Raw genomic sequence first — 72,089 nt, 5'->3', positions numbered from 1 at the left:
TAATTATGGCTCCCCAAATGAAAATCCTGTGCCCTCAAATTGTCTAAGGACACAAGAACATTTAAAGACCAGGGCTGGCATCTAAAAGTGTTTCCAAGGACGTGATAGTCCAATGAGGGGTTCCCCTCCCTTTGAACCACACACAACATTGCACACTGATCTGAAACTTCCCTTGCTTTCAAAAGCAGTTTGCTTTGTGGGATGGAAGCTGTGATGGTTCTTTCAGAAAAATAAGTCTAGATTCATGCAAGGGCTTTGCAGTGTGAAGGCAGTTCTCTGCCCCCTTGTAAGAGGGAAATGTGAAGCCCCTGTGTGCATGAAGTTATTGACTGGGCCCCTTATTCGTTACAGCTGTGTACACTGCATTAAACATCAGAATCTCTTGGATCCACAGAGTGCAGGCTTTCAGAATACAGTTTGCCACAGATGGTTTTTCAGTAACTAGTTTTAAAATCAATATATCAAGCCTTCATGTACAGGTATGATAATATTTGTATATATTGTATATGTATATATAGAGAGAGATACACACTGTAATGTTAGATCAACAATTAAGGGACAATTGTTGAAAAAGAGTGCTACACAGTTTCAATGAAACATTGTATGTTTTAACTAAACTAAAATAAAGATATAATCTTAAATTGTGCAAGTGTGAACTTATTTTTCAAGTATAGATAATACAGTGCCAAAGGGACTCTTAAATACCAGGTATAGATACTAGAGGCAATGTGCCCATGACAATTTGCTCCCATCAGACTTCCAACTTGTCCCAAAGGACAGCTCCATGCAAACAATCTACTTTCATGAGATTGCACAGGCAGCACTCAGTTTTCCTTCCCTAGAGGCTCCCAAGTATTGTGGGATATCTTCCAAAAAGAAATTCTGTCCTTTGTTTGGGCTGCAAACACTGATTCTTTCAACCATCCCCTTGATAAACATGAATCTTACTGCTGGATCTTAAAGGTAAAGGTAAAGGGACCCCTGACCATTAGGTCCAGTCATGACCGACACTTGGGTTGGGGCGCTCATCTCGCTCTATAGGCCGAGGGAGCCGGCGTTTGTCTGCAGACAGCTTCCGGGTCATGTGGCCAGCATGACTAAGCCACTTCTGGCGAACCAGAGCAGTGCACGGAAACACCTTTTACCTTCCTGCCGTAGCGGTACCTATTGATCTACTTGCACTTTGATGTGCTTTCGAACTGCTAGGTTGGCAGGAGCTGGGACCGTGCAACGGGAGCTCACCCCATTGCGGGGATTCGAACCGCTGACCTTCTGATCAGCAAGTCCTAGGCTCTGTGGTTTAACCCACAGCGCCACCTAGAATGTGTTAAAACTACCAAACTGATTTCTTTATCCACCTTAATACCACCCCCTTGATTGTTTCCCAAAAGTCTTAAGCATTTCTCCCCAGTGATGGGTTTATTGAAGTACTTCATAACAGCACATTCTATCCATAGTCACGAATGAATGACATGTTGCATCATATTGCTTCTTGTTATCCTCTTGTTAGTACCTCCTTTCTTTAATGGGAAAAAAAATACTATAGGCTTGGATTTGTGCGTTAAGGAAATGCGACTTTTCAGGGCAGAGCCCTCCCATGACAGCTTACAAAACAATTGGAGGAAGGAAACCTTTGGATCCAAGCTATAGTATGGAAGATTACGTATTCTGTAGAACCTTTTAATGTCATTATGTTGACAGTTTCATGTAGAAAGCACAAATGTTGCTGGACAACAATGGCCACCATCCCTGACCATCGATCATGTTGGCTGGTGCTGATGGGGCCTGCACTCCCAACAGCAGATGGATAGTCACAAGTTAGCCACCCCTGCTTTATAACTTCCGGTTTCTGGACTTTGTAAATCAAATCACTTTTGACACCACATAGTGATGCAGGGTTTGGCGTTTTGGATGCTTCTCGGAATTGGAATGAGGCCACCAACATGATAGAGCAGAACGACCTTTGTGTCGCATGCCCCTCATCAACTCAGCTCACATTTATGTCAGGAGGCTCCCAACTTTTCCATGCTGATTTGTACATAGGTGCATGGAGTAGACAGATCTACTGGTATTAGTGAATTTGTTTAATTAACTGGGGATTGGTCATATAATCCAACATAGCTCGACAGCAGGTCTGTGTCTGACACACCGTACAAAAGCCTTCCTTCCATTGGAGGATTAAAGACAGGAATTCCATACCTTCTGATGGGAATCATGGCTGCATTTCACAAAGCTTTCAATTGCAAGTATTTCTCAACCTGTGACCTTCCTGAGTCACTTCATTAGAAAGCAGCTTTTCTTCAGAAAAGGACAACACTCTCAACCTCCTTCAGTCTGTAGTGGGCCAGAAAAGTTGGATAGGTAATGGTCCATTATATTTCACATTTTCATACAATATTATCACCATCATTTTCATACAGTATTTGGAAGCATTTAGTGTTCTTTAATAATGTGAAGCAGTTAATATTCCTTACATCAATTTTAGAGTAGGTTTTGAGGTAGCATGTCCAGATAAATTAATCATCTTTCTCTCTGGACTAGTATCACGGGTTCAATAGTTTATGTGTGCGCTGTGGATTTGTTCCAAATAAGGTCACATTATCTCAGTTTCTGAGGAAAGTCAGAAGCACTCGTTAGACTTCAAAGTTCAGCTCAGCTTAAGAGAGTTGTTTTCAGTTTTTGTTTTTAAGGAGTTGACTGTTCCAAGTAAGACCAAGTTTGCAGTAATGATGCAACACACAAACACACATATTACTGGAATGCATGTACTTTTAATCAGATCATGTCTAAGATATTTTGGTGGGGTTTAATTTTTACCCACTTAAGAGTTATTCATGTCTATAAGTTGATAATTGCAATGGCATTTCGTAATTCATGCTTGGTACGTATACTAAATGCATACCTAAATCACATCAACAGCCGAAATGTTATTAAAAAAAAACCCCATAGGAAACAGGAAAATGTAATATTTTATATGTCCAGCAGATGCACAGCAGGATCTGAGCAGAGTTAAGTGAGTCAGCATGTCCTGGTCTGGGAGGATTACAACATCAAGCATCCATGGACAAATCAAGAGCCTCAGGCTATTATTTTGTATAGGTCATTAAGTGTTCTGGCTTCTGAAGAGTTACACTCATCTAATTATATTAAGCTGTCAGTTTTACAATAAATCTTAGAAACAAATTGTGTACCTTACAGAGCAATGGCCAGTGAGGTCTGTGCAGGCTGACTGGGAAGATGGTGAATATTCCTCTACCCAGTTGTATGATATTCAGGGACCCTGGAAAACCAGAATCAATGCATTATAAATCAACCAAAGGGTTGTCATGCTCCTAAACTGTGTTTGCCAGAATGGCCAAAACTGTTGAATTAGAAATATGTTGCACCATTTATTTATTTTTGTGAGTTGACTTTGCAGGGGTGGGGTGGATTTTGGTAGGGCAGCCTGGTTCTCTGGTTGCTGTGACACATATCCAGGTTGCAAATCAACACATCAGGAGTTGAGTTTTCACCTGGTGCCAAAAAGATGTCAGTGAAGGTATGAAACAGATCTCCCTGGGAGCCACAACTGAAAAGCCCATCTCCTCCAAGCCTCCATCAGAGGAGAACCTGGAGAAGGCCTCAGTTGATGATCTAAGGGTCCAGGCAAGTCTATATCAAAAGATGCGTTCCTGAAGATATTCACCCTATTCATACCCCATTCACTCCAATGGATTAGCCTGCACTGCATTTCATTAAACCCCAAAATCAGCTGCCTTAGGCAGCAGCCTCACTTCTACTTAAGAGTATGGATAGCTCTGCAATACATCCTAGAAAGCCTTCAAAGAGTGGATAACTCATTATCTCAAAACAAAAAAAAATTTTCCTTCCAGTAGCACCTTAAAGACCAACGGTGCTACTGGAAGGAAAAAATTTTTTTGTTTTGACTATGGCAGACCAACACGGCTACCTTTCATTATCTCAACACCTCTTGGGTGTTCAGCACAGCAACAAACCCTTAAAAAACTGAAGTTCAGCACACATGCAAACTGCATAACTGCCAATTCCTCTTGTTTTATTGCAATTTTCACAGTCTTTATAAGGCCAAGCAATTCAGGCATGTACAGATGAGCTCAGAGATTAAAATACACCTTCTAAGAACAGTGTGACTCAGTGTTTAATAGGTATGGACTCAGTTTAATTACACACAGCCTTCGTAAGCAAGGTTATGTTTTTTTAGATGGGGAAATGACTTGCCAGGTTGCTCAGCTGACAGGTGTGAATGCAGAAATCCAGAAACATAAGTCAAGTTACTCCTAGCAGCTCATTTCCATAGCTGTACTTAGAAAAAAAATCACTGGTGATTCTCAAGCCCCGAGGGGTCAAAACCAATGTCTTGCAGGAGATATGAGATCAGAGTTCCCAACATGTGTTCATTTTTATTACGGAATGGGAGGGCGCTCTGATTTTTGAGCTTTCAGGGGGATTTAGATTGGGAAACGGCATGGGGAAGGGTGAGGCATCCAAATCAGTCTCCACAGTATCTTTAAAATTGTTGTGAAGCGGAAATGGAAGTGGAAGAACTGATCATGGATCTTTTATGTAACGAATATTTTAACCCTTAATTTCAAGAATCTGTACGGTGCTGTTGGCTGTGGAGCGCAGGTTTAAGACTGAGCTTTTGTGGAATCATACTTAAACATTCACCATTGTTTTATGTGCAGTTAATCATACACAAAGGAGCCTAGGGCTTGCCAATCAGAAGGTTGGCAGTTCAAATCCCTGCAATGGGGTGAGCTCCCATTGCTCAGTCCCTGCTCCTGCCAACCTAGAAGTTCGAAAGCATGTCAAAGTGCAAGTAGATAAATAGGTATCGCTCCAGCGGGAAGGTAAACAGTGTTTCCGTACACTGCTCTGGTTCACTAGAAGCGGCTTAGTCATACTGGCCACATGACCCGGAAGCTGTCTGCGGAAAAACGCTGACTCCCTCAGCCAGTAAAGCGACATGAACGCCACAACCCCAGAGTCATCCGCGACTGGACTTAATGGTCAGGGGTCCCTTTACCTTTACCTAACCATACACATAAGCCTAGATTTTACGTGCTGCTGGTATTCAGCAAACATCTAATAACTTTACTATGCATCCATTTTCAAGATGTATTTAACTAGTATCTTAATTGGTCCAGGGTCTGTGGGCGTCAATGTTACTCTATCCGCAGTAGAAAAGGTAACACTAACCATAGTTTTTCCTGTGGGCTCCTGATTCCCACATTACAACCGTGAAGGGGTATCTTTAAGAAAAGAAAAGGAAAGGATATCCAAAGATATTTCAGGGCAAGACAAATCAAGTTTGTGTTTTATGACATCTCTACTTAAAAGTGGCTGCAGGATGCCTAGCTTACATAGGGAAAGCCTGTTGCATCAGAAAGATACTGTATGGAAAAAACTTGCTCAGTTGCTGCAATGAAACTTGTGCAACCTACCATTTTTGGCCAAACTGCCTCTTTTTCATTCAATTACTGTTATGAATGCTACCAGACATTACATCAGATCTTTCCGCAGAGAAAAAAATAAACAAATAAAAGGACAACCATTGCTAACAATTTTAACCATTTACTTGTGAACTTTAACAGATTGAGGTTGAATCCTGACAAGACAGAAGTACTGTTTTGGGGGGACAGGGGGTGGGCAGGTATGGGGGACTCCCTGGTCCTGAATGGGGTAACTATGCCCCTGAAGGACCAGGTTTTGAGCCTGGGAGTCATTTTGGACTCACAGCTGTCCATGGAGGCGCAGATTAATTCTGTGTCCAGGGCAGCTGTCTACCAGCTCCATCTGGTACGCAGGCTGAGACCCTACCTGCCCGCAGACTGTCTCGCCAGAGTGGTGCATGCTCTAGTTATCTCCCGCTTAGACTACTGCAATGTGCTCTATGAAGGTGACCTGGAAACTGCAATTAATCCAGAATGCGGCAGCTAGACTGGTGACTGGGAGTGGCCGCTGGGACCATATAACACTGGTCCTGAGAGATCTGCATTGGCTCCCAGTACATTTCCAAGCACAATTCAAAGTGTTGGTGCTGACCTTTAAAGCCCTAAACAGCCTCAGTCCTGTACACCTGAAGGAGCATCTCCAACTTCATCATTCAGCCTGGACACTGAGGTCCAGTGCTGAGGGCCTTCTGGCGGTTTCCTTACTGTAAGAAGTAAAGTTACAGGGAACCAGACAAGAGGGCCTTCTTGGTAGTGGCGCCCACCCTGTGGAACGCCCTCCCATCAGATGTCAAGGAAATAAGCAGCTATCCTATTTTTAAAAGACATCTGAAGGCAGCCCTGTTTAGGAAAGTTTTTAATATTTAATGCTATATTGTTTTTAACACTAGATTGGGAGCTGCCCAGAGTGGCTGGGGAAACTCAGCCAGATAGGCGGGGTATAAATTATCATCATCATCATCATCATCATCATCATCATCATCATCATCATCATTATGCAGCAACCCTCTTATATTTAACAGATTTCTGTATGGGTGCTTTGTTCTGAAGCACCCATACATTGGCTTTAGGCCAATTTGAAATGTCAGGGGATCCTCACCCACTGTCTTTGCTTGAAGCAGCAGGAGGAGATCTAAACTAACATGTGTGCGCAATGGTATAATGTGCTCTTGCTGTCTGCACCAGGAAATGAACAGTCTAAATATGGGGTCCTGTCTTAAGATCCCGTTTCTGCTTTACAAGGTATACACTGCAAGGTATACACTGTTTTGCAGTCAGTGGAGTGCAGTGAATTTTTTCATTGGGTAACAGTTAGGGCCAGAGGTGCCAGCTTGCAAGGGCGATTGTGGAGGCCCAATGTTGTGTACGTATCTTGCTTCCCTCCCTAATCAGGCCAGAAGCTTCCTGGGCTTTGGGTAGGAGGTGCCAAGGGAACATTTAGGGGACTAGCCTAGTCCCCCTGGTCCAACTGACCACACACCACTGCTTGCAGTCCCTACTCCCATGACCTTTCACATCAAAGCAGCAGCCTCAGGAGATGGAGAGGTGTCCCTAGTAGCTGTCAGGACACAGTTTAGATGCTGGGCACCATCATAAGCTTTCACACAGAGAGACTGGGTGGCAAGAGGTGGGAGGGGAAGGGTGACTCATGCACTCCATGGTTTCCTTCTTTGCAATTCCTCCTTGTGTCAAGAAGGAAACAGGTGTTGTCAAATTGCTATGAGCATCAGCACTCATGAGGCCTGTTGGTTTAGAGCCACCCTGGTAATCAAAGCAAGCTTATCTGCCTCTTGCTCTCCTTTTGCTTTCTTGCCCCCACTGAGGCTTGTGGCACAGCAGATTTCCATTAATTGCACTTTTAGTATGGGCAGATAAATGGAGGAAAGGCAGAACACCCAAAAAGTCACTCGTCAGTCTGGCAAAGTCTTTGCACAGAATCTGTTATCCACATGAAAGTCCCCTGTCTGCAAGAGTTTCCTCATTAAGTTCAGTGGTGTGGACAATTTTGTGATGGATCCAGAGAACTTCTCCTTTCGCCAAAACGAATGTGGAAGTGCTACATGAGCACACATAAAGCTTTACAACTGCATCGCATGATGTCCATTATCAATAAAAATGTAAGAGCAGGCTGGGCCACCCCAGTTCTCCATCTAGTCCTGCAAACCAGTTCTCCAAATGCCTCTGGGATTCAAGCGCAAGAGCACTCTTCTGTCCTGTGTCAACTGGTATTCAGAGGCATTGCTGCCTCCAGATGCAGACGGCAGAGCACAGCTATCTTTTGTTTGTTTGTTTGCTTGTTTGCTTGTTTGTTTATGCATTTTTACAATTTATATGTACATATATTAGTCTTAATTATCTCTTAACCTCAGACTTCCCAGTCCATCTCTCCACGGCATGTTAGGTAGTCTTTTGTCAGCTGCAAAATTCAAATATCTTTAATACGGTCAATGACCAGCAAGCAATTTATTAAAAATAAATAAATGACATTATAAGTAATATTGTGCTACAGGTAACAGTGGAAATATGGCCAAATCACAGAATTGGTGCTTATGTTTATGACCAGGTTTCGACTTTTAAGGTTTTAAGGATTCAATTCAATTGTCACTACTGTTTATTATCGTTCCTTCGATGTTTGCAATTTGAACTCCGTTGCTGACATCATTGCTCGTCTTATTCTTGTTGCAATGTAACAGTACTTTGCCACAGGCCTGTTGATTTCGGGCTCTTTGTTGGCTAGGTGGTGTCTGATATAGGTGCCGTCTGTACTACGAGGTATTTTCCTCAGAATCGGCTCGATCAGCTCTTTTCTTGAGTCTCGATATAATGGGCAATATAAGATGACATGCCCGATGGTTTCAATTTCGTTGCTGTTACAGGGACATAATCTTTGTTCGATCGGTATTTTGTTGTATCTTCCCTCTAGAAGAGCTGAAGGGAGAGTGTTAAAGCGGGCCCTGGAAAATGCCCATCGGTGTTTAGCGTTGTGTAGAACTTTGAGATAGTTTGCTAGATGGGGCCTTTGGGAATTGAATAGGAGTTTATGAGTTATCGGGAGTTGATTAAAGTCATTTTGGGCTTCAATCTCCCTGAGTCTTTCTTTGATTATATTCTTGGCCCTTCCCCTTTCTAAACTTAATAAATACTCTGGGGAGAGACCATATGTGGCCAATTTTCTGAGAGTGCCCTTCAACCAACTAGATTGGAATTTGTCAAGAAGCATCAGGGAAAGTAGTCCAACCGGTGAGTTGTTAAGTCTTAGCCAAGTGCATAAGGTTCTTATCCATACTTTGGTTTTGATGCTGTATAAGCCCGCTTCCAGTCGTAGGGCAGCATTTGGGACGCATTTAGGTGTTTGCAGGAGTGATCTAAGGAAACCTGATTGTATCTTTTCGTATGGGTCTAGATTGGAGAGGGAGACGAGTGGTGCGCCGTATAGTATTTGTGCTGTTGGTTTTGCAGCGAATAGTTTAATTGTAGCAGGAATAAAATTTCCTCCTGTTGTACGATGGAATCTTAGGATTGCTGTTGTACTTTTTTGTGCTGTAGAGGAGCTGTAATTTATGTGGGCAGTCTTCTTCCTTGATGCTTGGAATATAACTCCTAGATATTTAAAGCATGTCACTTGTTCAATTTCCTGATTGTCTAATTTCCATCTATATATTTTTATTTTGTTAGAGAAAATCATGATTTTTGTTTTTTGGTAGTTCACTACTAGTTTCTCTTCTCTACAATATTGGGATAAGCTGTTAAGAGCTCTTTTGAGGCCCTTCTGAGTCTGGGACAGTATAACCGCATCATCTGCATAGAGTAGGATAGGCAGTTTTTTGTCTGCTAATTTTGGGGCGTGTGTATCCGCTCCTTGTAGGTGGTCTATTAGGGAGTTTATATAGATGTTGAACAAAAAGGGGGCCAAGATGCATCCTTGTTTAACTCCCTTTGTTGTTCTAATGAAATTAGAGAGTTGACCTTCTTGGCTACATCTTATACGAAGTCGTGTGTTGTTGTACAGTTTGGATATTAGTAGCAGGAGACGTCGGTCTATGGATGATTTGTTGAGTTTGTCCCAGAGTCGGGGTCTTGAGATGGAGTCAAAGGCTGCTTTAAAATCTACAAATGCTGCCAATAGGTGGTGATTATGATGCAGCGTGTATTTCTCAGCTAGGTGCTGTAAGATCAGGCAGTGATCCATTGTGGATCTCCCCTTTCTAAATCCTGCCTGTGCATCATCAAGAATCTTCGCTCTTTCTATCCATTCGCACAGTTTCTCGCTGAGGTGTTTAGCATATAATTTGCTTATTATATTCATGAGGCTTATAGGTCTGTAGTTGGAGGGATCATCCCTCAAGCCTTTTTTGTAAATGGGAATAATGATGGAAGTCCCCCAGTCGTATGGAATCTGTGCAGTTCTATCTATATATGTGAACAGGGAGGCTAACAAGGGGGCCCACCAGATCGCGTTGGTTTTAAAAAGTTCCGCTGGTATACAGTCAATTCCGGGGGCTTTCCCGTTCTTTAGTTGGTCAATCAGCAGATGAGTCTCTGTTGTTGAAACTGCTGGCCATGGCTGTATCTGGTCTTCCGGTATGTCTAATGCATAGGACTCATCGCTAGATTCCTCGTAAAGATTATGGAAGTGTGTTTCCCAGGCTTTCATTGATATGCAGCAGGATAGTTGTGATAGGCCCCTATCCGGTTGTACAGCAACGATTCTCCAGAATAATGATGGGTTACTGGAATTGGGGGCCTCTATCAGTTGCTGCCATAATAACTTCATTGCGTACCTTTTCTTTTGTGTCAGGAGTTTTTTTGTAACTTCTTTTGGCTTCAAGCATCTTTTGTCTATTATCCTCTGTTGGATTATCCTTATGACAGATGAAGGAGTGGATCAATGATTTCCTGGAGGCTATGCACTCATGATCGAACCACTCCCTGGAAGTTTTCTTATGGTAGGGAGACTTGGAATTCGGTTTTACAACAAACTCTTAAATTTTTTGTATAAGCATTTCATATGTTGTCATCATGTTTGGGGCGCTCTCCTCTGTTTCTAAGCACCCTTCCATGATTGCTTTTGAGAGACGGTAGCTCTCCTCAGATTTGTACCAGTTAGATATCCGCTCGCTCACTTGTCCATTCCATCTGATTTTCTTGAGGCCTGTTCCGGGTGTTAAATCTGGTTGATATCTGTGTTGTGGTTTGGGCAGATCAAAGGGAAGATCACACACGAGGGATAAAGGTAGGTGGTCACTTTCAGCTCTTGCTGTAATGGTGAATTTTGATATCCTAGGGATCAAATCCTGGGAAACAATGCAATAGTCTATCGCTGACAATTTGTGTCCTGACCAATATGTATATTGACCGGGATAATCTCCTTGTATAGCCCCATTCAGTAGGAGTAGGTTCTGTCTGTAGGCCATCTGTGCTAGATGTAGTCTTCCCATGTTGCATGTCTTATCATAGGATGATCTTATCATTAGTGGCGGGATAATTTCCGTTTCTGGAGGCCATTGGTGAAAATGTGTGTATAGGGCGTTGTCGTTGGGGCCCACTCTTGCGTTTAAGTCACCAGCTAGTAATATCATGGCTGACGGATGTTGTCTCCTCCATTGCACCACGTAGGCTTCCACTTCTTTCCATAGTTGTTCTACTTGTGCCTGCCGTCGGCAAGTGGGTAAGTATAAGTTTATGCATAACAGTTTGATTTGTCCAAAATCTAAAACTGCTGCTACAGACCATTCATCATTGGAGGGTAATTGGGTAATATTAGCTTGTATCTGCATTGAAAACAGTAAGGCTAAGCCTCCTTTGGGTCTGCCCCCTCTTTGGCTAGGTGTTGCTCTTTTTGTACACGAGTGGTAATTATCCAGGTAGAGCTCGTCTATCGACCAGGTTTCCTGGATGAACAGGATGTCAAATTTAGTGAGGAAGTCCATTAGATTGGGATCTTTACTTTTAGCTCCCCACCCTGCGATGTTCCACGTACAGATGGCCAGCTTATGTTTTTTGATTGGCAGACATCTCAAGGGACAATCAAACCTAGGTTTATGGCCAGTTTGAGATTTGTCATTCATTATGACCCTTTTGGGGTGTATAATAGGACATTTTGGCACGGTGTGTACTTGGACATATTTTAGTGTCCCAGAGGGGCGTCCTTCCCCCGTGTCCTTATTTCAGTCATCCGTGTGAATGGTGTCTAGGGTTCCTAGGTTGTCCACAAAGATTGAACCGTTCTTGCCTAGTGGAACCGCTATTTCAGCTTGATGTGTTATTGTTTTCTTTGTTATGGGTGGTTCCGTAGGTCCGAGTTCCTCTGGCAATAGGAATAGCCTTAATATCCACTCACTGTTGGATAAAGGTTTTGTGGTATAAGTTGCATAGTTAAATTCCCTGGTGACAGGTGTGGCTAGGAGGGTAATAGATTTCCTCATGGATGCTAATCTTTCAATTAGTGCGTCCTGAGCTTTATGTATTTGTTCAATAGTTGCTATGAAGCGGTTTTCCTTCTCTATACCGGAGCTTTCGTCTGATACGTGATTTGGGGATAGGGGTTTTGGTCTTTTAGCCAGCTGGTTTGGGGCTTTATCTGCCTCTAGTTGAAGCATCTTACAGTTCTCGTCCATCGTAGACTTTGTCGGCTTTATTTTTAGCTTATCAGTCTTGATTGTTTCGATGAGAGGAGTGGGAGTTCCGGACTCTTCGAATAGGCAAGTCACCTGCAATCCAACCCTTTGCAGCTTGTCCTTATTGTCTGAAACTAGTTTGGTTGTGTGCCAGTCTCTGAATGTTACCACAACTCTGTTTAGGTCCTTGTCTGATGGCAGAAATTTAACATTAATGATGTTTTCTGCTGGGACGAACCCTCTAACGGCTAATTCAGTTTTCTTGAGAATATAGATTCTCTGTTGTGCTGGGGAAAGGAGATCTTTGTGCATGTATACGGGTAAGATGATAAGTTTTTGTTTATTTAGAATTAGGTTTCTGCGAGAGTATTTTGTTTTAGAAGGAGTTTCTTGCTTAGGGATCGGGTTTTCCCTTGAATTTCCCGCGGTTCCATTCGGGAGCGCTACTTGCTCTGTTGGATTGTGAAGCCCAGCCTTATGGGGTTCCTCTGTTGAATTGGAGAGTCCAGCCTTATGGAGGTTTTTATTTGAGCTTGGGCTTCGGCTTTTATCAAAGGGTGGCAGAACTGGGTTAGCTGGGCTCATTGAATTTGAATTCTCTAATAGCTTAAATAGTCTTGTGAGGTTTCCGCATCATGTTGGGTTTTATTTTCCTTAATGCTGTTATCGTTTGGTGTACTAGAGAGAACTTTGTGTGTATGCAAGTTGTCTATTCTTCTAGTTATTTCAGTTAGGGCAGTAAGTAGGCCCAAGCATTCTGAGAGGAAGTCTTTGATGTGCCCCAGTTCTCTGCCTATCTGCAACTTCTGTTCATTTAACAGATCATTATATAGCCCTATAGGGGAGGCATTCCAAGTCCAGATATTGGGCTCTTGTGTCCTCCAAGTCCTCATTCGTCACAGTGTGAAACCCCATCTTCTCCCCGGGTCTGGGTCTTTGGGAGGGCTCGTTTGTCTTAATTACTGAGTTTTCCTCTTGTGACTCTTGTTCCTGCTCCTGCTCCAGCCCCGGTTGATTCACTAAGGTTTCATTTTCTATGGTGACTTGTTTTATTTCTGTTGCCAGATTGACTCCCACCCCTTCTTCATCTATTTCCATGAGCTCCCCGTACCTAGTGCGGTCTATGGACCATTCGTGGGGGTGACGTTTCTCAGCATTACTTATTTTATCTGTTTTTGGTTTAAAATAGTGTGAGATTTTCACCTGTCTTCCTCTTGTAGAGGGTTCAGCCGCTTTGGTGAGGGGGATTCCCAGCTCTTTATAGCTCTGTCTTGTGAACACCATTCCCTAAGTTGAAAGCTTCCTTTATTGGGAAGTTTATTGTAGAATAAGGGTAGAGGTAAAGTTTGAAAGTCCCGCATCCAGGCTGTTGGATCAGGGAGCCTCCCTACCTTTCCCTCTTTAAGCCTTAGCTTGGGGTGGGAGGGTATTCATGGGGGAATACTTGGACTTATCTTATTGAAGTTAGGCTCAAAGGAGTTCAGCGGTTTCCTCAGCTTCTTTGGCTGTATTTCAAGCCAATCCGTCGTCCAGGAGCCCCAAGGTTGTGAGTCAATGTAGCCGTATCAGTAAACAGTGCGACGGTAGAACAATAAAGCAATAAAAGAATAAACTAGTTAAAACGAGGCGACAAGACAGACAGCCAATAGTCTTTAAGGTCCTTAAGGTGTAGTTTTGAGGTCTTGAAGAGGTCTTGAAGAGGCTAAAACTAATAAAACTAATAAAAACGCTTAATTGAAGTCGGAGGCTCTAATTAGGCTGCTACCTCCGTCGCCATCTTTTTTTCTTTTTTGTCAGCTGCATAATCTACTATTCCATCCATTTTCGTCTCAAATCTTCCTTTATTTAATGTTATCTGCTGCTCGTATGTTCATTCCTACTATGTTCATTCCTACTATTAAGCTATTACACCCTCTGAGATACTCTTAAAAACACATCCACTCATCTCTACCCATGACTCATCTTTATTTCTTAGTTTTGCGGTCATAGTTACTAATTCTCTGTGTTATATCAATTTATTCTGCCATATTTCTTTCATGAGTATCTCTTTTTCTTTCCATGTCCCCCTCTCCGCATATACCACTCTAGCCAGTGTAGTGGTTAAGAGTGGTAGTCTCGTAATCTGGGGAACCGGGTTCACGTCCCCGCTCCTCCACATGGGGCTGCTGGGTGACCTTGGGCCAGTCACACTTCTTTGAAGTCTCTCAGCCCCACTCACCTCACAGAGTGTTTGCTGTGGGGGAGGAAGGGAAAGGAGAATGTTAGCCGCTTTGAGACTCCTTAAAGGGAGTGAAAGGTGGGATATCAAATCCAAACTCCTCCTCCTCTTCTTCTTCTAGCTGCGGTGGTCGCATATAAAAAGAGATGAGTGCCTTTTTCGGGACATCATCACTTGTTATCCCTAAGAGAAATGCCTCAGATCTTTTGGGAAATGTGATCTTGAGGATCTTTTTAAATTCTGTTTGAATCATCTCCTGGTATTCTCTATCATATTTACATAGCCACCACATGTGGATCAAGGTTCCCTCTACCTCTGCCCTCTACCTAAAGCACAGCTATATTGGCTAGCAGTCATTGACAACTCTCTTCTCCATGAACTTGTCTAATCCTCCTTTAAAGTCATCCAGGTTGGTGGCCATCAAAGTTTAACTGTGTTTAACTATGTATTGCATGAAGAAGCGCTTCCTTTTGTACTCCTCTTCTAGGCTGATTTTATTTTGGCTTATTGCCCTGAAATAAGTCCTGTTATCCCACAAAACTGCTATTCAAATCCTATACATTGCTAATTTTAGATACATTTGTCATTCCTTCTTGACAAATACATTATATAACTCGTGAGTACTTTTTAAAAACTATCGTTTCTATCTCTTCTCTTTCTGTACTACTATATATAGGAAACAAGTATCCTGGCTGGCTTAAAATTAATCTTTAAAGAGGATCAAACAAAAGGGGAAAAAATAAAGGATTAAACAAAAATACATTTTTCATTATTATTATTAGGCACCACTTTAGGGCTATTTTCTTGTTCATCTCCTGTCAGATTTCTCAAATGAATTTGACATGTATATAGACCAAAAGCACACACATTCATCATATTTTATATTTAGGTTTATGACTCAGATTAGTGTTGGGATTTATGGTTGGACAGGCTTACCAGAACTTCAGATGCTTGTTCTCTTCGATTGATATTTTGAAGAAAGATGTGGGACACAAACACTTGTTTTATACTAGAACCGTTCTATCCCAAACTGCATGTTTAGGTGGGTCAAGGCTTGTTTCACAAAAAGGATGGGTGGTGGGGGTTTTTTATCTTCCTCCTTCCCACGCTCAGAAAAACCTTGGGAAAAAATAATAAACATAATAAAGGTTTTCGTAAATTGAATGTTTCATTGTTAGGGTTAGACAAACTGGAAAAGTGGTAGTCAAATTTGTCCCATTGCTCACCTGTGAAAGCACTTGTGGCAGCGAAAGCAAACTGAGATTCAGCTATCCTGCAAGTGGAAGAAGAAATGTATAGACAAATCGGTATCATCTAGCTACACGCAGCCTGGCAGTAGCAGCTTTTGCCACCCTGGTACACCCCCCCCCCCAATGTTAAGGACTATTTACATGTTGGAGATGACGGGAGTCGTAGTAAAAAATAGACTCTGCTTTACCCTAAATTGGCCAGTGGGTCAATAATGTCCCTCCACCAGTCTGTGATTCTGGAAAGAAAAAAAAAGCATTCCTGGTAAGGCCTTATACAGTGGTACCTCGGGTTAAGTACTTAATTCATTCTGGAGGTCCATACTTAACCTGAAACTGTTCTTAACCTGAAGCACCACTTTAGCTAATGGGGCCTCCTGCTGCTGCTGCACCGCCGGAGAACAATTTCTGTTCTTATCCTGAAGCAAAGTTATTAACCTGAAGCACTATTTCTGGGTTAGCCGAGTCTGTAACCTGAAGCGTATGTAACCTGAAGCATATGTAACCTGAGGTACCACTGTAGTAATTTGACACATCTGCAACCAATCTATTTACTCCTTGGCTATTTGCTGCTTGCTCATTTGATTACATTCATTTGACAATTTCACTTATCAATAAAGGAGGTTGGTAAGGCGGGAATGGGGGTGGAGTGGGGGAGAAAACCTATCGTTATTTCCCAAAGGCCTCGACTCTGGCTTCCCATTCATTTCCTGAAAAGTGAAGAACGCCTTTGCTTGCTGTTAATGGATTACTGGTGGGATTCTGCTGAAAAGGCATTTTCTGGCTAGGCTGTGTTGCCACATAGATCATTAGGACTCCTGAGCATCATTATTTCAATTATTCATTGCTCAAGCCTGTATTACTAAGGACCTGATTCAGCAAGGTCCTCAAGTACATCTATAAGGACTACATGAATAGTTATGGGCTGAGACACCCCGCTTTATACCATACGTATGGGGAGTGCATCTTCCATTTAATACTGCCAATTCACCAATGCGTGAGGCGATGTTCCTGCATTACTTGCCACCATTGCACATAAATTCAAAGCCTTCTAACCACTGCCATCATTTGTTTATATTATCCTGTTTTACTAAAGCACTTATCTATAAACAGTAGCTGTAGTATACTAGTATTGTACAAAACCAGTCAGACACCCTTTTTATAATTGTACACACACTGTAAATATATCAGATGAATACTATGCTTCAGTTGGTTACCAATTCTTCTGCTAAATGATACACAAAAGTATCTCAAAGGAAAATGAGGGTATTTTCCCCCTTAACATTATTTGATTACTGAGTTCACTTGATCATATTAGATCATTTATTTTAGCATTCCACAAAGATCTCTTTTAAACACACTTTATTGATAAAAATTATTTCCACTTTTATTTATCTTACTGGATCACATTGTTCACTGAAATGTTTACACATGCTGAATATCTTGAGACTGGACAATATTGCATTATTATTTATCCATCAGAGTTATGTGAGTAGTAGCATTATTTTACCCTGCCTGCTTTACATAGCTAATTTCAATTTGCTGTTTTAGAACATTCATAATTCAGGATTTATTTTTAATGTAACACTCAGGGAAAATAAATTGAATCTCAGATATTTATAACCCCCTACCCACCCACAATAAAATTAAGTATCCAAAGCGTCAGGTCTGTACTTGCTAAACCTTTCAGTCACCCTTAATGCCAGGTTACTAATTTGCTTGACTTAGGTCCAAACTAGATGTGAGGATACATTTCTGTTCTCAAACTTTTGCATGTAGCACCTATGGTGGGGTGATCGGAATTGGGAACATGGTGTATGTAAAATGAGGAGCGGGGTGACTGTGAGCCCCTGCCCCATCATCAGTGAACCTATGTGTGTTCAAAAAAACAACATTTCACTAGACCTGACTGAAACTACAGGTCCAACATCTTACAGAGGAAAATAGGTATGCATATCTTTGGGGGCTGCATCCTCAGGGGAGTGCTATTTTTCTAGAAAAAGAGGTGCCAGAACTCACCATGAGCGCTTCTCTTGTTCTCTTCTAAGGGCAATGGCGCCTGCCTGAGAGGTGCCAGATCTGAGTTCTGGCTGAAAAAAAAGCCCTGGAGGTGACTTGCATGAGAGCATGGCCCTCCAAAATGGGTGTCTTTTGGAAGGACACACTCTCAGGAGCTGAAACAAGACATCCCAAGATCCAGTCAGAAGCCAGGGTGGCTTCTGCAACTCTGAGATGTTCCACTTAAAGTGGGACAGTTGACGGTTATGCAAGTGTTTACGACACACAGTTAGCTTTGCCTGTCGCTCTGGCTGGATTCTCTTACCATCTCCTAGGTCCCGTCCCCATCTGTAATTTCAAAAGATGTGCCTAGGTGCCTTACCACAGACTATTAGGGGAACCTCCAACAGTACTCCTGGCTCAGTTAACCATCTCCTGTTCAAACTCCCAATCTTATAACAATACTCATACAGTCATACCTTGGATCTCAAATGCCTTGGCTCCCGAACAAATTAGATCCCAAACGATCAAAACCCAGAAGTGATTGTTCTGGCTTTCGAACAATTTTTGGAAGCCGAACGTCCAGCGCGGCTTCCAATTGGCTGCAAGAGCTTCCTGCAGCCAATCAGAAGCCGAGCTTTGGTTTCCGAACATTTTGGAACTTCCGAAACGGATTCTGTTCAACTTCCAAGGTACGACAACTGTATTAGTTTGGAATATGAGAGCCTTATGGAAACTAATCAGAAAAAGTCATTTGATCATATAGATTTTAGTCCTCCCTATGACTGAAATCTGAGGGCCGGTAGTCTTGGGAATTGCACAAATCACAACCGGAGGGGGCTCAAAGAGCATTCCATTCTTGGCGGCCATTTCCTAGTTTTAGAATTCAACCCATATACATAAACCACTGGAGGCCATAGAGATTCTAATGGGACAGAGGGCCGATAATAGCCTTTAAAGAAATGCCCACATCATTTACAGCACAATCCTACAGATTATATCTGCTCTGACATAATTCCCATTGAGTTCAGCTGCACTTGTATCCAAGTAGGCTATTCTATAGAATCACATTCTTGAATCTGTAACAAATTTAGTTGTAGTATTTAGCAGTCAGAATAGACATTGCCTTTTAAAAAGGATTATCCCAGGTCTGACAATTGCAACACATATTTACATATCCTCTTATGCACATAGGTTTATTTGTATCCCCCCCCACCATGAAAATAAGCCACCATATATACTGCACAAATTATTTCTCAAATTATTTCATGGTTCTATACTTTATAAAGTGTACAGTGGTACCTTGGGTTAAGAACTTAATTCGTTCTGGAGGTCCATTCTTAACCCGAAACTGTTCTTAACCTGAAGCACCACTTTAGCTAATGGGGCCTCCCGCTGCTGCTCCATGATTTCTGTTCTCATCCTGAAGCAAAGTTCTTAACCTGAGGTACTATTTCTGGGTTAGAGGAGTCTGTAACCTGAAGCATATGTAACCCGAGGTAACACTGTATTTTAAAAAATACAAATGAAAAAGCCGAGGGCAGCACAGATGGATTAAAAACAAATTAGTTCCTTTACTTTGAGGTTTTCTTCCTTCCTGAGGAACAAGATAAGGGAAAAAGTTTACATGAAAGATGTGGGGAGAGTGTATAACACATAACTGCATTGTATGAATATGTGTGGGTTGGTGAGAAGCAAAAATGCTAAGGGTAGTTGTGTGATTATATGGAAATCTGAGCTGAAAGAGGAAATGACAATATAAATAAAATAGTGTGCATTTTTCTTTTAGAAGGAGCAGTAAATATTGAACTCTAAGGATGCAATCCTAACCCCATTTACCTGGGAGTAAGCCTTACTGAATTAAGTAGGACTTACTTCTGAGTAGACATGGGTAGGCTTCTTTGCTAAGTTTCTACATCTGGCCATTTTCTAATGTTACAGTTTTGAGCAACTCTACTACACTTACCCCAGATGACCCATGCCACCATGTGAGGTAGGTAAACACACACATTTTTGCTGAAAATGCTGGAATCAAATAACAAAACCGAATTCACTGATAAATCACTAGTAATTTACCACTGTAGTTTTATGTATGTATTGAATTTGTATCCCACCCGTGTTCCTGAAGGAACCCAGAGCAACAAACACATCCACATTTTTTTTAAAAAAAATGTTTCACTATTTATAATGACTAACTGTTGCATTTGCCTCTTTTTATAAGCAGATCAAGGATTTATGATATATTTATATAGACTTTTCAAGCTGATCTTCGCTGCAGTTGTCCTAAATCTCATCTCATCAAAACATGACGTACAATTTTCTCTCTAGGCATCTGAACACAGGCAGAGATGAAGGCTGCCTGACTGAACTCTTAGAAAACATCAGCTACAATGTTAATATTGCTGAAAGTCAGTCAGAACACCTAGGCTGACTTGAAATGGAAAAAATGAAGTATACCCCAAGGTAGAGAGAGAAAGAGAGAAAGAGAGAAAGAGAGAAAGAGAGAGAGAGAGAGAGAGAGAGAGAGAGAGAGAGAGAGAGATGTAGAGGTAGAAGACCCCTCTCCTTCCATCTCTTTGGGAGAAATGTGTGGCATAAGGAAATTCAAACCCATGCCTGTGGGGACAAGGTGCAGCAGCATGGTCACTGCTTCTCTCACCAGTCCATGGAGTATGGGTGTCACTGTTTGTGCCATGGTGCAGAGAGCTTCCCTGGGGTCAAGCGTTCCTACCAACCTGAATCTGCTGCCTTTCTCTGTGGATGGCTGTCATGTATGCATCAGGACCACAATTGGTGGTCAATGGTGGTTTACACAGATGCTGGATGTTTGGTTGCTATATACTACTACTACTACTACTATTACTACTACTAATTTATTATTTATACCCCGCCCATCTGGCTTGGTTTCCCCAGTCGCTCTGGGCGGCTTTCAACAGAATATTAAAATACAATAGTCTATTAAACATTAAAAGCTTCCCTAAAGAAGGCTGCCTTCAGATGTCTTCTAAAAGTCTGGTAGTTGTTTTTCTCTTTGACATCTGGTGGGAGGGTGTTACACAGGGCGGATGCCACTACTGAGAAGGCCCTCTGCCTGGTTCCCTGTAACTTGGCTTCTCGCAGCGAGGGAACAGCCAGAAGGCCCTCGGTGCTGGACCTCAGTGTCCAGGCAGAACGATGGGGATGGAGACGCTCCTTCAGGTATGCTGGGCTGCTCAGGCATAGGATAAAGAGATTGCTACACCAGCCTAGTCACAATGTGTCTGCACCCCCACCATGAAATGGTGTGTAAGAATGGAGGAGCCCCACTGTGGCAGGCTAACAACCACAGTTTCTCCAAATCATGCATATCTTTATCATATCTCTATCATGTCACCATACAGCCATTTTTAAAAATAAACAAAATATTGCACCCTTTCCTCATGTAGGAGTTGTTCCAGTCCCACCATCATTTTGGTGGCTTATATTTTTAAATGCCACCGAGCATGATTTTCCATTCCTTTAGGTCAATGGAGATTTGCAAACGTTAACCATGTATGTTATGATAATGACACAGAAGCAGAAACTGTGCTGCTGTTATGACTTTTGACACTCTTATTTGCATCGTGTTGAAGAAATGTCAACCTATTCCTTTTTAAAAGAAGTCATCAGAACAGTCCTGTGCTACACTTGCTGACATGCCCTTAGGCTGTGAACAGCTGCTAGTCTTTTCAAACATACTCACAATCGGTATATACATTATAGGATTTTCTTTAACGTAGTGTCCTTTTCTCTCTCTCTTTTTTGGAATGCCTTGTTGTTGTTGTTTAGTCATTTAGTCGTGTCCGACTCTTCGTGACCCCATGAACCAGAGCACGCCAGGCACTCCTGTCTTCCACCGCCTCCCACAGTTTGGTCAGGCTCAAGTTTGTAGCTTCGAGAACACCGTCCAACCATCTTGTCCTCTGTCGTCTCCTTCTCCTTGTGCCCTCCATCTTTCCCAACATCAGGGTCTTTTCCAGGGAGTCTTCTCTTCTCATGAGGTGACCAAAGTATTGGAGCCTCAGCTTCACGATCTGCCCTTCCAGTGAGCACTCAGGGCTGATTTCCTTAAGAATGGATACGTTTGATCCTCTTGCAGTCCATGGGACTCTCAAGAGTCTCCTCCAGCACCATAATTCAAAAGCATCAATTCTTCGGCGATCAGCCTTCTTGATGGTCCAGCTCTCACTTCCATACATCACTACTGGGAAAACCATGGCTTTGACTATACGGACCTTTGTTGGCAAGGTGATGTCTCTGCTTTTTAGGATGCTGTCTAGGTTTGCCATCGCCTTTCTCCCAAGGAGCAGGCGTCTTTTAATTTCGTGACTGCTGTCACCATCTGCAGTGATCATGGAGCCCAAAAAAGTAAAATCTCTCACTGCCTCCATTTCTTCCCCTTCTATTTGCCAGGAGGTGATGGGACCAGTGACCATGATCTTCGTTTTTTTGATGTTGAGTTTCAGACCATATTTTGTGCTCTCCTCTTTCACCCTCATTAAAAGGTTCTTTAATTCCTCCTCACTTTCTGCCATCAAGCTTGTGTCATCTGCATATCTGAGGTTGTTGATATTTCTTCCGGCGATCTTAATTCCAGCTTGGGATTCATCCAGAAATGCCTAACATATGACAAAAATAACTACCTTCCTCAGCATAGAATGTAATCTGGGCTGGTTAGATGTTCACCACAAGGGACTTAAAAGTATATTTACTGTAACCGTCTAGCTACACAATAGTGGGTTTTCTTTTCAAATGCACACAAACATTGCCCATTTTCCTCCTTTCAAAAATAACCTGAATGAATTTATTTGCTGAACATGCGCTGAATCCTGCTAAAACGTACAACGGAGCCAAAAGGTTAACGGCAAGCTGGCAAATCTTTGGCATCAGTGTGATCATGTTTATTTATTTATTTCATTAAAAGTTATACACTGCTTGATTGTAAAATAAATCAATCTCAAAGTGGTTTACAAAAGATAAAACTGTAAAATCAAGGAACAAAAATACAAACCTACTTTAAAGCATTTGAATGTTAAAACAAATTAAAATTAACCCCAGCTTTCAGTATATCTGAAGGAGCATCTCCATCCCCATCGTTCTACCCGGACACTGAGGTCCAGCGCAGAGGGTCTTCTGGTGGTCCCTTCACTGCAAGAAGTCAAGTTAAAGGGAACCAGGCAGAGGGCCTTCTTGGTAGTGGCGCCCGCCCTGTGGAACGGCCTCCCACCAGATGTCAAAGAGAACAACTACCAGACTTTTAGAAGACATCTGAAGGCAGCCCTGTTTAGGGAAGCTTTTAATATATGATGCATTACGGTATTTTAATATTTTGTTGGAAGCCACCCAGAGTGGCTGGGGAGGCCCAGCCAGATGGGTGGGGTATACCGTATTTTTCACTCTATAGGACGCACCGGACCATAGGAGGGGGAGTACGGGGGGGGAATTCTCCCCCTCTCTGCTCAGCGCCCTTTCCGAGCACAGCGGGAACTCCTGCTGCACTCCGAAGGCTTGCGGATAGCTGCCTGATTATTATTATTATTAGGAATGATTTTAGAAGGAGCTGAAAACAGGAGCACAATGAAAGTGGCTACTTGATTTCAATAGGCACTGCCATACGAAACAATTGAGTTCTTACAGGTATTATGTGCTACAAGTATTCTGTGGCACCTGTACTATTGCCAATTCCATCAACCCAAGTGGTTGAATGGGCACCTGTGGGGTAGGGTATGCTCCTATTAAGACAGCTTAATAGGTTATCTGATTTCGCAAGTTAATGAATACTTAAGAATGGGTGCTCAACCGATGCATCTCTGCAGCAGGATTTCTCTTTTGACATTTAGAACAGTTTATTCAGAAAGGAAGGAAATGATCAATACATATATTAAAACTAACAATGACTGCTCAAAATGGACTTCGACCGAACTTTGAGTATCAAATTCCAGGAAATCTGATTTCAGCTGTCAGCTTCTCACAGGTTCCCATCCCTTTCTGTGTACAGATAATATCAGGACTAGCATAGGCTCCCTAGCCAATACAACCTGAAGTAATTATCAGTGATTAAAAGAAACCATTCAGCTATTTCAAAATCCTATTTAAACATCCTACTTGCAAACTTTGCATGAAATGTACATGGCCAAATTGAAAATGTTATATCAGACAAAACGAGTCTACATTTGGTATTAAAAACATATCTGAACGTATATTTGGAATATGTTTGTGTTTCCCCCCTCTAGAATGTGATTTCTGTAAAAATCAATAGAAATATTATTTTAAAAGACTCCAACATTGGAAAGCCCCATAGGTACCTGCTGTTCTTCCAAAGTAGGAACTCTCACGTCAATCTTAGTGTTGAAGAAGGTTGCTATGGGAGGATGAAGTTCTTATTAAGGTATCCTGGCTCCAGACAATTTGAGGCTTTAAAGGTCAGTGCCAGCACTTTTAAAATTGAACAGGGTTCAGTAGCCTTTCTTTGCATGCGGAGTCTCTGTTGACCAAAAGTGAGCTTGCTAGACAAGCAAGGGGCTATTTGCGCCTCACCTGTAGTGAAATACTTTCCATCTCCTTTTATTTCCTTCTTATGGTGTTGCAGTAGTAGTGAGAATAAGGGCAAACGGTTGGCCGGAATAAACAAAGCCATCCTGTGCCCACTGCCTTGAGTTGCCACACTTTTATCATCTGCATTATTCTCTTCCATCACTTGGTCACGTTTGTGTGTGACCAATTGTTGTTAGGTCTCTCTTTTTTAAATGATTGTCATCATTCACGTAGTGGTTTTCAAATGAAAAAGCTGTTTTGCATTGTTCTTTTTATCTTTACAACTTCCCCGTACATTAAATAGTTTTATTCTCATTTTTAGGAATTAGGCTCTGAAGCTGAATATAAGCCATCATGTGAACCCATGGCTGCAGGGATTAAAATGTGAGCAGCAATTGGCGAGGTCTCATTTTTATTGCTGTTGCGTTTCTTGTTTTACCAGCATCGTATTTGTTTAAGTAGGAGATGAAAATGCAAGGCCTGTGGGAAATGTAAGTTATTTAAAATGAAATTGGATCCAGGTAAATCTTTCACCCCGTGGTGGCACTGTAACATTCTCATTAGCTGTCCTTTAACAGCCCTGTACCAAAGTTACGGTACCTACCAATGACTCCTTTATGACTTCAAGCCTCCGCAGTCACCTGCCTTTCTCTCTCAGTCACATGACCTTTTTGATGTCAGATCGTGTGATCTCTCTCACTCCACATAAAGAATTCTAATTTTTCTCAAGGAAGCCAATATTCCATATGCATGCAGACCAGCCTTTCAGCAGCTGGATTCTGAGGTCAGAATGCTGGTACATACACACGCAAACACACACACGCACATGTAACACACCACACTATGTGAACATGGAAGCAGCCACAAAGCAATTTGCAACCCACAGCTGAGCCCAATACTCAAATATACAGAGGAACACTTCAGTATCTAATATAGTAAACAAACAAGACTGTGATGCAAGGATGCTCAGTTTTGTTTATCTAACTGTCACAATACCATCTAGATGAAGAAGCACATTTCACAAATTCCAGAAGCAGAGCTGGAAGGAATTCCCTTCTGCTAATTTTTGTTACCATCTTTGCACGTTGCCATGAAAATGTAGCTGTGGTTTGCATTGCAGACTGACATGTTTTCTGACGGTGAAATGAAATGCATGTCCAATTATACATTACAAGCAGAGGCAGCTGCGGCTGCAACCCTTGACAAGCTTAGTAAAATCCAATGGGTCTTCATTGCAATTAAGTATGCTTAAGAAGATTTATTTATTTATTTATTTGGTATACCACTCTATATGTGTAGATCTCAGGGTGGTTCAAAACAATTGAATGTTGGAGAAACAAAACCAAAAAATGAGCTTTTATCTAAAATTCTTCTTGCTGGCAAATACTACACAGGTAGCATTAAACAGCCCCTCCAAGTGTCCCTATGTTCAAGGGACAGTCCCAGATTTATAGAGGCCGTCCTGATTTCTGATCTGATCCCGGAATGTCCTGCTTTTCCTTAGGATGTCCCTATTTTCATCAAAGAAATGGTGGAGGATACAGAGTTATGCAACCCCTGAGCTAAGAAGATAGGTAACTAAGTATGCAGTCTTTAGAAGACATCTGAAGGCCACTGGTGGATGAAGGGGGGGCAGGGGGAGCGGGACGCCCCGGGTGCCATCCCTGGTGAGGTGCCATTGCATCCGACCCCAGGACGCACACCACACCCCCTGGGACATGCGCCAGCCATGCCCCCACCTGTTCTCCGTTCCCAGAGCATGTAGCTCCTCCACTGCTGAAGGCGGCCCTGCAGAGGGAAGGGTTTTTTTAAAATGTTTAATGTTTTATTATGTTTTTATATATGTGGGAAGCCGCCCAGAGTGGCTGGGGCAACCCAGTCAGATGGGCAGGGTATAAATAACAAATTTATTGTTGCTTTTGTTGTTGAATAGGACATCCCTATTTTCATCAGAGAAATGTTGGAGGGTATACATTAAAAGAACTATCAGGCTTAACTAGATGACCTAAAAATTATTGTCTGGGCATTTGGATTTCACAAATACACATACAGTGGTACCTCAGGTTACATACGCTTCAGGTTACAAACTCCGCTAACCCAGAAATATTACCTTGGGTTAAGTACTTTGCTTCAGGATGAGAACAGAAATCGTGCTCCGGCTACACGGCAGCAGCAGGAGGCCCCATTAGCTAAAGTGGTGCTTCAGGTTAAGAACAGTTTCAGGTTAAGTACGGACCTCCAGAACAAATTAAGTACTTAACCTGAGGTACCACTGTATACCATTCAGTTTAACCCAGTGCTCAGATTACAGGTGGGGGGAAAGAGTGGCTAGCCCCAGCCCCCTATTTTTTGTGATGCCCTCCCTCAGGGACTGAAGAGGGGCTTGATTTGACTAAAACATAGAGGCAAGTAAAGCAGCCTTCTGTTAAAACACATCCCCTTTTGCAGAGGCCTCAGGTCCATCCACAGCATCAATACCACCTGTGAGGAAAGGAAATAAAGTGTGGTGGGAGGGGGAAGCAAATGCCCCCAGCCTTAGATTTAAAATCATTAAAATCACATGGAAATTCCTACGTTTCCCTCTATAATTCAAGCACAAATCACATTACTGCTTTGCAATGTTGAAAACAAAATGAAACAGTGACAACGGCTTCACCTAGACTGAGGATCCCAAGCATGCTCTACCCCAGGCATAGGCAAACTCAGCCCTCCATATGTTTTGGGACTACAATTCCCATCATCCCTGACCACTGGTCCTGTTAGCTAGGGTTGATGGGCGTTGTAGTCCCAAAACATCTGGAGGGCCGAGTTTGCCTTTGCCTGCTCTACCCGGACCAGTCCAAGGAGCTCTGCAGGATCAAGGAAGGTTACAGGTAACACCCAGAAGGTGTGGCCAGAATTTTCTTTCAGGAGAAATGCAAAGTGCACCTGCCAGTTTACCGGACTGGTGAATGCAATCAAGCAGAGACACGTGGAGAGATAAGACACTGAATGAAACAGCAAAGAAAGCTCTTTTTTAAAAAACAAATCACCTCTTCTTTCCTGTGTATATAGGTTGCCACTTTCCAGAAGGCCATTCGAATGGTGTGCATGCACAGCATCATGTGATCGATTATGCAGGGTGGGGCTTACCTGGACCTCCCCCCCCACGCAATATTTTATTCGAGTTGGCACCCCTGATATCCTGTATATCATGGGATAGCTCTGTCCTTACAGCATAGAATCCTAGAAATGTAAAGTTGGAAGGGACCCTGAGAATCACCCCTGCAATGCTGTCCCATCCGAGGATCGAACCTTGGCGTTATCAGCGCCACGCTCTCACCAACTGAACTATGACTCTTAATCTCACGAGTTGCGGATTCGAGTCCCACGCTGGGCAAAAAGATCCCTTGCATTGCAGGAGGTTGTAATAGAGGACCCTCGTGGTCCCTTCCTATGATTTGGGTGTGTGTGTTGTCCCTTAAACTCTCCTCACCTAGATCAGAAGCAACGGTTCAGCTCAGGCCTAGGGAAAGCTTGCCCACGCTTGACTCGCTCTTCGTATCGCTTTCTTATTATAGGGCAAAGCCGATCGCGTTCAAAACACAAAAGCACAGATGGTCCGACGGCAAACAGCATCCTTGCCACCTGCGAGGGAGGGAAGGAAGGAAACGAAAAGGGCTGGGGCGGGGGGAGCAGGGAGGAGAGCCCACGCGCCCCAGCCAGAGATTTAAAAGCATTTAATCCCTCAAGAACGGATTAAGAATAAAATATTATAATAATAATGCGGTCCTGAGGCACAGAGCATCCATTCACCCACCAACGACGACGACGACGACGAGGAGGAGGAGACGCGAGAGGAAGGAGGCGGGAGCTGCGCGCTTGGCGCCCCCTTGAAGGTCGTTTGGCATCTTCCATTCATTCCGTCTAGCGCTTCGCCACGCCGCCTCAGAAACAACCGCTGGGCTTTAAAAATTAAATTTTAAATTAAAAAGGAGGAACATTCTCTTCCTCTGAGCTCCCAAAAACGTCACCCCTTCTTCGCAACGGGGCGACAAGAGCCCGAGAGCGAGCGAGGGAGAGCCAGCTCTTCTAACAAAGGAGAGACCCCCCGAAGGCGGGGCGCGGGAGAAGAAACACCTCAGCTTGGGCTTCTTTTTTCGTGAAGACGGAGGGGAGAAAAGGAGGGACCGGCCGCATTAACAGGTACGGAGTTTGGGGAGGGGGTCGCAGAGAGATAGCCTCGTGCCCCCCCCATCTCAGCCATTCACCCTGGGAAGGGCACATGGCCGGCGACAGGAGAGAGCGGTTTTCTAGCTGGCGCATGTTGGGCGTAGGTGCTTTTGGCCAAAGAGGTCGGGGGCTCCTGGGCGCCTGAGGGAAAGGCTCGCGGAAATGGCGAGAAGAAGCGCCTCGCCGCGGCCCGGGAGCCGCGTGTAGCCGCATGGCGAGGGGGCCCCCGCTGCTTCTTGTCGGGTCTGCTCGTGAGGAGACCCCCAGCCAGCCCCCTTTCTTCCCGCCTTCGCTTCTCGGGCTGGCAGGCGTTCTTCTCCCGGGCTGCGAAAAAGACCCGCACGTTTTGGTCTCTCTTTTCTTTCTCCATTATGGGTGGAGGGAAAAAGGCGCGTAGGAAGCGAATGCGTGTGACTCATGCGCCGCACTTATTTCCACCTCTCTGAGGGGGGGGGGCACCCACCGTAAACACACAAACACACACAAACAAACACACATACATATGCTAAATGAGACCCTAATGAAACAGTATTAGCAGACCTAGGTCACTGTTCAGGCTGAGGCACAAACCACGTTACTAGAATGTAGTCCTAATAAAAAGAAGCGGGCTTGCTCCAATATATAAACGGATTTGACGGCTGGCAACCTTGACATGGGGGAAGAAGGGGAGCGAGCAGGGAGAGTGAAATTCGTCTTTGTCCTCCTCACTTTACAAAAAGGTTCCACCTGAAATGGCCCCTTCCTTTCTTCCAGAAGCCCCTCCCCTCGGTTTGTTTATTTATTTATTTAAAAAAATAGAATTGGGTTTCTGAATTGCTGTCACGCTAAAGCTGATACTCTTGAATGCCAAAAATAGGGATGTTGGTGTACCGAAACCAAAAGAGGGACACTTTTTTTTAAAATGACATGCCGGATTTTTTTGAATGGAACATATTGTCACTGATCTTCCTCCTTCTCTTTTTTAAGGCAGTTGATTTGTCAGCTGCTTAGGTACATTTGCCATGGGTGTATTTATTACTGCTTCGCTGCATTGGCCCTTTTCACCACAAAAAGACTTTGTCCCAACCTTGCTTGTGGCCCACTCAGGTCTAAATCATGCATGCCCTGAATAAAGATGTTGTTGCTTTCACAGGAAATTCAAATTTGCCCCCCCTTTTTTTTAAGATCCAGTAGTTTCACCCCACTCTAGTCCACCCCTTTAAAGCTGCACTGGAACATTTTTGTGCCTTTTTCTTTTTAAGATAACAATCATCTGTGCAAAATTAAAATGCTGCTACTCTGCTCTGACTGATTCTGTAGGGCTCTGATGGGTATTCAAGAGGGATGCTACAGATTACTTTGGAATTAATTATCAATTTCTTACGTCACTTGGCTGTATTGTAGTCCTTGTGCACCGCTTGGAGACTGGAAGTTAACCGGTTTATAATTTGTTCAAATAAGTAACCGCTACACTGGGGAGTACAAGGTTATGCTAGGAATGCAGGCCTGATTCCAGCCTACATCTGTATAGAGGTGGCATCTTTTCCAAGTCTTGCTTTCTCTCCTAGAGAGGTTTTTTCTCTGTTCTATTCTTCTCTCTCTCTCTCTTGTGGTTAGCGCCTTTGCTTTTTTTTAATCACACACCACCAGTGTCCTTTCTGCCATAAGCCATTTGTTCACAAAGCAGAGTTGTCATACAACCTGTTGCTATCACTGATTGCCTTCACAGGCAGGGTGGGGAGGAAAGGTTGTAAATGCAGAAATACTGGGTGATGTCCTATGAATTCCTAGAGTAGGTCCATTGGTTACAGTGGGTCTGCTTGGAGTGTGACTAAACATTATGTAGCGCCCCTTGTAATCACCATACTCATTAGTATTATTAGCTTAAATTCAAGAAAGTGTTAAACTTGCTGAAATGCGCTGAAATCAGTGGAGTTAAGTAAGTCCCGATTCTGTGCTGGATTTAGGCTATTACTATTATGATTATTGGCATCGTTGTCTTCAGCCTGCTTAAACATGCCAGATCATCATTTGATTATCCTGCCTCCCACTGGTCTCCTTCTGCTCCTTTTATTGCCATTTTTGTCAGGCCTCTTTTATCCTTGAAAATAGTTGCATCTTTTATGGTGGATTTCACCTTTCCCTGCCTGATTCATTTCAAAAAGAATGCTGAATTTATTATTTATATTTATTCGTGTGGTGCAGTGGTTAGAGAGTGTTGGACTATGACCTACGAGACCAGGATTCAAATCCTGGAACAGCCCCTGCAGATGTAGTCAACCGGGCTTACCAAATTCTGAAATACCTACTGAAGATCACCTGCAACACAATGAAACCCAGAGTCTAAAGCTACTTAATTTCTCCATTGCTCATATCAATCCTGCCTGAAGATCTTTGGTGAAAGAAAGGCAAGGTATAAATATAATAAAATGCTCTTAAAGATGTCCTGTTGGACTCTTTGGGAGAGGGGCTTAGCCACTAAACTTTACATCAGCTTGCTAACACTGAAAACTGAATTTTGATAATGAAGGAGTGGATGGGAAATGGCTGTTCAGTTGAAATCCACCACCAGAAATCCACCAACATGCTTTTCTTAGAACGGAAGGGTAATTTTCATAACGCTACTTGATGCCACATAGTTTATCTCATCTATTTAAAAACAAAGACATTTGTGTACGTACAGAGAAGAACATGCCAATCCACAATGTGGCTCTCAAGTCTCCTCCATTCCACAAGATGATTTCTCCCTTCTCCCACTACATTTTTTGTGATCAGAGATAAGAATGGTGAGGGCATATTAATATCCTCTTTTTGCTATCGTTTTCTCTCACTCTTAATAGTTCAGGCCTAAATAAATGTGGGCTTTAAACCACAAATTGGGCAAGAAAAAAGATATTTAATGCAATCTTCAGTTGACTCTATGCTGTATAAATAGCCCTTCAGTCCATATATTTAATGTTCTGAATCAAAGAATGAATAGAATTTAGGAAGCCAATGAGCTAGAGGTGCATGCGGTCTAAAGTCCTAGCATTATGGAAGAATTTTAATATCCTACATGGTGATCTTAATAATGCATTTTAAGAGACTTGAATGAAACACAGTTTGTTTGGGTATCTGACCTTCTTTACAGTAGCTCTTCTCAAGCCTGAATTGGCTTTACATTTTGAGGTGATGTGGTGAGGGTTTTATATTTGTTTACTGTATGTGTTTTAAATGTTTTGATATTTTTAAAAAAAGATATTTATATTTTTGTCAGCTACCACATGCAAATCATTGCTGGCTAGTTGGTAGAATGCTCCTTTCAAAATAAAATAATAAAAAAATATGTCCATTTTGCAAAAAAAACGAGAACAGGATCAGAGAAATCACATGTGAGCTGATAAAGAGGATGTTAATGAAGATGAATATACATAATATTCAGTACACTTCCAACAACCAGTGCAGAATTAATTGCTTTTTAATAAGTCTGTTCTGCCTTTGTGATCTCCCCACCCCATGCCTGCACCTGGTTCCCCCCCTCCCCCGGTTCTATTTTAAACGTTAGGCTGTAATTCTGTAGCCAGTTTCCTGGGTGTAAAGCCTGCTAAACTCAGTCTGACTACTTCTCAGTAGTCATGCATAAGACTGCACTGTTAGTGGTGTGTTGATTTGATACAGCACAGCAATTTGTTTTAGTTTGTAGCTGCACGCTGACATGTGTAATCACTGTGGTTTCTCATGGTTATGCTGAGTTATCAGCACAGGGATGAATTTAGGAGCAAGAGACCTACCTGGGGCAGCAGACTTAGGTCCCACAGGTCTCAGAGGGCACCTCTCATGGATTGGCTACTCATCTCTCCAGTCAACAAGCAAAGCAAATAGTTCACCTTTACTGTTGACAAGCGGCCAGTGTTGCATTTATGCTTGTTTGTGTTGGTTTAATTTGTGGAGAACTTTACGCCACCACTGCTCATTTGGTGACGTACATATGACTGTGAGTGATTGTGATCCAGACTCATGCATGCAGATTTATAGTCTTCTCTGGCAAGCATGCTCTATGCATCAAAGTTATTAAATCTCTGCACATACAATAAAAAATAAGGTATTCAGAAATGGAACAAATATATGCAGGGAGCACTACTGATGATTCTTGTTCCTGATCCTTGGTTGAGGTCTCCATGCCTGGTTGGGTACACTGAAGACCCTGTCCCAACAGCAGGCAAACCCTTCTCATCCTCGCTTTTTCCTTGAGCTGCAAATTGGCGCTGGGGACAAGATGGATAAACGGTCACAGAAGACTGTTACTCGCAGGAGTACAACTTCATGGTTCAGTATGGAGTTGGGCTTGGAGTTAGCACAGAGTGCTTAATAAGCACACCAAAGGCTTCTTCTGTGTTTGGCTGACAGAGAAGGGTTTTTCCCCAGAGGTTAGAAAAATTAGCAACATCATATATTTTTGAGTTCAAACTGTCCCTTTCCCAAGAGAAGTTGCAAAGGAGAACTATGAGCCTGAATCGATTTGCATTTTCTCCCCTTGATGGTGCATGGGATTTGCCCAAAGCTAAATGCGGCGAGAGCAGTCAGATTAGAGTTTAATGATTCCTGATCTTTTTATCAACCTGGTAGCAGGAAACCAGTTTCTGAACATGTGCAGTGTGGTTTGTTGGACCTCTCTCTCTTTTTTAACAGTTGAATAGAACATCCTGTTTATGTCTCCAAACAGAGCATGCGTGTGTGGCCCGGGGGTGGGTGGGAGAAGTAGGGTTGCAGTAGCAGGCCAGCCCTTTGACTTTTACACATTCAATATACCCTATGGGTGCAAAATGAAAGCCCACACCTATCAGAAAATTCTCTTTGCTGTTTCTCAGTCCTTTTCAAACTTAGAAAACATACCCTTTCTGCATATATGCAGTATGGCTAATAGGTGATTCATCAGTGGCAGTGTTCAAAATTAGCCAGGCACATTTTTCACCCTGCTGTCGGTCACTTGCAACCAAGGGAAGCTGCCTGGGCACCAGGATAGCGCCTGACATCTCCACCATCTGGAAGTGCATGCCTGGGGATCTTTGGAACGTGACTGTTTTCACACACTAATACCACATCCTGCAGAATTTCTATTCGTTGTATGTTATCTACATAATCAGAATGAATTTCAGGAACCTAAATGCTTTTTCTGTGCAGCCTGAGCAGGAGCAAGCAGTAAGCAATGTTATAGTTAATTGCCATAGCTTGTCTTCATTTACCCCACCCCACTGTTCTGCTCATAGTTGCGAAGAATATTCCTACATTATGAATGGTCTGTGTCACCATTAAGAAAAAGAGGTCGGAACAGGCCAATAGATATGTGGACAGTCCCTGGATAAAGTGGCTTTTCTTATTTAAGTTCTCAAAAGTTCTTAACCCAGCTCAAAGTTGTCATCTGAACTAGCCAGATGTTTTACTGATAATCAATCACAGGCAGTCCATCATTTGAAAAATAAGACTTTAGAGCCATCTTGCCGTAAAATGGCAACATTCTGTTTTGGCAACTGTAACCTTGGTTTATGGAGCCATTTGGCACCTAGCAGTGCTGTGGTCTAAACCACTGAGCCTAGGGCTTGCCGATTGGAAGGTAGGCGGTTTGAATCCCCATGACAGGGTGAGCTTCCGTTGCTCGGTCCCAGCTCCTGCCAACCTAGCAGTTCGAAAGCACGTCAAAGTGCAAGTAGATAAATAGGTACCGCTCCGGCAGGAAGGTAAACAGCGTTTCCGTGCACTGCTCTGGTTCGCCAGAAGCTGCTTAGTCATGCTGGCCACATGGCCCAGAAAAACTGTCTGCGGACAAATGTCCGCTCCTTCAGCCAGTAAAGCGAGATGAGCGCCGCAACCCCAGAGTTGTTTGCGACTGGACTTAACGGTCAGGGATCCTTTACCTTTTTTACCTTATATCTCTTGAGTCTCTAACAATGATCAGTAGCGTAATAATGGAATCATTAATATGCCTAATTTAGGGTTGCCATATTTCAATATTTCAAATTCGGACACAAAACTTGTTGAGCTTTTTTTGGGGGGGGGGTTGCAAAGTTGTTCAGACTCTTCCCCCTCATCTATACTTCTCCAATGGCAATTAGAGTATTAGAGTTAGAGCATGTTCAAGGCAGTGTTAAAAACTCAGATATATAAGCTAATCATTTCTATATCCGAGGAAGAAGCCTACAAAGAAATAGAAGTGCCGAAAGGGTCAGTGCTGGATATATTTCTAAATATGTTTGCTATTTCCTCAGTGAAGCTTTATTTCCCTTAAAGAAAAGGATAATATAATCCACTCAGAGCAGAAGTACCTAGATGGTTAAACAGTTGTAATAAGCTTTCACTTATTTACATCCATGTTATGAGATCACAACCCATTTGAAGGCTTCCCTCCTTTTCTTTCTTTTTAAAAAGTGGGTTATATATAACATTCCTTATCAAGCCCGCCTGTTACATTCAGTGTGTTACAAGCAACTGTGGTTTTTTTAAAAATCTTTTTCCTGTTGCTGAACTTTATCTTCTAGAAATTATCACCTGTGATAACTTACTTCCTTTCTAGTTCTTGACATGTGTTTTGTATGAAAGGGCCAGTTTGCAGAGTTGCTGTGGAACTTAATATCTTATGCTCATAATCCCATAGTCGGCCTCCCTGGTCCTTGTCCTCTTCTTTTCAAAGGTGAGGCTAGGGAGAGGAGGGAACACAAAAGATATCACATGGCAGTCTTTACATAAAGGAAGCAGTTTATGTGAAACTGGAGCTCTAGGTCTAAAGGCATCTCTTAGGCACATAAATGAGCCTCTAGCAAGATCAGCCTGCCTATGAACAGAAACAGGAATCCAATTTCAGCCTGTAAGCAAATTGTTGACTTCTATGGCTGAAGCTAGTACCCTCTAAAAAGCCCAGCTTTAAAATCTACCTGAACTCAGGTGGAAACAGTCCAAAGGAATGGAGGCTGAAAGTCATTTTTTAAATTTTTTTAAAGAAAGTGATTTTAAGAGACCCCATAAGGGTCAGTGTAGGGTTCTGGTTAGAGTGCTGGACTAGGACCTGTGAGACGAGGGTTCGAATCCCCACACTGCCATGAAGCTCACAGGGTGACCTTGGGCCAATCACTGTCTCTCAGCCTAACTTACTTCATAGAGTTGTGGGGATAAAATGAGGAGGGGAGAACCACATACACCACTTCGAGCCTCTTGGAGAAAAGGTGGAATATAAATGCAATAAATAAATAACACCTCCCAAATTCCTGTCCTTACACTTTTAATAGCCTTATAAATCAGTTTTTTTCTCATCACATTTGCCACAGCCAGACAAAGATAAGATGAACATTTAATAAGTAATGCTCGCTAATAGTATTATCACTAATTAGTTCAATGGCACATTTTAACTGTACAATAGTTGCTGCCATCATTACTACTACAGTGGTACCTCAGGTTACATACGCTTCAGGTTACAGACTCCGCTAACCCAGAAATAGTGCTTCAGGTTAAGAACTTTGCTTCAGGATAAGAACAGAAATCATGCTCCAGTGGCGTGGCGGCAGCAGGAGGCCCCATTAGCTAAAGTGGTGCTTCAGGTTAAGAACAGTTTCGGTTAAGAACGGACCTCCGGAACGAATTAAGTACTTAACCCGAGGTACCACTGTACTTCTTTCTTTCTTCTTTGCCAATCAGTCGTAGCCAAGTTCTGGATCCACACGTCCTGACACAGTGGGGACATAGGTTTCCAGGTGGGAGTTGATCACGGTGAGGATTTGCCAAATGTTTGTTTCTCCCTTTCGTCCTGAGTTTGTGCTTCTCCAAAGTCCTGTGCTTCTCCAAGGTCCTTTCGTCCTGAGTTTGTGCTTCTCCAAAGTCCATGACGCCTTTGGTCAAGGCTGTTCTCCAACTGGAGCGCTCACTGGCCAGTGATTCCCAGTTGTCAGTGTTTTATACTACATACTGAATTTATTAGCTACTTTCTCCAGGTTTGATGTACTTTTAAAACATGGGTTTTAAAAATGAGCAGCTGGAACTGCTTTAGAAATGGTAACAAAAATTATAATTTTAAAGAATACTTGTAGAAACAAGATTTTCTCTTCCCTATGAAATAACATTCCATTGGGAGGCCAAAATGTCCAGGGCAGGTGACAGGCTTCAGTCATGTCCCAGCCCGTTTCTGTGGACAGAAATGGCAAAGCCACTATGAGTGGAATTATCCACCCAAGCTTTCATTATCTGGAAATTATAAAACAGGCCTTTGCAGCATTGACCAGCTAAGTCAAATGTAATCCTCAGACAGATATTGTAACCTGCCAGCTACTAGGCAGTCCCACTGTTCTTACATTACCTGTCAGGCAGTGATACCCCAGCGGACTGTCACACATAGCTGCTACTCAGCTTGGTGAGTTGCAATCCACTTAATGAGAGTCATCAAAACGATCCACTGATATAGCTCCTCTTCTTTGCAGATCTGCATGGATCAGCTAAGAGGTGACTGTGTGTTGGTGGGGGGGGCAGGAGTGGCCACACCCACTTCTGACATGTGACCACCGGATGTTTGGTCAAGGATTAATGTGGCCCTTAGGCCAAATAAGGTTCACCACCCCTGCTTTACACAGTTGATGGGATTTTTATCTCCTTACCTTCCCCCTGCACAATTGTCTCTTTTTAAAGGATTATTTACATAGGATTTTTGTTTATGCTAATATGCAGCCTGGCACCACTCCAGGTCTGTAGAGTAAATGGTGGCCCTGCCCTATCGATATTAAACAGCAGGTGCAGCCTAGGAAAAAACATGATGGCGTTACATGTGCAACTGCATCCAGAGGAACTGCGTTTGTTGTATTGGGACTGGAGAGACATGGGTTAAAATTCCCACACGGTCATAAATCTTACCAGGTGGCCTTGAAACAGTCTCTTATCTCTCAACCGAAGAGAGTTATTTTGAGGAGGAGGACATGTGGGAGAGAAGCATGGCAGCTGCCGCAAAAAGGTCATGGTGTAAATGTAATCATTAGTTGTTAAGAGTGCAAGCGTTAATAAAGTTTTTTCACCTCATACAACCTGCAATAATATTTAATTTCATAATTTCACATTTTTCTCAAAGTATGTACACATGGGAGTAGATCGCTTTGCATGCCGAATGACAACCTTGATTATACATTGTGCAAAATTAAATACATCTAAATGGGGAGGAAGAATCTCTCTTAATCTTTCCCAAAGTTCTCAGGCTATTTGTCAACAATCATCATCATCATCAAACCTTTATTGGCACCACATACAAACATTCAGAATAAATAGGCCAGTGCAATCTCATCGCCATTTCAACAGTACAGTCGTTTGCCAAAGGGAAGAAGAGGCGATCAATCTATTTCATCTCTGTGGGTCTCCAGAAAGGGCAGGATCCTGTAGCATACTTCGGCGACAAAAAAATCAAATAGAGGAACTTAGCTACTGTCTTGGTGAGCTCCTGGTCTCTCCCCTGTAATAAGAAGTGTATAGCCTCTTCTCTGGTTTCCATGTTGGAATGCATAGATGGTCTAGAAATTGTCAACAATTATATACAGATGGCAGAATTATACAAATGCCATTTAGAGCACTCAGATCACCAATCCTAGAGAAAGTTCTAGCCCCAAGTTATGTGTGTGTGTGAGAGAGAGACACTTGAGAGGTTATTGTTCATTTTCTTATTCTGACTTTGAACTTTTTCTTTTCTTTTCTTTTTGTAGGTTTTCAGGCTCACAATACAGGTGCTACTGATCTCTAAAGACCAAGCAGGCTTCAGAATAAGTTCACTAAATCAAGATGCCTTTCAAAGCAGGCCTAGAATTAACTGAGATGCAGAATATGACAGTTCCTGAGGATGATAACATCAGCAATGACTCCAATGATTTCACAGAAGTAGAAAATGGCCAGATGAATAGGTGAGTAGTTTTCCACTGCCCCAGATTTACCATGTGAAAACACTCTGTTTAAAAACAGTGTTTCTGACTTGAAACACAGCTCATGAATGATTCATTACTGAGTCATGTTCCATTTGAGAATGTGATTTGAATTTCATACCCAGCCTCTGTTGGGCATTGGCAGTAAAAACATAGTGTACCAATTTATTCAACCTTTAAATGTTGGCATATTTAATACAAATGTATAGATTGCTTTGTAAACAACCAACCCCACAACTCAGCCTGGTCATCCAAAGCACAGCACAAAGGAAACGAAAAACAACATTCAACATTTGGGATTAGCATTACACATGATCTTAGATGTCTCTGGGTCTTTGACTACTTACTTTTCGGTAGCCAAAATAGTGGATAATTGGTTCCAAACTAAAACATTGTTCAGATGATCCATTTTTCTTAGGTTTGAGGTACATGTAAAAGAGTAAACTTCCGTGTTGTGCAGGATTCTTCATTAATTTGGTTTACATTGAGATTTGGGCATCTTCAAGCAAGATTATTTATTACTGCATATCATTGCATATTGCACCAAGCACCAGTTTTTCTGCTGCTGAACTTGGTGCAGCATGCATTCTTAAATGAACGTGCTTGAAAGTCCAAAAATCTCATGTAGGCCAACTTGATGGAAGAATGCTACATCAAGGATAACCCACCTGCTTTCGACAGCACATTGTACCATCTCTTGTTCTAAAGCAAAATTACTTGGACCCCATATACATGTTCACGAAGACCATGCAAAAAACTCCTGGGACTGTGCCTCTTCAGAACATGGGTGAGAGGGTTGCTTAATTCATAGCACTGGTTTTGTCTTTTAAAGCCCTTCACAGCTTTGGACCAAGTTATAAAGAACCTCCTGTCTTGGTATGTGCCTACCTGTACATTAAGAACTGCAGTGGAGCATTCCCCCCCACCCCCATCATTTTAGGTGTGGTGAGTAGTTACCGTGGAGAGGACCCTCTTACTTGTGGAGTGCTCTCCCCAGAGATGTTTACCCGACTCCTATTTTATTGCCCTTTTAGTGCCAGCCAGGCAAATATGCTTCTAATTTCCCCAAGCTTTTTAGATACAGTTTCAGCCCTACTGCCTGTTTGATGCTGTTTTTGCAACGTTGTGGCCTTTAGCTTAATTGCGTATGCATATTTTGTATGTACATTTTAATTGTTCCAGGATTTTTGTAAACCACGCTGCAAATAAGACTGAACCCTAACCCTACCACTGCAGCAGCTCAGCTCATAGAAAACCAGCATATGAGAAAGAAAGCTTGTAGACCAGGCTTCTCATAGCTGAGCTAGTGTTGTTTTCTTTGCACTGTATAGCCTGTGTGTGTTTACATATACAGACATACACAAAAGGTAGAGCATTCAGCATTTATTTCTCCACCTGCATTCTGAAGTGCTACAGTCCCAGGAGGTCTTGAGCTGTTTATTACGTTCGAGGCAAGCAGACTAAGAGCTAAATAGGTCAAATGCTTCTCAGGTCCATTTTGAGTCAGGATAAAAGCTCTGTTTTCAATATATGCACATACATTTTTACCATGCCTTGCTGTTTTTATGGCTTGATTAACTGTTACAAATGTTGCTAGCTTATTCTAGCAAATAAGAAAGAAAGAAACGCTTTGCTTACTGTTGTAACCTCAGATCTCAAATGTGCACCTAATATAAGCTGTGTGAATGCAGTATCTTTGCTAAATTGCTTTAGAGGGAGAAATGTAGACTAAGAAATCAAAATGTATTAAATTTTATGAAATGCCATGTTATAAGCAATCTGAAGACTGCAATATTTTAAACTGTAATGTTTTCATTAGTTCAAGTTGCTTGTTCATATATTTTCTGGCCCTAATCCAGCAAAAGTTCGGTATAACTGAGGCTGCAATCCTATGCACACTTCCCTGGGAGTAAGGCTGATTAAACACAGTGGCCTGATTGCTTCTGAGTAGCTATGTACAGGAACGTAACTTCACTGTGCAATCCTAAAGATTGTTTGATGAAGGAATAACCCTGTAAGTTTTATTGAAACTAATGGAAGAAGTTAGCTGTGACTAATTAAAACTCAATTGTTTTCAGATTTAATTGCATGGAGGCCATGGTGTTTAATATGGGCCAGTTAAACTTGTCACATATGCATATCTACTGTATATACTCAAGTATAAGCTGACCTTTTCTGCATATTTTTTATGCTGAAAAAGCGCTCCTTGGCTTATACTCGAGTAAGGCGGGCAGCGCGGAGGGACAAGTGGAGAGAAAGGAGCCCTTTCGCGCCACTGGTCCCACCACCCGCCTCTCGCAAGGGCAGGCACAGGAGCCACGGTTGGGAGAGGCGCTGCGCTGTGCCTCTCCCAACCGGGCGCCTATGCCTGCTCTTGAAAGCAGCAGAGAGCCAGTGTGGTGTAGTGGTTAAGAGCGGTAGTCTCGTAATCTAGGGAACCAGGTTCGTGTCTCCGCTCCTCCACATGCAGCTGCTGGGTGACCTTGGGCCAGTCACACTTCTTTGAAGTCTCTCAGCCCCACTCACCTCACAGAGTGTTTGTTGTGGGGAGGAAGGGGAAGGAGAATGTTAGCCGCTTTGAGACTCCTTAAAGGGAGTAAAAGGCGGGATATCAAATCCAAACTCTTCTTCTTCTTCTTCAGAGGCAGCGACGGAGGGATGAGCGGCCCGAAGGGAGTCCTTTCAGCTGCTCCTTCCTCTGCCACCACCTTTGCCACTGTCAGCAGTGGTGGAGGAGGAATGAGCAGCCCAAAAGCAGCCCTTTGGGGCTGCTCCTTCTTCCTCCTCCTCCTCCGCCGACAGCGGCAAAGTTGCACATGTGCAAACACTTAAAGAAGCCCAGGCATTCCGACGCATGTGCGGCAGTGCTCCTTTTTTAAAAAATCCCGGACAGAGTGGTGGCAATAGTTGCTGTGACAACTGCCGTTATGGTTCTAGAAGGCGCTCACGAAGGGAAGCTGTCGCTCCTCATGTCCTACTCCACCAGCCCGAGGTGCGCGGGGCTGCACCGGACGGTGCTGCACTGGCTGCAGAGCCTCGACCTCAGCTTCCTGCCTATGCATTTCCGTAGGTGAGGCTGCCCCCCCCGCTTCCCACACCTTGGCCGCCCCAACACTTCCCGCCATACCTGGGCACCTTGGAGGCTGAAGACATATCTCAGGATCAGCGGGAAGAAGGGACCTAGTTTGCTTTCGGCTCCCTCGGCTGCAAGCCCTGGGCTGCGTCTTTCTTGCCATGTGGGTGCCTCCCCTCCTGCGAGAAGTGAATGCAATTCTCCCACCTTTGAGGGAGCTTGAACTCAAGCCCTTTGATATGTGTATGTCAAATGTTTTCAGACTGAAGGCTGGGCGAACCAGTGGGGTAGAGAGGCCCTTTTGGGGGGGGAGCACCTGTGTTCTGTTGTCATCACTGCTGGAAACGTCAGGTAAGATAGCACCAGCATCCCCTTTATCCGTTGAGAAGAGGTTTCCTCAGCTTATATTTGGGTCGGCTTATACTCAAGTATATACTGTACTTAGAGATAAGTCCTGCCGAGCTTAGTGCACATAGAATTGCAGCCTTTAAGTCCAACTAATTTCAGTAGAGAAGTGAAACTTGTGCTTCACATTCTTCCATTGAAATAAATGGAGCTTATATGTCCTTGCTTTTGGTTTTTCTGTTCTCAAGGACTGGATCCAGATTTGACCATGCTTAGAGTAGATCCATAAAATCAGTGAGACTTGAGTTAGTCAATCCCATGTATTTAGCTGGATCAAACGCCAAATATGTATGGCATGAGCAACATAAATCCTGATGGCAAGCACCCTAACATTACAGAAATATATTCAGTATAAAAGTATAAATAAATTTTTTAAATAATGAAAAACAAGATTTACAGTGCAGTCCACAAATGTATTTTTAATGCCTATAACTGAATCACACTGAAACCCCATCTCATTCAGCATTTGATTTCCAGCTGTAGCTAGCCGTGGTTCACAAGCACAATGAATTGCATTAGCAAGCAGGCGAACATGGAGTTCATGGCCTATCCTGAGGGTTTGTTCCGTCCAGGTTTGCCCTCCTTATGGTCTTCTTGCAAGCATCTGACTGACCTCTCTGGTGAAACAGGATGCTGGACTTGATAGACCTTTGGTAATACCACCTTTGAAAATGGAGGGTCTGTCCAGCTATATGGCTAAGGGCATTCAGTAGAGCTGTCCTCTGTAAATTAGTGTAAAAGCAGTGGCGCCCTCAGGGTAGGACCTCAGGGCAGATGCCTGGGGTGTCATTCAGCAAATTGAGCAAGAAGACCCCCAAACAGAGCTGGGCTGGGTTGCTGCATTATCGAAATGCCATTATTCAAAGAGAGAAGCCCCATAAGACAATTGAAGCCAGAATCTAAAATTACCCAGCAGATTACTGTTTTAATACTTTTAAAATCCCTGCAACAATCTAAACTAGTCTTCCTTCCTTATGGCAGTTTATAGGAGAGCTGAATCTGGCTCTGTACGTATATACTTCCCAGGCTTAATCATTCATGCCTATCCCTTTTTGTGTGTCTTTTCTTTTGTGTGTGTACCAATCCATGCCGTTATCTGTATGATTCATTTCCTTATGGCCCAACCTTCTTGTACAACTGGGTTCTAGGTAGCTTAATTAAAAACAATACACACCAACTCCATAACAGCTGCAGCTCAATAATAGTACTAACGTATGTTCCTCCTGTGTATGCTGTAATGCTAAAGAAAATCCTGTTTGTTCTTTTTCAGTAAATTTATTTCAGACCGCGAGAGCAGAAGAAGTCTAACCAACAGCCACTTGGAAAAGAAGAAATGTGATGAATATGTAGGTTACCCTCCTTGCCCTCCTTGCACAAAGAGCCAACCTGATGCCCTCCAAAAGCTGTTGGACTACAACTCCCATAATCCTCAAGCACTGGCCATTCTATCTGGGGCTGTTGGGAGATGAAGTCTAGCAACATCTGGAGGGAACCATGTCTGCTACCCCTGTCCTACACACGGGGTGCACACAGATCTCCTTTGCAAACAAGAGGTTTGCTGTTCATGTCAGTTTGTGGAACAGCTCACCCACATTTTATTTATTACATTGATATTCTTCCTTCTAAAGAGCTTAAGGCAGTGTTCACAATTCTCCCCAACCTCAAATGTTATCCTCATAACAACCCTGTGAGGTAGGTTAACCTAAAAGATACTGAGTGACCCAAGATCACCCAGTTAGCTTCATGTGGCTAAGTCAGGGCTTGAACCTGGGTCTTCATGTTCCTAGTCCCAACATTTTACTGCTACACCACACCAAACTCTTTTGAGTTCCACGGAAGTGAATGATTAAGCTCCTTGCTAGAAGAGGTCTCTAAGTACAGAGTTCTCTTGTCCTGGAGGAAGGCCTGTGTGGGACGTCACCACCCATCTCTCCACTGGCAGGAAGTCAGACTTTCATGAGGGTATACCTGGTGGGCAGGGCAACCCCATCACCAGCTCAGCTTCCTGCCAGCTCCACTGTATGTTGCTCTTGTCGGCAGCTTCAGGCAGGAACACCATTTAGGAAGGAATTTTCCTTTGTCTTCATTTGTTTGTCTTTCCTGGATCCTCTTTCCTCTCCCCCACCTGCTGCTTTTTCGTTTCTTTCTGGCTACATAGATCTCTCCTTTCCCTTCTCCCGGCATCCATTTTCTTTTGGCTTTTTGGGCCTACAGCCCTTGGAAGCCTCTGGACATTCTGAAGGGGGAGAGCTTTGGAAAGGGGTGGAACATGGCAGATGGGGCTTTGCCCAGGAGGAGGTCCAACAGGCCAACGAGCAATCCCAGGCAGTAGGCAATGCCTCTAAGGCCTTTCCTGAGCATAAGTCCCCCCAAGAGAGTTTTCCCTTTTCTAGAAGAGTTCTGCTAGAACATCTTGCATGAATGGCAGGTTCCTGGGGCCTCAGTGTGAAATTACGGGTGATATTCAATTTATTTGATTTCAGTGCATCTACTGAATGTATGACTTGGTTGGGTATCATCCTATGTTCTCTCAATTACTTTTGTGGCTTTTCAGTTACTAATAATTCACCTCTTGCCACTGTACCCAAGTGGGCAAATAATCAAATTATCTGACTGAAGGGAAAGGGTCAGGATGAGAAAGTATATTCAGAAAAAAGCATAGGATGCTTTTCAAATATGCTGCAAACCATAGGAAGTTTTATTCTTTTCTTTTCTTTTAATTCAACCTGTACAGATTCCAGGCACGACTTCATTGGGAATGTCTGTCTTCAATCTCAGCAATGCCATTATGGGCAGTGGAATATTAGGTCTTGCCTTTGCGTTGGCCAACACAGGAATCCTGCTCTTTACGTAAGTCATCAGCATGCAAAAGGCCTTGGGTAAATTTTCACTTTGACACAGACATCAATTTGGAGTGAGTGTTAATGTTCATACTCCGTTTGTATGCTGTTTTAATAAATGAAATAAGCTATTAAAAACTAAGTGTGCAATTCACATACAACTTAAAAGACAGCTGTTTAACATTCAGGCAGCCCAACACACTGGTGTCTGGTTTCTTCTTTTTCACCTTCAGATTTATTTCTGTAGGAGTAAGGCAGAAGATTGCATAGAATCCCAAGCTATGGCACTTTTTCCTAAGGCTATAGCATCTCTCAGAGAAGAAATGCACTATTAAATGGCATTATTCTTATCTGATCTCTGGGGGTGATGTTCAACTAAGTTTTACTCAGAGCAGACCTATCAAAATTAATGGCCCTGACATGTTCATTAATTTCAATGGATCTACTCTTGAGTAAGGGACGCAGGTGGCGCTGTGGGTTAAATCACAGAGCCCAGGACTTGCTGATCAGAAGGTCGGCGGTTCGAATCCCCACAATGGGGTGAGCTCCCGTTGCTCGGTCCCTGCTCCTGCCAACCTAGCAGTTCGAAAGCACGTCAAAGTGCAAGTAGATAAATAGGTACCGCTTTGGCGGGAAGGTATACGGCGTTTCTGTGCGCTGCTCTGGTTCACCAGAAGCAGCTTAGTCATGCTGGCCACATGACCCGGAAGCTGTTTGCAGACAAACACCGGCTCCCTTGGCCTATAGAGCGAGATGAGCGCCCCAACCCCAGAGTCGGTCACGGAAGCTGTATGCCGTCTCCCTCGGCCTCAAAACATCTGGAGGGCCGAGTTTGCCTATGCCTGGCTTACTATATAAGGAAAATACTTGGGGAGGGATGGGTGGAGCAATGCAAGGGTGGGGAGAGGGAGGAGGTGGTGCTTTGTTGTGACCAATAGGTCAAGCTTGTAACCAGAGGGAATTGTTTTTCCCAGACTCTTCCGTACCAGTGCTCCCTACCTCTACCCTCAAATCAACTTTCAAGGTGCTTAGCACAAAAACCACTGGACCAATCCCTCACAATTTGGCACTCCTTTCTCTCTTCTGGCTGCAATTTTCCAACCAGTTGCCCACAAAACACTAGAGGAGATTAAGTTAATCCTTTTTCTTTTTTTTACACCCCCAAAGCTGTAAGGCTGTCCTTGTGGAAAAACCGCTGCTGCTGCTGTCCCAATATTTGGCAGGATGCATCTCTTCATAATGGACTACTATGCAAATTTCATTCAATTCTGCCAGAGATGGTGGGGAAAACATTATAGCCATTTTAACATTTCCCAATAATGAATGCTTATTAGATGCATTTTGGCAAGCCATCCATAATGTTTGCCTTTAGTCATTGGTAGGTCCCAACTCATTATTTGAGAATTCTTTTCTGGAGCAAAATATATTTCCTCTATATAAGTTCCAGTATCTTAGCAGCATCTGAAGGAGCAAACCTGAAAAGTTTTAATTGCATATAGGAGTGAATTACTTAAGCTTTAAGTAAGACTTTAGGTGTTAGAAACACGGGTTCTTTCAATCTTCGAGAAGTGCCAAAGAGTGTAAAGGAACATTGCAGTAACTTCACAGTCTTAAAAAAAAACCACCTTTGTGAAGCAGTTTTACAGCTTCCCTGAAAAAGATGTCTCTTGTAAACAAGACAGATTTTATAGATTAAAGATGGAGCAGTGCCCACCCTCGAAAAACATGATTTTTAAAAAGTGGTTTAGAACATCCTATTAATAGAGAAGAAACCAGACTCTGGTTGAAATCCTGTGTACATTTTCTTGGGAATAAATCCTCTTGAATACAATGGGGCTTACTTCTGAGTAAATATATATATTGTAATGTGTGGGCAGATTACAGAGAGAAGGCGCCTTGTACAAGCCTTGTTGAAATTAATATGAACCAGATTAAAATTAATAGTTTATTTCATGGGCAGGAGAGCTTCTACCTGAAATGCACCCTTTGCCACTACATTGTTTTTTTAAAATATGGTAAATTCCAGTACTACACTGGAGAAATTCAAGAAATTCAATATGTGTTACTCGGTACCCAGAGTCATTGTTGAGTATCTAATATTTGTTACAAAGGAACCACAAACTGGTTCGCAGTCAAGGATAAATGTATGTTAGCGATTTTTTTAACACTGTAACCAAAAATCCCAACACCACCAAATCTTTGTTTCCTAGGGAAGCTGTTGCTACATTGCAGTGTATCAAAAATTGGGTTACTAGAGCTACAGCTGTTGGAATGAAGCTTTTTTAAAAACTGAGCTCAAGAATCTACCCAGAATATTCAAGGTGATTCACACATTTCGAAATCACATAGGGAGTGAAAGAATGAATTGGTTTGGGGGGCCGGGCAGTCAATGAGGTTGTCCAGAGATAGCAAAATATCCAGCCCTGAACCTGTTCAATAGAAAGAGGAACTCTTTCCTGCCAACAACCACCCCACCCCGCCGCCCAGTTCTTGAAGGCAGCCAAGGAGAGTCTTCAGATGTGTTTTCTGCTCTGAAGAAATGTAATGTTTGTGCTGACTATCCCTCGTGGTACCTGAAGCTCTTTTCGGTGGTTGGTCGTGGGGGCGTAGGGTGGGGTAAAGCCAGGCCCCCCATGCATTCAGGAGCATCTCTCCTGGCTGGGGTGAAACTCTAGTAAAAGCTTCCCAGCAGGAGCATCCCTGCCAGTTGCTGGGATGGGGAGGGTTGAGGCTGTGTGGGCACCCTGGTGGCAGTGCTAGGCTGGCTCTACCAGTGCCCCTATGCAGCCCCAAGTTCACCACTGCCTCATCCTTCCCAGCGGGTGACAGCAGTGCTACGGGAAGTCCTACTGCCTTCCCATTTAACTACCTCTCTGTTCCTTTTTCCCTGTTGCCACACTTCCTGAAAACAGCTTGGCTTGCAGGAGAGAGGGGTGAGTTAAGGGGCAGAGAGAGGACTCCTTCCATTCTTTTCCTCTTGTTTTCTCATCCTTTCTGCCTGAGGCTATTTGGATGAGAGGAAAGGGAGAGATTGTGTGGAAAAGGAGAGCAAACAAGGAGGGAAGGGTCCTTCTTTGCCTTGTGCGCGCTCTCCCCCCCCCCCAATTTTTTCAGCCCCCAAGCTATACAAAAGCAGACGTAAGGACAGGTCTGGCAAGTCATGCTACATTTTTCATGTAGCAAATATTCAGCAAGCTAAGAGCAATTCGACCACAGGAAATCACCCTGTGGAACAGACAGCTGCAGGTGACTCACACAAATGAGCAACACTGCTTTTGAGGGCGAGGAGCTAGTAGCCAGCCTGCTCTCGGACGAAAGGCCATCTCAACCTTGAGAACAGGGCTCAGATAGATGATGAGGTAAAGGCCTTCACTCGCGATTAGGCAAAAACCACATTTCATTTGTAGCCCAGTATTCTGAGAAATGGTGGGAGGGAAGTGAGAATAACTTTAGTATTTACCCAGTTTAACAATAAGAAAATGACCAAAAGCTGCTGACTGGCCCAAAAAAGAAAACTCTGGCCTTCTCTTGGACCTTTAAGCTGCAAACAGATCCAGAGCAGGATTGTTGCTGTCACGTGTCAGCAGCAGGGCTGGCTCAGGATCCAGCCCCATTTCAGGAGTTTCCCTGCTGACAGTAGAGCTTCTCTGCTAGCCAACAGGAGGGTCCAAGGAACAACTGTGCTCTATCAAGATCCATAGCTGTCAACGTTTCCCTTTTTTAAGGGAAATTCCCTTATTCCAAATAGGATTCCTTGCAAGAAAAGGGAAAAGTTGACAGCTATGTCCAGATCCCTTCCAGCATAGCTGATTGGCAGTTTGAATTGCCCTGTTACACAGAATGGAGAGATATCTCTATGCATCAAGCAGATGTGAAATTTACAGCAACAGTGGTCAGTGGAAATGCTGGAAACCCAGTGCTTTTTTTCCCTAAAAAAATGTTTAGGGGTACTCTCATTTTCCTACTCATATTCAAATACTGCCCCTCAATGAGGCCAAACTTAGATTCACAAAATGTTTAGGGGTATGCGTACCCCTGTGCCCCCCCCCCCAAGAAAAGCACTGTGGAAACCGTAATGTGTTCTCCAGCGCAAAAGAGCACTAGAAGGGTTTTTAAAAGGTTAAGACAACACAAAATGGCTTTGAACCTGACACAGACTTTTTCCTGTTCTCTTCAAGTTACCTCAGAATGTTATGAATGCAACCTTAAATCTCCACCCTCCCTCACACCTACAGCCCATTCTTATCTGTTCTCACTAATAGGTACAATGCCATCTAACACTTAACAGGGTGAGAAGCAGCACCTTTGCGTTGCTAGCAGGAAGTAAGAGCCATTTGCTTTGTACACATTTAATATCCCAGAATCGGGTGAAGAACATTTTTCTAACTTCAGTACATTGATGCTAAAAATGCTGAAACTGTTTGAGGGAAGCCTTGTGTGTTGTGAACCAGTTAAACGGCATTATCACTTGCACACTTTTTTCTTTTCCATTTGTGGAATAAATAGACAACAATCAACTAAAGAGAATGCTCCGTATATATTCACAGATGTATTTGCCACAAAATTAGTTCTGCGGATTTATTTTTTTTAACAGTGGTTTTTGACAAGTATGCTTTTGTTAGCCCTGGTTCAACATATGAAACATGAGAGCTCTTTGGGTGCTGCAGAGTTTTCTCAGCTCCGCGGTGCATGTTTTGAATTTGCAGAAAGCCGGCGCTGTTCATGTTTTCATACCATTCCCCGGGTTGGTACTGGCAGTAGTCAGCCTGTCTCAACCACAACCCATACAGCAAACAATCTGTTCATGCTGTTTTATTGGAAGCCGTGGAAAATACCAAGTTTATGCATAGCAACCTGCAGCAGATTTTGAGGGCAAGGAAGGACAGCAGATTAGAATATTGTTCCCTGTTCCCCTTTTTACTTGCAAAGACCATCCTGGGCTTGCCATGGGGAGCTCAGGACTAGAAACCACATTACTGTTTTGCAGAAACTACGACTCGGGGCTCTTGAATAAACATCTGTGACTAAGCACGAGTCACCAGAGACTTCTTCCTATCCAATTCAAACACTGGCCACAGCTACTGATGGCTTGAACAGAAACATGATTAGTAGCAGTTCTTATTAGCTTATTTAAAGAACTGCTCAGCCATTAGGTAATGTGCTGAAAACTCAGGAAAGACCGTATCATGGCTTGGGTTCCCCCCGCCCCCGCAAAGTACAACTTCTTGCAGTTTAGAGATCCAGTACTAACGTATTATGCTAAGCTATGGTTCACCGTTACATGCATGAGCTTCAGGGTCCACATGCTCCCCACCAAGACATTTGTTCATATAGCACAGCCACAGGGAGGAGATCAGAAGCTTTTGCTTCAATGAACAGTGGCTATTTGTTGTGTCTGAACCCAGACAAGCATTAGTTAAGTAAGGTTTAGGGAAACCATGGATTAGAATCCTGTTTCTCTAAACCAGGCTTCCTCAACCTCGGCCCTCCAGATGTTTTTGGGGTACAACTTCCATGATCCCAAGCTAGCAGGACCAGTGGTCAGGGATGATGGGAATTGTACTCTCAAAACATCTGGAGGGCCGAGGTTGAGGAAGCTTGCTCTAAACCGTGGTTAACACTAACCACAGTTCTTAGTTTGGATGGGGGGGGGTGAAATACCTACATTCATTTATTCATAGGCCTCTTCAAAACCAATAAACATGCAAATCAATACAATGAAATACAATTACAGATACAAATCACAAGCTCAAGTGTAAAACTGGGTAGACATGTGGAGATCAAATAGAGGCTAGCCTGGGAATGGAAGTGAACATTTCCAATTTCATCCTCCCAGCTGCTCCAGTGGAGGGAAGGAGGAGTATGAAAGCCTGAGGCTTGCCTAGGCTTGTTTCTGATATACTAAACCTTGGTTTAGCATTATATCTGAACACAACCATTATCTGCTACTAGAATTGATTTTGCTAATGGGAGAGGATGTTTTCTTTCTTAGAGAAATTCCGCAGGAGTGATGCTTATCCAAAGTGGCCATACAAAGTGGTCTAACAACATCTGACAGATGTGCCAGGGACATTATTCATTTCCTTGCTTGAATACAAAGGACAATAGTCTGAATGGAAATCACTACAAGAGCATATAACTCCCAGCTGTGTCATATATTTAAACATTTTCTTAATAGGACTCTTGTCTATTCAGACTAATTTATCTTGGTGGCTTGCATCAAGGTACTAAATATAGCTGCATTTGTAACTAACCACCACACCGTTTTCATACCATATTCATTTGAAGAGCTTTACACTGCTTGGTCCAATTTATGGTACTAATTTATTGAGTGAGACTATTTGGAGAGTCTGGCTTTGAGCATCTGCTGTAGCATTAGCCAGGACATGAGCAATGCCGTCTGTACCCAGGCCTTAATAAAAGGAGGCCCAACTTTGGCTCATACCATAATACTTGCAAGACACAAAAGAGCTCTTAGAAACTATAGCTTCCATTATATACCCCACACTTCAGTTCCATACAAAATATGGGTGGTGATTTTCCCTATGTCTATAAAAATGTACAAAGACAATAAACAGCTTCTCTTGCCATATCACTGCTGTTATTAGTTTATTATATTTATAAGGCCCCTTTTCACACACAAAAATGAACTCAGAGTGACTTGCAGAAACAAACATGAAAAACAAATATAAAAACCAGAACAAAAACATATTAAGCCACAATAATATGCATAAAAGAGCAAATCCAACTCAACACCACCTCACCCAAAATAGGCAGAGAATTAAATGCCAATGGCCAAGAGAATAAAAATGTTTTTCCTTGTGCCTTAAAGGGAAGGTGCCAAGTGGATCTCCCAGCGGAGAGCATTCCACAGCTTTCCTAGGAAGCCTAGTTTAGGTAACGCACCACCATTCATTATATGGATAGAGAGTTTGGCCAAAACAGTAGCCCTTAATTGAAAATTAAATTTAAAAGTTCTGGTGGCAGTGTAGCTTAGCTATTGACTTTCCAATTAACGCAAGGCTATCCTGTTCTGAGGGCTAAATGGGGGTCAGAAAATCTCATAATTATTCTGGTATTAAAATCCCCCAATAAATCCATATGGGGCTCTGGGTTAAACAAGGATGGACAAACGGACAGACAGCATTTCCCAATTCACCCCACACTTCAGGCACAAAATTTTGCGACGAACCTTCAATATTTTGGATGTTGCGGAAATTTCTGTAAGCACAAAGACAGCCTTTATCCTACTGCTATGACCACCACTACATCTCCCCCCCCTCCTTTTTTGGGGGGTGGAGGGGGGGTGATGACACACTACACAAGGTTTGTAACTCTAAATATATTCTGCTTGGATCATGCAGCCAAATTTGCTGGAGACAAATAACCTAAAACTGATGGAGATACACTATAAAATCTTTGTCAGCCAATTAGTTTAGCCACTCAGCAATACTCTAAATAAGCAATTTAATTGGTTTTATACTTATAATTCAAGTCAACAACATTCCTTTCTCAGATAGTTTGCTGATGTAAACAATAATTTAACAGGGCAACTTCACATCCCATGAATTCTCTGCTTTATGAACTTCTGCATAGGCTCTTGCAGGAATGGGGATAACATTTGGAAAGCGTAAAATAATTTCCCTCCCTTTGACCAATGTATTTTTTTAAAAAAAAATTAATAGACCCAGGCCTTTGATCACTCCATAGGAAGATGAATGGCCTGTGATTTAGAGCTCTGAGTTCTTCTAAACCAGGCATCCCCAAACCCAGCCCTCCAGATGTTTTGGGACTACAATTCCCATCATCCTTGACCACTGTTAGCTAGGGATGATGGGAGTTGTAGCCCCAAAACATCTGGAGGGCCGAGTTTGGGGATGCCTGTTCTAAACTATCAATTTTTACAGGAAATATCTTAACATTCATTCCATTTGCTTGTCACCTGGACACTACTGAGTCATTTTGTTTGCAGTGGCTGAAACAATATTTCTACCACTGTTCCAAATTCAGTGCAGTACAGGACCTGGCTTATTATATAACGATGATATATTTTTCTTTCTTATTTCCTTTTTTTATAGGTTGCTTTTGATTTCAGTGACGTTGCTGTCTATTTATTCAATAAACCTCCTGTTGTTGTGTGCAAAGGAAACAGGTAATTCATAAGAACGTTGTACAATTCAGTAGCAATGAAGGTGATGGGGTGAAATATATGGAGAATAAAATAAATGTTTTTGTCCGCCCCCCCCATCAGTGCTATAATAGTGCGGGAGGGGGGGAACTTTAGTAGTGGTCCTGAATACAATAGAAAACATTAAATGCACTTTACTTCACCAGAGAAATTGAAGCCTTGCAGAAGTGTATCAAAGGAAGCGATAATCGAGCCTTCTGTTCATGAAGGCAGAAACAGACTCAGGTGAGACTGTAGGAAACAGAGCAGAACCAGTTCTTGATGGATTGCATTTTCTGCCTCAAACTCCCCATCCTGTGCTTTAACAAAGTACCAGAAGATGGAGGGTATAAAGACACAGTGTAAATGACAGCAGTGCATAAAGGAAGTGCATGTAGTGTCTCGATTTCCTAAGCTAGATAAAGGAACATTCCTACTGCTGGTGCCATGTCAACTTAAAGTGTTCTTATGTATTAGCCAACCCTAAACAAATATATCCTTGGTCTGACTGCAGATCCTTCAGTATACCAAAGGAAGTGAACATTGTTGGAAAAAGGAAGGTTCTCTAATTTTCTGTACAGTGTGTTACTGAATAGCACCTGTTAGAGATCAACAACACGAAAGGGTTGTTTCCTTAATGCCCTGCTTGTGAACTTCCTGGGGCATCTGGTTGGTCACTGTATGAAACAGGATTCTAGACCAGATGAACCATTGATGAGATCCAGCAAAGCTCTTCTAATGTTCGGTGGTTTATTGTGCCCCAAGAGTTGTGTTGTATCAAGTTCTTTTTTCTTTTTAACCTTTCACCCTTTTTAATATTTTCTTCTCAGATTGTAAGATTATATCCAAAAATGAATTTTTTAAGAAAGAATTTGAAGTGAAATAAAAAGTTTGGTGGTTATACTCTGAGAGGTCATAGAGCTCAGTCTGCCTATTTACATGACCTGGCAAAAAAAAATATTATGATGATGCAAATGCTATGATTGGGCTTTACAATGCTTGGTGTTCCACTTGTTCCTAGAACTCTCGATATTCAATTTCCTGCTGTTTCAGATATGTACATTTGCCCAAACATATTCAGGTTAAAGGAGCTTACTGAAGTGTTTGAACAGAAGCATTACAAATGTCAAGGGGGTGGGAGCAAGGAGATTTCATTTTGCTTTGAACTCCACCTCTCTATAAGTGACAACTTCTGACATTTTGGAAATGCATGATAAGCTGGATGGACTACAGAGATGAACACAGAATTATGAATGGGGTGTGTGTGTAGATGAGAGTGCGAGAACTGTAAATGACTTGCCATTGTTGTTTCATATCATGACTCTTTTCCAACTTGGTTTAACCAGGCTGCATGGTTTATGAAAAACTTGGCGAGCAAATCTTTGGCACTCCGGGGAAGTTTATTGTTTTTGGATCCACGTCTCTTCAGAACACTGGAGGTAAATGCTGTGTGCTTAAAGGTGACCTTTCGGGATTTTCAGTCTCCCTAGTACCACTGTACTCTGCTCAAACTTAAATTCTCGCTGCATTGTAATAAATATGTGTTAGGAAGTATATCTAGTGTTTCTGCTGTCTTGGCTATTTGGATTCACCTTCTCCCCATATGCCTTTGCTCCTCCTTCTGCCTGTTCTAATAAAGAGACCAGTATGCTTCCAAGGATAGATGGAAGTCTAGCAATTCCTTTCCCCCACCCTTTTTTGGGAAACCCTTTCCTAGTGTTAATGACATCATGTGAGTTTGCCGGCCCAGTTATTCTATTTCTATAGGACTATCCCTGGGTTATATTCACTGCATAGACTGAAGCCTGGAGGCCACTTCAAATGAGACCTTTTGTACTTCGTTATGGTTCCTGACTTGAGTACAAAAAAACTTATGCTGTGTGTCTCAGTTTCAAATGATGTATTTTGAGTGACTTGTCTCTTTAAAATGCACACAAATGATGAGTGGGAAAGGATTGGGCCACTTCTGATGCATATATTAAAGGCATAAGCTACTGACAATACAGGCATGTGTCATTTAGACATCCATGTGAGATACACAAACAGAGGGCAAGTTCAGACATAATATTTCTGGTCCATTGGAAATGGGCAAGCAGCCTGAACATTCCTGCATTCCCTTTATTTTCAGTAATATCTGCACTGGGAAGTTTGGGTGCTACCTGCAAGCCAGAATTGCAAACCACAGCTTGATACTGGTTTGCAATCCTGGCTTGCTGGAAGCAGTTAAAATCATAGTTTCCTCATCCAGATAACATGGGGATAAGGCAATTTAACAGACTAGGCACTCTTCTCTGCAACTGGGTGTGCAAGAAGAGGAAGAGGGAGCCCTCAATCTCATCACTCGTTCACATGTCAGCATACCACAGTTTATTGGACCAGCAATATTAATCTCTGAACCCACCCACAGTGTGTATTTTGTACTTGGGGATATCATAGCTGAATATACAAAAAGACTCCTTTGAATTGGTCCTGAGGATAGCACAGAGAAAAACCAAGCACACGGCAGTGTCTTGGCATCATGACTGATTATGTTCCCTTTCTAACAAGACCTTGTTTTCCCCAGCAATGCTGAGCTATCTCTTCATAGTTAAAAATGAACTACCTGCTGCCATAAAGTTCCTTATGGGAGAAGAAGAAACATTTTCGTAAGTTTAATTTGTGGCTTTGCTGACTGGACTAATTGGTTAGTCGGTCTAAGGCAGGGGTTTATCAAAAGTATTCTGTGCTAGAAATGTTATAGGCTGCTATCATGCTGGTTTTGAATGCTAGGTGTTAACGTCACAACTTCTTATGGGATTATTAAAGGCAGAGAAATACAAAGAAGCAAAATATAAGCCTGAAGTTATCTATTCTGTGCTGCTTCAGTTGTTTTTTTGTTTTCTTTCTTTGAAAACTCTATAATAATAAACAAAGCGTTATTATTCAAGTTCTTGGGGGGGAAATGCACCATTGAGATATAATATATCCCAATACTAAACTAAACAGAAAAGGCCATTAGGGAAGTGGCACACCACTCACAGATAATATTTTTTTCATGCTAGATCAGCCTTCACCAATCTGGTACCCTCCAGAGGTTAGGACTACAATTCCCATCAGCCTCCAGCGCTGTGCTAAAGAGACAAACTGAGCAGTTGTATTCAACTAACTTTTACTTAAGAGCAAACCTATTATTAGACTTAAGTTAGTCATGGCCATTAATTTCAGTGGGTCTACCCTGAATAAACCTAGCAGTTTGAAAGCATGTCTAAGTGCAAGTAGATAAATACCTTCCTGCTCTGGCGGGAAGGTAAACGGCGTTTCCGTGCGCTGCTCTGGTTCACCAGAAGCGGCTTAGTCATGCTGGCCACATGACCTGTACGCCAGCTCCCTCGGCCAATAAAGCGAGATGAGCACCGCAACCCCAGAGTCGGTCATGACTGGACCTAATGGTCAGGGGTCCCTTTACCTTTACCTTTTTACCCTGAATAAAAGTTAGCTGAGCATCAGTACCAATTCTAATACCTGACTGGAAGGCTTGCTCTGCTCAAAAGCAGCAGTCAGAATTTTCCGTAGTGCTCCGTTTGCAAAGTATAGAGCTTGGGTAGCCAACATTGTGCTGTCCAAATATTGTTGGACCACAACTCCCATCAGTCCCTGACAGCATAGCCATTTGTCAGGGATAGATAGATAGATAGATAGATAGATAGATAGATTCTTTATTGTCATTACACACGTGCAACATTGCACAAGTGCAACGAAATTGGATGCCATCCCTTAAAAACAACAAAAGCAAAACAACAGCATCCAACAGCATTTGGAGAGCACCCCATTGGCTACCCTGGTACAGAGAAATGAGTTAATGGGAGAGTTTGTACAATCACCCATCTGCTTCATAGGCTGAGATATCAACGAGCCTTTTGCCCGCACTTGCAGCCCCTTTATTCCTTCCTTCATGTGAACTGGCAAACCTACCAGGAAGTCTTCCATTTGCTACAGTTTCCCATTTCACTCAAACCAGGAAACTATGGTTAACAGCTTTAGAATATGGATTTTAACTCCAAACCATTCTTTTAATATTCTGTCTTGTTCTGAAGCTGTTGAGTTTCCCAGTTCAGGCAAAACAGAAAACCGTAGTTAATAGGAGACTTTCTGATTTGTTTGCTAACTCACACAAAGGAAGGAGCAAAGAGACCACATATGTGGACGGGGTGAGGGGGGGATTTGTTCATATCTCAGCTTATCACAGTAGACATCATACACCTAGAAGCAAGGGCTTTTCATTCAGTGCATGTTGTCTTACGGCCACAGCACATATTGCAAAATAACTGTCTGCCTGGCTGAGCAAACCTTTCCTGTGTTGACACCCTGAGGCAGGTCTAATGCCAATTGGCATGGCTTTGCCCTCCACCCCTGGCATAGCTCTTAGCACTTGGGCAATCCTTTTCTTAATAACTCCCATGAAAAAGTGATGTTTGCAGACTCCTGTGGCTGAGATTCAAGAAAGGCAACTTCATATTAATAGCTGTTTACTTACGCTATCTAATACCTGTCCTGGGAAAACAGTATCTTTTTGAGCAACTAGGCACTTAATAGGGGTTGGGGAAAACCCTGACTGTATAAAAATATGAGAATTCAGGGTAAAAAAAAGTGATGCTATCCTGTCACTTTTGAAAATGTTTTACAGGGCCTGGTACGTGGATGGGAGGCTTCTTGTCGTAACAGTGACGTTCTGTATAATCCTTCCCTTGTGTCTTCTTAAAAATTTAGGTAAGGATAGATACCTTCTTTAGTTTGAAGTATGGTTCTTAGACTTCTTATTCGGGGTGTATTCCAATCATGGAAGGCCACATTCTGTTTCAAGCATATTCCTTAGCTCCAGAATAAACTATGCACAGGGAACCTTATAATATAAGAAGCCTAAGGTACAATTTGGTACTGTCTGAATACATCTGGCTGTCTGAACCTGAGACAAAATAATGTCGTCGCTTGGTATTTTCTATTTCTGAACACTGATTATGGCCAAAAAAAGATTTCTTTCCCCCTGAGGCAATGTAAATAAAGTTGGCTAGTCTCTCTCCCTCTTTCTCTCTCGCTCTTTTAAAAATACTGTTAACATATATTTTGTTCCTAAAATAAAGGAAGGTTCTGTTAAACATCACCTTTAAGAAAAGGTGAGCAATTCTACATAAAGCACAGACTAGTAAACACCTCGGGACATTCATTAGTCTAAGATATTTTTAATTGACTTTGACACTCACCAAGCCTGGCTCCAGAACCCTCTTTCCACAGTTTCGCTTTTTGCCAACCCTTCACTCCTTGCTCTGTACGAGACCTCAGCAATTGAGCTTTTAGCTGCCTGTCGCTGCCATGTCTCCAGACAACCTTTCCTTCTCCAGAAGCCAAACTACAGTGGTGCCTCGCAAGACAAAAAGAATCCATTCTGCGAGTCTCTTCGTCTAGCGGTTTTTTCGTCTTGCGAAGCAAGCCCATTGACGGATTAGCGGATTAGCGCTATTAGCGGCTTTTAGCAGCTATTAGCGGCTTTTAGCAGCTTTTAGCGGCTTAGCGGATAAGCGGCTTAGACGCTTAGAAAAAGGGGGGGGGAGGGAAAAAAACCCGCAGGAACTCACAAGACATTTTCGTCTTGCGAAGCAAGCCCATAGGAGATTCGTTTTGCGAAGCACCTCCAAAACGGAAAACTCTTTCGTCTAGCGAGTTTTCCGTCTTGCGAGGCATTCGTCTTGCGGGGCACCACTGTAGTGCGCTGAAAAATGCCCATTTGTTTTTCATGGTATAATACATGTTATTTAACTGGATTTCTCCATTCAGGGAAAACCCTATAGACTTTTCACTGTGCATTTTAAGACAGGATAAGAATGTGACAACAAAATTGTCTTTCGCAGTCAAGAACCCTCTGTAATTCCACTTGATGTTTGCTCCTTAATGAATCATCTTTCCTCCCGCAAAGATTGAATTGTTTGAGCCAGGATTCTAAAAATACAAAGATATGCTATCAGAACCATTGGTGTTACTCCTGCTTCAACATGGAGAAGCATTGTGTCCTTTTGAGTGACACAAATGGTTGCCAAAAATAAAAATCCAAATGAAAAGTTAACTAACAGTGCAATCCTAACCATGTCTACTCTGAATTCAGTGGTAAATGGAGTTAGGTTTACAGCAATAATAATTAACATGTAAGTGCCTTTCGGTGGCACCCCTTACACACACACACACACACCTGCCACGTCACCCTGCTCCTGGTTATATAAATCAACCAAATAAAAAACAATTTGGTCAGCTGGTGGTGCTAACCTTCTGCCACCCATATAGCTGCTGCTTACTAAGAAGTAGAGAGGGGGTGAGGTGGAGGGGAACTTGTTCCATTATAAACGTACAGCAAGAACCAATCTGATGCTCTCATCAGTGTGTTTGCACCATGATGACTTCATTGCTGCCTCTTCCTCTACCTCCTGGTAAGCATGGGCAACATGGGTGACAGAAGGTCAGGTCAACTCCCCTGCCAGCTGCTCCTGGCTTTGTCTGAAAGCCAGTGTCTTTGAAAAGTATTTGTGACAAAAGTGGCATAGGTATTCCCCGCATGTTATTGGAATATGTACCATATTATTCACCAGAACTTAAAACATTTTACCTGTTAGTAGTTAAATAAATGTGAATGAGTTGCTGGATAAGTTTTCCTTTGATTTTATCTCAGGGTATCTCGGCTACACCAGTGGATTTTCCCTGACTTGCATGGTATTTTTTCTCATAGTGGTAAGTTTTGCTTGGTGTTTTGGTTAAAATGAAATTATTAACTTCCAGCATCAAGTCATTTGTTTTGGATATTTTTTCAATGGCGGTCCTTTATCCCAGGTTGTATACAAGAAATTTGAAATTCCTTGTCGTCTGGATGAGAAAAATGCCACCGCACCTCTGTCTCCAAACTCTAGCATTGCCTATGTGGATACGTGCCAACCCAAGTATGTCACCATTAATTCCAAGGTATGTTTCTTTCCACACCATTTTGTCATTTTGTTCCACATGCCAGCAGCTAGACTGTGCAAGAAATCCTAGGCAACCGCAAGTTTTCCAACCAGAGCAAATTACATTTTTATCTGGGTTTTGTTTCCGAGGATGAAGAGTTCAAAGAACTGGGGAAAATTTTGACAATAATTTTGAACAGCAGATTGCATAGGAAAATATGTGCAGCCAATCAGATGTAATAATCATATTAGCAGAAACACCAACACTATAGTTTCCCTTGTATTCAAACATCATTGTATATGCTTGTTATTTAACAGGTGTTCCCAGCCCCGTGAAAGCCATGTTTTTCTAGGTAGAGCTCCTAAGGTTTCAAATCATGGAAAAAATGCAATAGGTTGTATCCAAAGGTTTCCATCCACAAACAGAAAGTCACCTTTCCTGAGAGCAAGGGAACCTTTGAATTCCATTCCATTTCATGGGACTTTCCTCGGTCATTGCACTGCAGTGCTGGTATGCATGATATGCAACTATAAAAAAACCAGGAACCCCACCAGAGCAAAACGTTGACAATCCCAGTTGAAGAGCACAGAAAATTCAAATTGGAAATGATGACGATTTTCGTAATGACATTTGGAGGCACTACGTCTCTCCCTCCTGACTGATAGTTTTGTTTTTGTTTTTCAAACAGACCGTGTACGCTTTGCCTACCATTACATTTGCATTTGTGTGCCATCCCTCGGTCCTTCCAATCTACTGTGAACTTAAAGAGTAAGAGAGAAACCATTGTTTTAATTATTAAAGCAAACTGCTTTGTCTGTAAGAGCGTTAGTACTGAGTTGCACTCTGCACTGCTAAGAGAAAAGAACTTTAATTTGAGAAAAGCATCAGGACCCGCTCGTCATCTAGGAAGACTTGGCTCACCAAGGGGGTTTGAGGGTGGCAACATAACAAATATGGGGCTCTCCTTAGATATACACAGCTGTTAGCAGAGACACAAACAGTGTGAACAGTCACTTTATACGAGGCAATGCCAGACTGCAGCCAATAACTGGTGTCTGTCTCAAAGGCAGCTATATCTGGTACAGGAGCTAGCAGCATTGTCGATGTTATTTTCTGGAGCTTTCAATCTTATATGCTTTATACTAGCTTCCATTTTCAAAAAGAAAGAAGAATCGCTGCTAACACGGTGCTACTTACAAGAGCATTTGGAAGGCAAACGTTTGCTGAATTCTGAGATTAGCTGGGGCCTCCTCTGTTTTGTGAATGTGTGGACCATATAAAAACTCCTAAACCTTACATAGATTTCAGGATCATTTCAAAATGTTGGTGCTCCAAGAATCTCTAGCTAGAGCTGGCACCTCTATAATTGTGCAATGTTCCTATAATGGATGCATTTATATGAAGATAGTGGACTCCTCACAGGAACTGCTTAATTGAGGCAGACTAATAAGTCATCTAGTCTGGTGGTCTGTACAGTGGCTGGCAGCCCTGCCCTGAACTGCTATTTCCTAGAAACCAAAAGTGTTAGTTATCTCTAAAACAAGAAGAGTTAGTTATTGAACCTAGCACCTTATGCAAGCAAACCACATGGACCTTTCCTTACTAGATTGGACTTGATACTCTGTTGGAATCTCTGTAGCAGAGAGGGGGGAAATTACCACTCCCCACCTAGGAATCAAGGGTTCCCTAAATTAACTGGAGATTTGTTTTCCTGGTCTTCGCTAAACTTTAAAAACTACAATGCCATCGTTATCTCTTTTTACCTTAATTGTGTGGGCTTCAAACCTTAATTGTTGTGTTTGTTTTTAAGTAAAAGGGTCATGGTTCCTTACATATAGGGAAAGCCACCTATAAACCAGCCCTTTAATCATTACCATCTCAAGAAGGTGGACAATGAAGTGGTATGGTGTGGACAGTTGTTTACCCCAAACCATTCCCCTACAGTGCTCCTCCTTGAGATCTCAACGGTCTTCAGACTTGTTCCTGTTAAATGGCATACATTCAAGTATAGAACCAATTATTCCTTAACTTCCCCTGTTGCCCCATCTTTTTTTTTTCCCCCAGTCGTTCACAGAAGAAAATGCAGATGGTTTCAAGAATCTCTTTCTTCGCTATGTTTGTCATGTACTTCTTGACTGCTATTTTTGGCTATTTGACATTTTATGGTAAGTGACTATTTTTGGCTACTCACCTCTTGTGCTTTACAGTACATTTAGAAAAAAAGAAACTAAAAGGTGTGTTTGTTTGTTTCTGTCTGTTTTCTGAATTTTGTAAATGGTTGAGGTGCTGCTTTCTTGTTTCCTCACTGTGCACAGAAGGTAACGTCAAAATTGAGATATCTTCTGCTTATTTGAAAGTGGCATTTCCTTGGCCCTTGACATCATACTTGCATTCCCAAGTGTTTGGGGGCAGGGAAGTACACAAACCAGAGCACTGCCCCCAGTCACTTCATTCTTAGGAGGGGGGGAACATCTGCCTGGGCCCACTGGGTAGAGATGGAGCAGTTATCCTAGTTTCTTAGCGGGATGCTTGCTGTTGCTTAACAAGAAGAAAAAGGAATGAGAGGTCAGTGCAGTGCAGATGCATCTTCAGAAGTGCTAGATGGGATCTGTCAGTGCATTTGCACATCACTGATCTCCTTGAAACCTCACACTTCTCCCTTCTGGTAAGCAACTATGGCCCACCTGCCAGGAAGCAAGTGTAGCACCTCTGCTTCACCTGACAATTTGCTTCTTTCCCCCAGCCAATTATATGAAAGGAGCAGGGAAAACCTACTATTCATACTTTAGCTTCAGGTTCTTTCTTGAGTGAGTAGGAGGGAAAGTGGAGTGACTTGGGACAATAAGGGGAGGAAAATATGTAGTAGGGAAAGTCGGGTGTCACAGGAGTCAAAGGAGAGAGAGTAGGGGAGAAAATGGAGAGAGAGAGAGAGAGAGAGAGAGAGAGAGAGAGAGAAGACATGCACACACAACACACATCAGATCTAGTAATAATAGATCCTCTTGAAATTGCATCATAATTTCATGGGTTCTTTCTCCCCACTCCCCAAAGGTCCACAGCACTCTCAACACTCCAGTTTTGCCCCAGGTGCAAAAGCCCCTGGTGATTCCTGGACTTCAGAATAATCTTGTAACATTCCATTAATTTGAATACAGCGAGTGAAAACAGTTGTATTTACAAATAAAATGACTGTTTAAATTGTCCTATCCTAATATCCCAAGTTAAAATAATTTCATGATTTTTTTTTGTAAAATGTCACTCTTTTTTGCATTGCTTGCGCTTGCAACCTGTTTGATTTAAACCACAGAGCCTAGGACTTGCCGATCAGAAGATCGGCGGTTCAAATCCCCATGACGGGGTGAGCTCCCGTTGCTCGGTCGCTGCTCCTGCCAACCTAGCAGTTCAAAAGCATGTCAAAGTGCAAGTAGATAAATAGGTACCACTCCGGCGGGAAGGTAAATGGCGTTTCCGTGCACTGCTCTGGTTCGCCAGAAGCGGCTTAGTCATGCTGGCCACATGACCCGCAAGCTGTACGCCGGCTCCCTCGGCCAATAAAGCGAGATAAGTGCTGCAACCCCAGAGTCGGTCACGACTGGACCTAATGGTCAGGGGTCCCTCTACCTTTACCTTTTTAACTGAAGCAAATGCTCCAAGTATTTGGGCTCTTTTCCTCTCACTTCCTCGCTGCTTTCAGGCCCAGGCAGATTGGTGGTTCACACCCACACTGGACATTAGCACAACTGGGAACTAAGCTCCACTGAAATGAATGGGACTTACTCTCTGGCAAGTGTACATCAGGTTTCAGGCCGAATTTGATATTTGCGGTTCAGTGGAGCATGAGTTAAAACGCTGTATTCGATCCAGCCTGCTTCACCGCCATCCCCGTTGCCTGCAGATTAGTCACTTGTTGTTTGAGGTGGCTCTTGCCAAGTGACAGCTTCTATGAATTAATTGCTTAATTGCTGGAACAGTTCTCTCTTTGTCTTCCCTGCAGAAACCGTGTCGTCAGATCTGCTTCACAAGTATCAGAATAAAGATGACATCCTCATCTTGACAGTCCGTGTTGCTGTTATAGCTGCAGTCATCCTCACAGTCCCAGTGTTATTTTTCACTGTAAGTCTGAGGCTCCTGTTCACTTGGAGATGTCTTACCATTTCCTAGGAACAACTATCAGATTGCTGCATAGATTCATTTAGATTTGGTCCTGCTGACGGTGGCCTACAGTTTAAAATCAACCTCCTGCCCCACCCCCAGAAAAAGTGCAAGTAAACAGTAGCAGTGCCATGAAGTCCTGAGCCACCCCAGAGCCAGTGATCGTGGCATGGATGTTGAAGACCCCCATAACCAGCAGTCCTAGAGTCCTCAACACCACCTCCAAGACCAGCTCTTGTCAGCTCTGGCAGGGAAACTGCTGGGCAGTGAGACAAGTGATAAACTAGCAGAATCTGTCCTGATTGCCCTTAAGTGGCTCAGAACCGCCCCTCCCCATTTGAACTGACCTGGACCCTGCAATCATCATCTGAAGCCCTTCTTTGTGTGCCTCCTCCATGAGATGTCAGGAGGGTGGCAACACAAAAACAGGCCTTTTCTTCAGTGGCTCCCCATCTGTGGAATGCTCTCCCCAGGGAGGCTTGCCTGTCACTTTTGTTACCTATCTTTAGGTGTCAGGCAGAAACATTCATCTTCTTACAGGGCTTTGGCTACATTAAGCAATCTGTAGCCTTTTAAACTCTGGGGGTATTGCTTTTGTTTGCTATTATTCTTTATATTAGGGACGCGGGTGGCGCTGAGGGTTAAACCACAGAGCCTAGGGCTTGCCGATCAGAAGGTCAGCAGTTCGAATCCCCGCGACGGGGTGAGCTCCTGTTGCTTGGTCCCAGCTCCTGCCAACCTAGACGTTCAAAAGCACCTCAAAGTGCAAGTAGATAAATAGGTACCGCTCTGGCGGGAAGGTAAACGGCGTTTCCGTGCACTGCTCTGGTTCGCCAGAAGCGGCTTAGTCATGCTGGCCACATGACCCGGAAGCTGTACGCCGGCTCCCTCGGCCAATAAAGCGAGATGAGCGCCGCAACCCCAGAGTCGGCCACGACTGGACCTAATGGTCAGGGGTCCTTTTACCTATTCTTTATATTGTTGTGTTTTTTATATTGTAAGATTCCCTATGATCTTTGGATATAGGGCAGCATAGAAATTTAATTTAAAAAGCAAATAAATTAATGCAGGATAGTGCCTGTGAATTCCTAAGTGGGCACTATCCCATTCCACAGTATGGGCTCAGTTAGGCAGCAGAAGGCAGAAATGTGACATATCTTGGTGCAGGAAAATGTTCATCCTTTCCTGTTGTGAGTCTGATTTGCTAAGCTCTATGAGAGGAAGAATGAATTTCATCCTGGCAGAAGAGTAATTAATTTTGACACTAGAACAAATGATGTTAACATAAAAAGCCTGCAGCTGTAATAAATAGCATCTGGTGGAAATGCAGATAGTATGCTTTCTTTCTCTCATACTCACAAACACATTACCATGTCTAACAGTGCAATCCTAACCAAGTTTTCTCAGAAGTAAATAATGTTGAATTCAAAAGAGCTTACTCCCAAGTAAGTGATGTTAGGATTGCAGCCTAAGTTCTCTAGAATGAATTTGGAGTCAAGCAAATCTTAAGTGCATTATACAAAACCATGGAGGGAATTAGTAAGGGAAATTATGCAAATTTCAATTGCAATAGCTCTCTTTTTTCCCCTTTACAGGTGCGTTCTTCTATATTTGAGCTTACTAGAAAAACCAAATTTCACTTGTGCCGTCACGTTGTGGTTACGGTGATCCTTCTGGCGATCATTAACTTGTTAGTTATTTTCATACCTTCCATGAAGGATATTTTTGGAGTTGTAGGTACAGTATTCAAATTATATTTGATTAAGAAATGCCTTTTATTGTGGGTCACATCAACTAGTCTGTTATAACAAAATCTATGTGCTTGGTTTGCCACAGGGGTAACTTCTGCCAATATGCTGATTTTTATTCTCCCGTCATCACTTTATTTAAAAATCACCCACCAAGATGGATCAAAACTGATTCAGAGGATTTGGGTAAGTTTCAGAAATCAGGAGCTATCTCAAGCTTTGTCCCAGTAGCCATTCCTAAACTAAGTCTGAAACTAGTCCTCCAAGAGCATAAAATATTTCTGCTTGGCTTTGATGAACATTCTCACTTGGTTAACCTGTTTATGAAAATAAGTTCTGCTAGCTGAACTACTTTTCCCCTTTTGGTTCTAGGCCTCTCTCTTTTTGGCATTAGGAGTAATGTTTTCCCTGGTGAGCATTCCTCTCGTCATCTATGACTGGGTGCATTCAGGAGACACTGCTGAAGGCCACTGAAGTTAATGGGACATTAAGAAGAATACATTTCCATTTTGCTACTCACACCAAAATCATTATTGTCCCATTTTGTTAATATGCCCATCCACTCTTTGTGAGTATCCTTCATGAACTCAAAACAATGGAATACCAGTAGGATGCAATGTTCTACTGTGGGTTGCAGCCAACTAAGTATTACTCAAGAGTAGTCTCACTGAAATTAATGGATACAAGTTAGTCATGCCCATTGATTTCAGTTGGTCTACTCTGAATAGGACAAACATTGGCTACAACCCAATCATGTTATGTTACCTAATTTTAAATGTTATCCTTCATGTTCCCACAAGCTACTGGAACAGTATTAAGTTTATGGTGGTGGTCAGTACAATTTTGCATATTCATAGATTTGTCCATTGGCCATTGGTGTTCTGTGTGTGGTAACTGACACTAAAATAATTGAGGTTATATACTTGCAAATTAATATATCAATTTGTTTTCAACTATAATCAGTTAACCAGCCTTGATCAAACTAGAGCCCACTTCCTGGAGAGAAGTTTACCTCTATCTGATTGTTCTTGTCCAGCAGTGTGCTTAGTGGATAGATAATCTACCATTAGGTCACATATGTACGTAATCTATAGGGTCTTTGGTATCCGTGAACAAAGCCTGTACACTATTAAGCCTTAGTAGATCATCCCTACCAGAAGTTGTCTTTTGCACACTCAGTTTGTGAGTTCCATGTATGCATGTTTGGTTTATTTTTAAAGAAATGGTTTGTGTTCAGATAGTTGTCCCCTGGGGATGTGAATAAATTCATAAGGTTGATTGCTGCCAATTATAGAACTGTTGATTTCAGTCTGGAGCTGCGGAGCACTCAGTCTGGTCTGGTGAACTGCTGGAAGGATGTCCTAGAAAAGAAGGGAAGATTTGCCTAGGCTTTGGCCCAGGAGTTTAAAAGCAGGATACACTTCTGAATCACAAATGGTTATGAAGCTGAACATGAACAGACTCCGAACGGGTGTTTGTCTCAGCTAAATAAGTGGTCTGACAATCATTTGAAAGCAATGCCACAAATAAAAGCCCTGATGGAACTTCAGGAAATGGACCTCAGGCCGACCACTGAAAATTGAGCATGCAGAGCTACGGCAAGCTTTCAGGTGAACAGAGCAGACCCTGTTCCCTCTGAAATTTGCCGTTGGTAAAGGCAGCTATCACCAGAACACTATGAAGGATTGCAGTGGAGGTCACAGACAGACATCTTAACTGCCAGCCCTTGGTAGCTTTTGCGTATTGTGTTAGATATATTTCCCTGTTTGCATTTGAGTTTGCGTGGTGAGTGTGTATGCTATAGTGTAGCAGGCAGCCAGGCTCCACAGGGTTATAAAGTTCACTTGGCTGTATCCTCCGATGAACCTTACAATGGAGGCAGGGAAATCTCCCTCAGCCTGATGAGGGAGAAGAGTTTGATGAGAAGCCACTGCTTAAACAGAGTGGATGTAGGCAACCATTTACCAACTGGAAAGTTAGCGGTTTGCATATATGATGCATGTTGTCCTTTCAAATGATAAGGAGACTCTTACCACATATCAAGTGAAGATGTGCAGGAATTGATCACCTGTATCCAACCTCATTCAGCCTCTGTTCTGATGACAGGCTCTATGGGAATTAGAATCTGTATCAGCAGCCTTCGTCTTTTTCAGACCCAGTCTCATCTTTAAACTTAAACTCTTTGTAGATTTAAAAGCTCTTGAGTATTTCTCCAAAAAGCTGTGCCCCGTTTTCTAGATTGCATTGATAACAGTATCACTTGGATTGAAGCTTTCAGGCACTGAAATGAAAGCAAGCAGGTTCAGGGGTAATTGAAGTGTATGACAGATAAATCTCCTTGGTGCCATAGTGATATTTGTAAATTCAAATGTTTAGTTTTCTACACACTACACGCCCGCCCACCCCACAAGAACATAAAGCTAAAAGGAGAGTGTACCAGCAAGGCTGAGAAATAGTAAAAGAACTACTGAGGAAGTAATAAGTTCCATCTCAGTGCCTTGTAAGGAAATACAGTTTGAAAACCACCTCAAGCAATTAAATGTAACATGACAGAGAAACTGGGGAGACTTTGTTCTCCAGCCATTGTCCACAGAATACAGAAAGTTGTAACTGTCTTCAGTCTGAAGGGTCACAGGATGATCTTTCCGCATACACAGATACCCCCCCCCCCACTGCCTGTTAAGCTGCTCCTAAAACTCAAGAGACTAGCCTTCTATTGAGTAGAAGGATCTGTGGTCCATGAAAAAGAAAAGAAAACAATGACATGTATGCCTGTGTGTATGTGTGTGCTCTCTTGGTTGTACCCTGAGTTACTGCAGTGCCTGTTATCCAATATAGACACCTGTATTTCTTCTTTAAAAAATAAAATAAAATCATTATAATTGCATTTGAGGTGTTCTGCAATGAAAATTTCTGGATCACAGTTATCCACCCTGTGGATCAATCAGTGTTTGTTTTATCCAGTTCAGGCTCTGGGACAATTATCCTACTGATATTTAGCCCACCTGTATATTTTTTAAACCAAAACTCATGATAAACTGTACATATTTCATAGTACTATTTCATAACTGCTTTTATAAATATTTTGCCTCTTTTCGGAATGTGTAGGACTTTAGAATGTGATATTATTTATCATTTCTGCAAAGTGCTTTATAGATAGTATCTTGTTCATCTGCAAAACTACATTGTGAAGTAGGTCAGTTAAGAGTTCCCTATTGCAGAGTGGAGGCCAGGGGAGGGAATGAATTGTTCATGGCTGAGCAAGGATTTGGACTTAGGTCTCCAATTCAAGTTCAGCATTTTGTCCATTAGACTATTTTGAACGATGGTACAAAAAAGCAAGTTGCTGTTGGGTTCAAACTGACACATGAAACTGTGTACTAGGTTTTGTTTTTGTCTTAAACGCTGATGTAAAATGGCCTGGTGATTCTTAGAGACTCTTGGGATTCACCGTAATATTGTGATACGCTTGCAAATAAATTACCAAATGGATGAGTAATGGAGAATAATAAGTACACAAGGTGTTAGGGATGGGGTAACTCTCAGGGTCTTGAGATGAGATTCACAGGAACATTGTCAACATTAAATGATAGTCGGTTCTCCTCAGTTTGGGAATAACTAATTTTGGCAGTGGTGTAGCACATTTCAAGCAAAGCCACAACATCCAAGCCATTAATTCATTGCCCAGGCTATCTTGATGATGATGAATTCTAATTAAAGCTACAGCATAATTGATTTTTTAGGTCACAGTTCCAGCTTTTTGGTTTTCTACGCCAGCCTCAATTTACTCCTTCCCTATCCTTCTTTTGTGCATGTTGATATTGACTAGGAGGTCTGTTTTTATTAACTTGAATTGTTTTAAAAGGGGATTAGGGGGGGGAAATCATGGAACGTAAGTCTATCAACAGCTGCTAGCCATGATTACAAAGCAGAAGCTCCATGTTCCAAGACAGGGAATGCAAATCATTGAAGGGCAAGAGAGAGCTGGTGCCCTTCAGTACCTGCTGGGATGATCTCCTGAAGGCTTCTAATGGCAAACAGGATGCTAGACTAGGTGGGACATTGGACTGATTTAGCAGGAGCTTAATAGCTGGCTATAAAGGTCTTTTCCAACCATAGCTGATAAAGCACAGTACATGTGCAATTGCTGTAGAGGATCCAAATATCTCCCCTCATCCCCGGCAGTATGTCTGTTGCAGGAATGTCATGTTTCCCCATCACAATAATTTGTCCCTGGGGTTGGGGAGAGAAAGGGATGGGGAAAGCAATGGGTAGCAAAACTTGCTCCCAGTTGCATTGCATATGACGTTGCACTATTGCTTGAAAACCAAATACAATCCGGATGAAATACAGACAAGGATATTGCATATGCCTTTCCTTGGTCCCCCAGTTCCACAAACTTCTTTCTGAACTTTGGACAATATCACAGTAGAATGTATTGGCTTAGGTGGGTTTTTATAAAACCTCTCAGATCTCCTCTGTCCAGGGATCTTTCTTTATTCGGAAGTGAGCATTCCTGGGAGTGCTTGGCATCAGGAAAGCATTTCCTTTTGTTTAGGTTTTTTTTAAAAAAAACACAAAACTGAATGTGCCCATTGTTTCTCAATGTAAGGCCTTCTGTTATCAAATGTGATGATAACATTGAATGCCTTTGTCAAACACAGGGCTGGCAGGACCTTGATACTCACATGCTGTACATATATCCCCTAAGTCTGATTTTTTAAAAACAGCAGCAGCAACAAAAAGAATCTATGCAGTTGTGTTGTATTGTAGGAAACGTTTCATTTGTGTATGTATATATATATATTGTAAATAAATAGGATGCTTCTATTTTTGCAGTTGTGTATTCCGTAAAATGAAAGTGCTGAGGTAGTTTGTCCATAAGAGTTATTTAAAAAACAAAAAACGTGTTTGTAGCCAAATCTGAATAGTAGCATCAAAGCCTTAGCTCTCGACTTCACTGAATTTGTTCTCTCCCACTTTTACTCTGTCCAGTTCTATTCTACCATGTAATGAAGTTGCCTAAAGCAAATCCTAAGCTTATATAATGGTGTTGTTTACTGTAGCACATTTCTAAGAGCACAACTCAATGAACTGCCATACTTTGCTACTATCTGCCATATATTTCTCTTTGTTAACTGGAAGTAAAATGTAATCCTTTTGCAGTGCCCTTTAACTTTCTATGAATCTGTGCTGTGATACAGAGCTTCATGTGTGCTTGGATGTGTCCATAAAAAAAGAAACTACCTTATATCGGCTCAAACCATTGGCCATGTTTACCCATTTCTGTCTGCTCCAAACTGGCAGCCGTTCCACAAAGTACAAGGAAGAGGTTTTCCTCTGCTGCTTGAGATCCTTCAATTAGAAGTGAACCTGAAGCAATATGCACGTGGTCCACCAGTGTGCTTGTGGTTCATCCATCCCCTCCATACAACACTTCCAGTCCCCACTAGACACTTTAGCTATACATTGGGAAGGGGGGCTGCTTGCAGACGCAACCACAATAGATCTTCAAATCAGGATGCTTGAGTGGAATCCATCAAGTTCTGCTGTTGACAAGACTCCCATTTTAAACGCTCTTGTATAAGAAACATATAAAGGATATTAACAGCAATGGATGCAAATGGGAAAACTTCATGTTGCGTAGTGATTTGTGGCCAACAGTGCAACCACTAAGCTGGAATCCTAAAGGATCCTCAAATGATGAAATTCTAAAGACACCATAAGAAGTAGTGGGGTGGGTAGGCGGGTGTGAAGGCAGCCCCTGTACAGAGCAGGTGATTTTATATAAAATGTCAACACTGCTTATTAATCTGGCACTGGGTTCAGTACACTATTTTGAGGGCAAATGAGCTGCAGGGGGCAGGGAGTGGCATTTCTTTGTTGTCGCTTGTGCCCACCCAAAAAAGCACCACAGACCTATGTTTGTGAGTGTGCACACATACCATAGCACTCTTAAGCTCTGAATCACAGCCTACAAGTAGGATCAGTTCTGTCAAAGATAGTTTTGTATGAGAGCCCAAGGAAATTATGCACCAGGTTCAAAATAACACTGAAGTCCATTTTGCTAGCAGCATTGATTGTTTGTTTGGTCTGTTTGCTGGGACATAAGGCAGGCTTTAAGTAGAACTGTGCTATGTGGCAAGCTGACTGTGGGCTCTCAGCACAGAGATGAATCTTACCAGCTGAATTGGTCCTTCATTTAAATCAAAATTGTAGTCACAAATATCTTACGTAACGTATTTTTAAAGCTGGAGTACCTCGTTATTCAGTATTTCAGTGTTGTCCTACTGATTTCCAATGGATCGTTATACATTTACCAAGCTTATTTTGTGAGTACGAAATGGCAGGACCTGAAGCAGCACAATTTTCATACGAGCACAAATATCAAATGTAGGGGTGGGGGTATGTAAGCTCTTGCTTTTTAAATTACTGCATTGTTTATTCTCTAGTGCTGCAGATAATCCAACAAATTCGGTTTAAAAAGTGAAAAATATCCCATTAAGAGCTGAATGTACATTGTTTACATTAAACCAGTT

General features: G+C 42.5%; 1 protein-coding gene and 2 long non-coding RNA genes across 3 annotated transcripts in view; 2 read left to right on the top strand and 1 right to left on the bottom strand.

Moving 5' to 3' along the window:
- Positions 1 to 641, top strand: part of LOC128422924 (uncharacterized) — a 1,958-nt gene extending 1,317 nt beyond the window's left edge. Inside the window, exon 2 of the long non-coding RNA XR_008332622.1 lies at positions 1 to 641. This exon is cut by the window's left edge and continues 964 nt beyond it. This is a non-coding gene — a long non-coding RNA (uncharacterized LOC128422924).
- A 22,749-nt stretch (positions 642 to 23,390) lies between these two features.
- On the bottom strand, positions 23,391 to 27,843 carry LOC128421918 (uncharacterized). The gene is made up of 2 exons (XR_008332398.1): positions 27,579 to 27,843; positions 23,391 to 24,583 (listed from the first exon to the last, which is right to left on the bottom strand). It is a non-coding gene; the product is annotated as an uncharacterized LOC128421918 (long non-coding RNA).
- Positions 27,844 to 27,987: 144 nt separating this feature from the next.
- SLC38A1 (solute carrier family 38 member 1) lies at positions 27,988 to 66,838 on the top strand. Its single transcript, XM_053405255.1, has 16 exons — positions 27,988 to 28,288; positions 37,993 to 38,187; positions 42,954 to 43,029; positions 44,418 to 44,533; positions 52,602 to 52,675; positions 54,037 to 54,129; positions 55,254 to 55,335; positions 57,354 to 57,436; positions 59,382 to 59,440; positions 59,540 to 59,668; positions 60,339 to 60,418; positions 61,715 to 61,815; positions 63,645 to 63,763; positions 65,398 to 65,539; positions 65,639 to 65,736; positions 65,923 to 66,838. Exons 2-16 carry the CDS (start codon positions 38,069 to 38,071, stop codon positions 66,022 to 66,024), a joined length of 1,473 nt encoding a protein of 490 aa, XP_053261230.1. The 5' UTR covers positions 27,988 to 28,288; positions 37,993 to 38,068; the 3' UTR covers positions 66,025 to 66,838.
- The last annotated feature ends 5,251 nt before the right edge of the window (positions 66,839 to 72,089 follow it).

Source organism: Podarcis raffonei, chromosome 10, assembly GCF_027172205.1.
Source record: "Podarcis raffonei isolate rPodRaf1 chromosome 10, rPodRaf1.pri, whole genome shotgun sequence".
NCBI classification, from domain to species: Eukaryota; Metazoa; Chordata; class Lepidosauria; order Squamata; family Lacertidae; genus Podarcis; species Podarcis raffonei.
The sequence above is the reverse complement of the archived record's forward strand: the minus strand, read 5'-3'. Positions and strand labels throughout refer to the sequence as shown.

Coding starts and splice junctions, on each gene's coding strand:
- SLC38A1 (XM_053405255.1), top strand. CDS start 38,069: ATGCCTTTCAAAGCAGGCCTAGAATTAACTGAGATGCAGAATATGACA. Junction 57,437..59,381: donor GTGTCTTCTTAAAAATTTAG/GTAAGGATAGAT, acceptor ATTTTATCTCAG/GGTATCTCGGCTACACCAGT. Junction 65,737..65,922: donor AACTGATTCAGAGGATTTGG/GTAAGTTTCAGA, acceptor TTTTGGTTCTAG/GCCTCTCTCTTTTTGGCATT.